General features: G+C 31.7%; 4 protein-coding genes across 4 annotated transcripts; all 4 read right to left on the bottom strand.

The window, feature by feature from the left end:
• Window positions 1–2,844: 2,844 nt before the first annotated feature.
• On the bottom strand, window positions 2,845–3,984 carry LOTGIDRAFT_163029 (hypothetical protein; the record flags this gene model as incomplete). The annotated part of the gene is made up of 1 exon (XM_009059082.1): window positions 2,845–3,984. The coding sequence occupies one exon, from the start codon at window positions 3,982–3,984 to the stop codon at window positions 2,845–2,847; it is 1,140 nt and encodes a 379-aa protein (XP_009057330.1).
• A 1,961-nt stretch (window positions 3,985–5,945) lies between these two features.
• LOTGIDRAFT_121681 (hypothetical protein) lies at window positions 5,946–8,192 on the bottom strand (the record flags this gene model as incomplete). Its single annotated transcript, XM_009059081.1, has 3 exons — window positions 5,946–6,062; window positions 6,709–6,798; window positions 8,133–8,192. Coding segments are annotated over 3 exons (267 nt in total), but the record flags the coding sequence as incomplete, so codon positions are not given.
• LOTGIDRAFT_217179 (hypothetical protein) lies at window positions 8,112–21,229 on the bottom strand (the record flags this gene model as incomplete). The annotated part of the gene is made up of 8 exons (XM_009059080.1): window positions 21,164–21,229; window positions 18,103–18,184; window positions 17,552–17,661; window positions 15,295–15,384; window positions 12,507–12,602; window positions 10,317–10,412; window positions 8,669–8,764; window positions 8,112–8,228 (listed from the first exon to the last, which is right to left on the bottom strand). The coding sequence occupies exons 2-8, from the start codon at window positions 18,173–18,175 to the stop codon at window positions 8,112–8,114; spliced, it is 678 nt and encodes a 225-aa protein (XP_009057328.1). The 5' UTR covers window positions 18,176–18,184; window positions 21,164–21,229.
• Window positions 21,230–41,794: 20,565 nt separating this feature from the next.
• LOTGIDRAFT_163027 (hypothetical protein) lies at window positions 41,795–56,550 on the bottom strand (the record flags this gene model as incomplete). The annotated part of the gene is made up of 3 exons (XM_009059079.1): window positions 41,795–41,826; window positions 44,583–49,340; window positions 56,523–56,550. The coding sequence occupies 3 exons, from the start codon at window positions 56,548–56,550 to the stop codon at window positions 41,795–41,797; spliced, it is 4,818 nt and encodes a 1,605-aa protein (XP_009057327.1).
• Window positions 56,551–60,948: the final 4,398 nt, after the last annotated feature.

Here is a 60,948-nt window from a genome sequence, read left to right as displayed (position 1 = left end):
CATTATGTACATCTGACTTGATTCACTTGAAAATTATGTACACAATCATCTCACAACAAACATTTTCACCTTCCATTTTAGAGAGCATTCTTTTAAACAGGGGAGACAACTATAACTAACTAATTAATTAACTTTTGAAAGATCATTCTGCATACAAGACATATTCATCTAGATTTTACCCCTTGATTGACCAATGTTTTCAAGGTTTATTCAAAAAAAACTTTTACTTAATGCTTTCAAAATCAAAAGCTCTCCATTGCTCCTTGAATATGCCTCTTTCTATAGGTTTCCCTTTTCTTATTAATTATTTTCATTCCCTTCTCTGAATATGGAAAAGATATAGCTATAATACATATAAAGCAATTCAAACCTTTAAAGTGTAATGTCAAAGTTCAAACAAAGCACAAATGTTAATTTTTTTAAAAAATAAGGAGACATATTCAAAATTATCTTTTGCTTAGAAATGCTTTAAAATGGCTGTGCAGACTATTGTTAAAACAAGCACTTTAAGATCATTCATTTTCCCATTGCACACAAATCTATAGAATTATGTGGAAAATTTGTGAGAGCAATCCTAGTTGGATGACATAAACAGCATTCGGTTACAACTCTATCAAAAAGTGAACTAATTTGAAATTTTGTTATCATTAGCTTCATTTACTTTTCTCAAAGAATTTGATATACTTTCAAAACACAGCATGTAAAATCAACCCAAACAGCCACTTTTTGTACAATTTGAAGATATGAAAAAAAAGTTTATTTTTAAAAGATTGATCTTACTTAATGTATATAACTAATTAAAATATAAAGTAATATAAAAGGGCAAAAATTTTGTGATATCAAAAAAGTGATATCAAGTGGGTAATATCAACCAAAAGAGTTTCTCAAAGCGCGCATTGTATTCGCAATTATATAGTATATAACTAATGAAATAAGTAGCCAAATAGAAAAGTTTTTAAATACATCAAAGATTCAATTCATTTGTTAATTGAATATTAATTAAGCAATAAATTAAAAAGTAAATAAAATATAAAATTTCTTAATTAATTATGAGATTCACTTAAAAGGAGACAAAAAACTACCTCAGATTTCAAATTGTGAATGGCTTCATATGTTAGAAGTTGCCTTATAATACAAATAAAGTCAACTGTTTTGTGTTATTTCGATGCATGATAACAAATAAATAAGTTATAAGTAGATAGCACTAAATGATTTTAAAGTTATAAATCATAAATATAACAGAAAGATCATCCCTTCATTTGATTCTATGCCTTTGGTTATTTGGCTATTTATTTTGGTTTTGAGCCAAGCTTTCAAATAATTTCTTGTAAATTCCCTTTACAATTTTTTCACAACTTTGAGAATCATTTTAAAAAATTCAAATTCTAACATTCAAATCTCAAAAATTATTTTTTTTAATTTTCTAATTTTTTTCAAATTAAAAGAATTAACGCAATTGAAGGGATGTTTTAAAATGCAGAATTAAATTAATCTTTACACTATGTGATTAAATAAAAAGAGAGCATTTAGGTGATGTCAAAGGCTGTGTATACCATAATGCTGAAAGTCTTAAATAATTAAAAGACAAAAATTGATTAAATTAAAAAAGAAAATATTGGATAAATTTTTACAGAACTCCTCTATTACGAATATGGACAAAGTTTTCTCGATAAGTAGACGCTGGCACTAATCCTGATTATCTCAAAGACCAGAAAATCACTAAATTTACATCGCAATTACATCAGAACCTGCAATATATAAAGAATGACAAAAATTAAAGGCGATATCCTACACAAAAATCATGAACTCACAGAATATGTCACAAATTTGTAACAAGGTAAGACATTCAAAACACATCTCTTAAATGACCCATTTGACATGAATATTATGATTGCTTTCTTGTTTTTTATCTTTTTTAATTTATTTCCAGTATAAAGTACTCATTGTTATAATGATTCCAAATTGTGGGATAGCAAAATCCAAAGTAGAGCAATATGACAGCCACTTATGATTTTGTTATACCACAATTGATCACTGCTTTAAAAAAGGTAGAAAGTGATCCTACAGTACATGCTTTGATTGGTTAAATATAACAGGACTGTGGTACAAAACTTGTCAGATTATAATGAAGTCGAAAATATCAGAATTTTTTTATATTAGATTGAAATTACATATAGCCTATAACTTGAAGTCATAAAGCAGGTAGAAAAAACTATGGACTTCAAATGGACAAAAATAGCAGTGACTGTTTTTAAGATTTTTTTTAAAAGACATAATGAAACATATTATTTTTTGGCCTTAAAGGGTCAGGTGCTCCATTCATACTTTGGTGTCAGAAACAGGAATTTTTTAGCTACGCCAATCAGCAATAGTGTTCACAGCTCACCGTCGAAATTTGAGCCTTCAAATCAATGTGTATCCAGAATTAACTGCGTTGAATGTTAAAATGAATACTCGTCAATTTAAGATATATATAGAAGTAGTGAGCAAAATTCCTAGTTTGAAGTATTTTTAAAGCAATTTTCTTACATTTCTAGAACTTCTGATTCAAATCAACCCCCATAAATGGCACACATGTCCCTTTAATGTTATGAAAGACAACTTCTTTATTAACTCTTGTTATAGACAACAGAAATTTCTAGAAAATTCCTCTGTTGATAGACTTCATTCAATCTTTTGCCTTTAAAAGTCCAAAGTTTTTATTTCAACTTTATTGAACATGAATTATGGTGGTACATTTTATTAACAAGTGACTGGGACTAGATTTGTCAATCTGTTTTATCTGTTTAAGGGAGTCCACATACATACTAATTAGTTATTTTTAGCCTAATCTAAATGTCTTACCTAATCTAAAGAATCTAATGAATAATCAGATTCCTCTCTTTCATATATAGTTTTAATTGGAGGTTTGGAGTTGACCTTTGATCGACCCCTCCAGCGAATAGACCGTTTAGGAAGAGAAACCTGACCTCCTGCAGGCTTATGACTTATATTATCCAGAGACCCAATTTTGGAATGGCCTTTCCAGGTTTTTGGAAAATGAGGAACTTTTTTGCGATGCTTATCTGGCTCATGCTGTATATTGTCCAATGATCCAACTTTTGATTTAACTGTCCACTTCTGTTTCCGAATTTGAGGCAGTTGGAAATTTCCGCCACCAGGTTGATGATGGATGAACTCCAGAGATCTGACTTTAGATTCTGTGGGTTCCTTCCAATCTTTCCTATAATTAGGCAGAATGACGTTTCCTCCCTGAGATATATGATGCATATTGTCTAATGAACGAACATGTGATTCAGTCTCTTCATATCGTGGATTTCGCGGAGGTTTTACGTTCTCTTTGCCTGGTATATAATGTATCTTATTTCTACATTCTGTATGAGCCTGAGCTTCGAATCGTGGAGAAATATCAGGCAAATACAAACCATAATTTTCATAAGAAGGATAACTACGACTTCGAAACTTTCCAAAACTAACATTTTCTAAAGATCCAACTTTTGATTTGGCATTTTCATTCCATTTACGACTTTCACTGAATATTCTTTTTGTGCCACCTCCAGGTTTGTGGTAATACTGGTCCATTGAGCCACATTTAGACTTTTTAGTCCACCCTAAATCCACAGAAGGCAATTTCAGTGCATCAGTCCGACCCAAAAATTCACCATTAATGGCATATACCCATCTGGGTTTTATCGTTCGAAATTTCACCCCAGAGTTTGCCAGAGATGCTTGAACATTGGTGACTCTTCCAACATTTCTATTGCGATGAGTCATTGGATATTTTTCTACCACCACAAACTGTCCATCATTCCGTTGTTTTACATCCAAATAAGGATTTTCATCTGTGATTTCATTATTACTGAGATATTCTACTCTTCTTATAGGAGCAAATCTCATTCCCCCTGTAGGATCCTTGCCTATGTTTGGTTTATATCTTTTATATTCTGGTCCAATTTTCACAGTAGAAGAACCTGTGACCTCCATTTTGATTTTATCCAGTTATCCAGTCCTATGTCTTGTTACACCTTTTTTAAATCCATTTTTGGAAACTATTACACTGAAAAAACTCCTTTATAATTTTGCTTCGCTTCATTCATATAGCTAAGTAATCTTTATAAAACAAATCCTTATTAAACAGTGCACACTTCAAAAAGGTCGCAGAAATCTTGTTAAACCTTCAACCCTAGATCTCTAGTCCAATTGTATTGTAACTAAGTGACATTAGTTGATCAAAAAAGGGGCAAAGTTTTCTTTAGTATCAAAGGCTTTTCATTGTATTGTATCTATTCAAATAAATAGCGATAACATATATTCACTATGTAGCAATTAAAGAGGTATTATGTATTGGATTAAAAGGTATTTGTCTAGTGGCGACACCTAGGCTTTCGATATCACATTAGTCACATAGTAACTATTGAAAAATTGTACCTTTAACCTTATTTATCTGGTTAATTGAGCGTCTTAGAAAGAAATGATAATACATTTTGTTATGTTACACATGTTATCAAATTTTATTAGGATTGTTAAAGATGGGTTCCCTTATTTATTTATGAAAATGAAAATGCTAATACTTATATGAATAGAAAGTAGAGGTGTTCTAATGACTTGGAAAATACTAGTTTGTCTCTCATGTCCAATTAGCAAAATTAGAAGAGAATAACCAGCACAATTCCAAAGAATGACTGATCAAGAAAGGTCAAAAAGTCCTTTTTTGTTTATCCAGACTATCATACATGGACATTTATGATTGGTTAAAAATCTTAATCATATCTATAAGAACATAATGATATGATCAAAAATACATGATAATTCATTAGAAACACCAATTAATCAAAAAGTTTACTTAATTTGACACTAAAAAATAGGGAAACCCATCTTTAAAAGAATTAATACTTCTTAGAATAAACAATTTTTTTATTAATTAAATTTTAGGCAATAATCTATATAGAATGGCTTATTTATTGGAAATCTAAAGGGATATGATTGTGTAAGTATTTGCTTTACCAGCTGATAATCATCAGTTAGCTTACTCTATAGTACTGTGTTCAAATTATGTCACAATACAACAAAAATGGTTTTTTAACTTCTAAATCTTAACAAAATATTTGTTACTATTGTACTCAGGATTTGAAGATTTTACAGATCTCAAATGGATGTATTAATTCACAGAATAGAAGCAATACAAGTCAAGTTTTTATAAACTTTGTCAAATACCTTACCATGACATCATGGGAACTCTTTTGTATCATGGCAGCTTGTAAATGAAGTGATTTGGTTGGATTGTAAGTAATAAACCAATCAAAACCCTCATCAGAAAGACAGACTGTAAACAATGGCTGTATATGTAATAGAGGGCTCCGATTGGCTGTATATCCAAGCATACTATCCAATCAAAATCTCCAATGATACAAAAAATCTATTACGAAGTTCGTAATATCTTGATCAAAATCCGTGATTTATTTTGTCTCAAGAACATACCTCATTATTGATCCCCACCTTCTGGTTGGTGATCAGCATTATCTAATGATCCACATTTTGATGTAGCATTGGATGCAAAATCTACTTTTTCATCATGAATCTGTAAAAGAATGAAAAATGTATGTAAAATCATAGTTTTTTCAGATCCATTTCTGACTGCTAGAAAATGTCAGCACCACCAAACTAAAATGAAAATACATGAATGTTAAACAGAAAAAATATCAAAAACTTAAAGCTACTTTTAAGTTTTTAATTTATTTTGATCATTACAGTCTACATATATTGATCCTTTGACTTCCTCTGATCAAGATTGTTTTGGACTTGCTGGAACAACAGACATCTGACAGGAAACCAATTGATGCCATTGAAAGCTAAACATATCTCCAATACACATAAAAAGGCTAGAAAACCCCTTGAATATCCAGTACAGGACGCAAAATTGTTAGTTTCATCAAAATCAACAAGAGCTATGGGATGGATACCAGTACCTTTTTATCCCCTCCACCAGGTTTGTGAGAAGCGTTATCAAGCGAACCACATTTTGATTCTGCTTTTTCTTTAAATTCTAATTTTTCTGAATGAATCTGAAGCAAACAATAGAAAAAGCTCTGAAAAGCTCAACTTAAAATAAAAACCATGCAATAAGCGTTCTAAATTAAGCAAAACCATTTTCTCAATCTCACATAATTTACATTACAATTAATTTCTCAAATTTTCAGTTTTATTTCAGTAAGATTACATAATGGGTGATTTTCTTTTTGGTTTTCTAGTTCCTAATCTGAAATAAAACATTGGGCAAAAAAGCAGCAAAATATGTAGACCTTATGTAAACTTTTTTGAGTTTCAATCACATCTGTGAGTCAAAGAAAATAAGATTTAGGTGAATGTGCTGGATAGCAACGTAACACAAGATAATCCCTTCTCCCATTGTACATAAATCCAAAGGTTTTACATTTTACAATTACATTTATTGCATGTTCGAGCTAATAAGAACAGGCAATACCATGAAGTGTGCACTGAGGGAAATCTTGCCAAGACATTGCTATTGCTCTTTTTTGATTTTCACATGTCAGAAAAAAAATGGCGTCTAGGTTTAGGCATTTAGACACTTTTTCCAAGTTAACCCCTGACTTTCGAGTTTTACGCCTAGGTCATACCTTGCTGCAATTTTACCACAGTTACGTTATTATGGATAATACAAGAATAAAACATAAAGAAATGTTGTATTACTTGTACGTTACCCCCTCCAGGTGAATGTTTGGCGTTATCTAATGATCCTATTCTAGATTCAGCTCTCCATTCAACTTTCTCACTTAATATCTGGTTTAAGAAACAAAATACAAAAAGATAAGCTAAAAAGCATGATGAACAGCAGATAAGCAACAAACTGAATAAATTAACTAAGACGAGGCAATCTAATTAATATACAACTTTAGATATTCTGTTTTATTCTTTTCTGTGGGTTACTTAGGTCAATACAGATCCGATGACATTATATCTAAGAAGAGTTCACTAATTCAACCAATTAAAATCTCTGAACACCAATTTTCTGTGGGTTACTTACTTGATTTAAGAATATGGGACTAGAAAAATTAGCTTAACTCTTTGAATCCTAGCGACCTGTTTACTGACTACACACTAACGCAATATTTACCCGAGCAGCCGGCATACAACATTAACATCATACGTTTTTACTTTGATTACTTGGAGTTCAGGGTATATGACGTTATATTTCATTTAAACTCAGGGTTCAAAGGGTTAACCCACAGGAAAAAAACAAAACAAACAGAATATCTAAATCTGTTAGTTTTTTAATGATTGAAGATGTACTCCCTTCTTTACACATGATTGTAGGAAAAATCTTTTATCAGGGGATATGAGTGATGAATGAATAAAAGAATGAATGAATGAAAAGGTTAAGCTAAGGTTAAATTATTACATGTATTAATACATGTCAGGTCACCAGTCCTTCAAAGGTTAAATGTCAAAACTTAGACAATTAAGGGCTGAAGATACAATAACCGTGTTTCCACTAAGAATCGTTAAGAAAAGTCAGCTTAGAGCCAGCTTTATTGTCAAACGTGTTGCGTTTACACAGAGTTTAACTGGTTACTGAACGATTTTAGCCTCGATCACAAAGTCGCACATTATTTACAACTCATGATGTACAAGACTGTAAAAATGCAATAGACTGGAAAGCCCAGTATGCCCCCGAAAGAGAGGTTTACATTTCCCAAACCATAATGGTTCGGCAATTTGCCCTGTGGAAACACAAGAAAGCTAGCTTAAAACTAGCTTAAAGCCCACTTTTGCCCTCAGTGGAAACTCAGTTAATATGCCTGTATGTAAGTATTTGTAAGACAATTTTTGACATCATTCTACACCAATTAATAGTAAAAAATATATTAATTAGCTAAATAAAACATCCACCGTTTTTTTTCATGTTATTAGTATTCTAGAAAATTGTTTAATTAACTATTAAAACGTAAATCAACAAAACTACAGTAAATATAAAGAGTTATAAGAGGAAGGGTAACCTGGAAAAAAAATCTGAAAAAGAATGAAAGCTAGCCTACAAAAGACCTGAACTATGTTTTTAAAATATTTCACACCTAGTTTTCTACCTCTACATATTATTTTTCTACTTTTTGTACCTTTTTATCCCCACCACCAGCTTTGTGGGTAGCATTATCCATAGACCCACATTTAGACTGAGCTTTATCTTTAAAATCTAATTTTTGGGTCTCAATCTAAAATTAACAAATACACAGTAAACACAAACACAACATGCAATTTCCATGCATTTTCAATACTATTGCTGAGACAGGAACATTTACATAATATTTTATTCAGTTTTCATTTTTCATTTAATATTAGAATATATGAGAAATAAGAAAAAATATCACTGCTTTTCAAATTATACTTTTACAATAGGAATTTTGCAATAAATTGAAATCAACTATCAGCTGATTGTTGGCAATACTCAAAAATATAACAAAATATAACAAAATATAACAAAATACTAGAAAAACTAAATTTATTCAAAAATCGAGAGCATCAAATTTTCAACTAAAATCTAAAAAAATTCATAAGGGATTTTTTCGATGTAATATGAACTTTTTGAAAAAAATATTGAAATATTTGAAATAAACCAATAAAATACACTAAACTATTTCTACTACTGGGCTACCTTTTTATCCCCACCGCCAGCTTTGTGGGTAACATTATCCATAGACCCACATTTTGACTGGGCTTTTCCCTTGAATTCTAATTTTTGGGTTTCAATCTAAGAAAAAATACGAGGTCATCAAAATGTAATAATTAATAAAAAAAAAAATGTCTTTTTTTCATTTAGCAATTTTTTTTATTAAGAAAAAAATTCTACTATAATTCTAGCTTAATTTTGTACCTTTTTATCCCCACCTGCGGCTTTGTGGGTAGCATTATCCATAGACCCACATTTAGACTGGGCTTTGTTTTTAAAATCTAATTTTTGGGTTTCAATCTATGAAAATAAACAAGGTCATCAAAATTTAGTAATTAATAAAAAAAAAAATTCTTTTTCAAAAACTTATTTTTAGGTTTCAATCTATGAAAATAAACAAGGTCATAAAAATTTAGTAATTAATAAAAAAAAAAATTCTTTTTCAAAAACTTATTTTTAGGTTTCAATCTAAGAAAATAAACAAGGTCATCAAAATTTAGTAATTAATAAAAAAAAAAATTCTTTTTCAAAAACTTATTTTTAGGTTTCAATCTAAGAAAATAAACAAGGTCATCAAAATTTAGTAATTAATAAAAAAAATTTTCAAAACTTAAATGAATTTCAAATGTCTACTGTTCATTTTGCTACTTTTGAGCATTTTTATTTAGAAAAATTCTATGTTAATTCTTGCTTAACTAACTTGTACCTTTTTATCGCCACCTGCGGCTTTGTGGGTAGCATTATCCATAGACCCGCATTTAGACTGGGCTTTATCTTTAAAATCTAATTTTTGGGTTTCAATCTATGAAAATAAACAAGGTCATCAAAATTTAGTAATTAGTAAAAAAAAAAATTCTTTTTCAAAAACTTATTTTTAGGTTTCAATCTAAGAAAATAAACAAGGTCATAAAAATTTAGTAATTAATAAAAAAAATTTTTTCAAAACCTATTTTTAGGTTTCAATCTAAGAAAATAAACAAGGTCATAAAAATTTAGTAATTAATAAAAAAAAAAATTCTTTTTCAAAAACTTATTTTTAGGTTTCAATCTAAGAAAATAAACAAGGTCATCAAAATTTAGTAATTAATAAAAAAAAAAATTCTTTTTCAAAAACTTATTTTTAGGTTTCAATCTAAGAAAATAAACAAGGTCATCAAAATTTAGTAATTAATGAAAAAAATTTTTCAAAACTTAAATGAATTTCAAATGTCTACTGTTCATTTTGCTACTTTTGAGCATTTTTATTTAGAAAAAATTCTATGTTAATTCTTGCTTAACTAACTTGTACCTTTTTATCGCCACCTGCGGCTTTGTGGGTAGCATTATCCATAGACCCGCATTTAGACTGGGCTTTATCTTTAAAATCTAATTTTTGGGTTTCAATCTATGAAAATAAACAAGGTCATCAAAATTTTGTAATCAGTAAAAAAAAAATTCTTTTTCAAATACTTATTTTTGGGTTTCAATCTATGAAAATAAACAAGGTCATCAAAATTTAGTAATTAATAAAAAAAATTTCTTTTTCAAAATTTAAATGAATTTTAAATGTCTACTGTTCATTTAACTACTTTTAAAATCTGAGCATTTTCATTTGGAAAAAAAATTCTACTCTAATTCTAGCTTAATTTTGTACCTTTTTATCCCCACCTGCGGCTTTGTGGGTAGCATTATCCATAGACCCACATTTAGACTGGGCTTTATCTTTAAAATCTAATTTTTTGGTTTCAATCTAAAATTAAACATGCTAAATTAAAAATAAAAACAAAACATGCTTCATTGTGTGAACAAAAAATAAAATGCAATAAAAATCATGCAATACAATTAAAAATGTTAGTGTAGAAAAAAGCAATTAAGCTTTTGCAGTGTATATATACTATTATAGAAATAATAACATGCAGCAGTTTTGATATCTTTGTACATCTGAGTATTCCTTACAAACAGTCACAGTTAATGATAGTTTAGTTTATTTCTATTTAGCATAGACTTGTCTTTAGTTTACAAACTTTACTGTATAAAAAGTATCTTTGAAGTCAGTTAAGAGATCCAACTCTTTACAAATAAAAACCAATATTGGTAGGATCAGTCCACAGAAAGTACTGTTTTATTGTTTTTCATTCTCAATGACATAAACATAGATTGATTTCATCTTGACTATGTTGAATTTCAAACTATGACTTAGAGATCAAGATCAGTTGAAAACTGGCAACTCAAGCTAATGTTGTGCTGATTATAATATAGTTTAAGTACTTTAAGGTCAAATTAACAATTGTACATTGAGTTATTGTCAAGTGCCAATTTAAGGCTGTTCCTTCTTATATTCTGAAACATTTCAGATATGCAATGCTGTCCAAATATACATGATCTACCATTAGGTAACTATGGCTTTTGGTGGATTTCCCAGATGTGCATAGACATTTGTTTTGTATAACATAATATTTAAAGGGACAGTTGGACCATTCTTTTTGACCAATCATCCTTTAATCTGAGAAAGGGTAATTTTTTAGTTAAGCCAATCATTAATAGTGTTCACAGCTCACCATCGAAATTTGAGCCTTGAAATCCATGTGTGTTCGGAATTATCCGCAATTGAATGTTAAAATGACGACTCGTCAATTTAAGATACTCTGATATATATAGAAATTGTAGTCCCTTTAAATGGATTTATAGTACTTCAATGTGGTAACTAATATTTTCTAGAAGTAGAAAATTACCTTTTTGTTCCCACCACCAGCCTTATGTTCGGCATTATCTAACGACCCACATTTACTCGATGCTTTTTCTTTGAAACTTACTTTTTCAGAATAGATCTGACAAAAATCACAAAATTGAAAAAAAAAATGAGAAAAAAAAAATTTTGAAGAAAAAAAAAAAAAAAGTATATGATATTTATGATGATGTGATACCTTTTTTTTTCAAATGTCAAAACGTTTTGTGTAATGCCAAGCATTCTACTATATTTTTCAGTTAATCATATGGTTTTCAGCTTTCAGAAATCTAGTATAAAATTGATTTTGAAATACACCTTACTTTCTGTAGAAAACACAATTGTGTCTTGCTAAAATGAGAAGAAATGCTTAGCCTTTCAGATAAGTCTACTTCCTTAAAAGGAGCTCAGATAACATAGACTTTGTAGGAACTAAAGCAATTTTTATCAATTTTTGGGAAGCTGAAAACCATCCTGGCCGTAGAAAAACAGAATATGGCTTGAGATTACCGTAAACTTTGAGAACAAGTATAATTTTGTGTAAACTATTGGCTCTACCAGCTTAATGGCATTTTCATCCAGAATTTTTATATTAGTAATTTAAGCATTAGATTAGCCTATGTATTGTGCTACTTAGCACTAACACAGTCAAATTATCAGCCCAAAATATTCATGCCATCCAAAATAAGTAACCACCACCACCATGAAATGACATAAAAAGTGAGAATGTGCTAAAACATGTGATAGACCTGATTATTGCCATTGATCTGAAGAATTTTTTTTATTATGAAAGGCCTAAAGACTTTTATCAGCTGAACAATTTTTGTTCAGAGCAAGTGCCTCAGAAATTAAGTATTCAGCTTTAAATGCTGAATTCTTAAGCTTGTTGGCCAAAATAAGGCAAGCAACACTATATAGTGGGCAACGAATAATCAACCAATGAAGCATACATTGCCTCAAGAAAAAAAAAAGGGCACAAGTATGAAAGATGCAGATATTGGAATAGAAAAACAGCAGTAGGCTATGTCTTGGAATTTGGATTTTGAATCTATACCAAAGTCAGGTCTATCACATTGTAAAAGTATGAGGTGCCCAATGAGGAAATGAGAATGATGTTACCTTTTTATCCCCACCGCCAGCTTTGTGGGTAGCATTATCCATAGACCCACATTTAGACTGAGCTTTATCTTTAAAATCTAATTTTTTGGTTTCAATCTAAATGAATGCAAATAAAAAGAAGCAAGTAAGAAATAAAGCCACACCAGCATGCAAGCGTGAAAAAGCAACCTTTTATTTTCCTGAACTTTAACATCATATTCATTATTGTATGTGGTTTAAAGGGACAGAGGCGCCATTTTTTTTTACCAATCATACTTTAGTCTCAGAAACGAGAATTTTAAGCTAAGTTTATCAGTAATAGTGATCACAGCTCATCGTCGAAATTTGAGCCTTCAAATCAATGTGTGACCAGAATTATCGGTGTTAAATGTTAAAATGATGACTCGTCAATTTACGATACTCTGTGATATATAGAAAAAACATATATAGAAATAGTGAGTAAAATTTTTAGTTTGAAGTATTTTTACAGGAATTATACGATTTTCTGGAGACTATTTTCATATATTCAAGAGTAAAATCAACCCCCCAAAATGCCGCCTCTGCCCCTTTAATGAGACCCATATAATGTGCACCTTGTGTCTACATGCAATAGCAAAAGAGTTACATCTTCAGCATCAAACTTTTGACAGGATGTGATCATCAAAGAAAGAGTAACATCTTCAACATTATAAGGAGATCAATTGCTGATAGTGGTATGGCATGCAAGCATTAACACAAAGACGTCAATTTGAAGAAACTATGTATCCTATTAAGACCATAAGAAAATGCTGCTGATGGTGTATATGCAGTCACAGTAATTAAGAGTGAGTGCAAAAGTAATGCGAACCAAAGTGACTATGCACAAAAAACCTAAGTAATTTTGAATTGGACTTATTTTGACAATTACATACATTATAAATTATATCATACAGAGGTTTTGACAACACTGTTCATCGGATAAAACAATGATGAAACTTTACAAGTATGCCACCACAGATTTTTGGAGGCCTTATCAATCGCTGATGGAATCATAGTGAAATACTACACCACATACAAATTTGTCATAGGTTTTAAAACAACAAGTTTATTTAACATTAATCAGTTGCTATTGAACTTTCTATATAACACACTTTAAACAACATCCATGCTTTATTTGAGTAAAATCCAGACCAGGTTACAACAAACTTCTGATTTTTGTCATATATAATTAACAGAAAATTTTGGATACTTTGAAAATCTCTATTTTCTATTCTCTATATCTTGATGATGATGATGTTGGTTATTTTTTTCTATATATTTTACTGATTTATGTGATAACAGACTTTCATTTCTTGATGTAGTTTGTATCAACCATTGCTTTCTTAAGTCTCACTCAGTAAGGGATGGTCCCTTTTCTATTTAAGTATATGCTGTGCTCCCACTGCCAATTTCTTAACCACTAAAATTTGACTCCATATGATCTATCTCACTTATAATAGAACATTTGCTGTCAGTCAAAATGTCACATGATTCTGAAATTCTTAACAATTAAGTGAGAAAATTCAGTCACTATGCTGATTGGATGAAAAAGTTGCTTGGGTTTTCAGTCAAATTGATTCTTAGAACAGTCTTTATAGACAGGTTATGAAGGATTTTAATGAAAATAAATGTGTTGTCAGAACTAAAATTATAGTAAAGTTTGGAGATATAATCCATTGCAGGAAGATTTTCGAGAAGATCTACAATAACATGCATTTTAGAAGTGTCTACAACGAGAAAACTCGATTCCCTTATTCATGCAGTACAATGTATCTGGTATATCCATAAAACGGCATTCTTTAAATGTTTGACATATGAGTTAACACAAGATATAAAACATTCCAAACATTTAAGGACATCTTATGGTTTTTACCTTCACATCCCCTCCACCTGGTGCATGTGATGCATTTTCTAACGACCCAATTTTAGACTCGGTTTTCCATTCACATTTATATGTTTCTATCTTAAAATGAAAATGAATGAACCCTTTTGAATGATATGATGTTTCTTGATCATGGTTTAAGTCAAGTTTTTGTCCTTTGAGAATGTCAACTTCTTTGGTGAACTGCTGTAATTAAACTATTTTGAATTCCACACAAGCTTTCATTTGAAACCAATAATAGCAAACTTGAAGCTTTTAGCACAAAGCGAGATCTAGTTAGATTTTGTTCCATCAAGCACAAAGCATAAAACATAAGACACAAGTCTAAATCCAGTCCAACCAAAATTTGGGTTGATATCAAATCCCAATCACCCAACCTCAGTAACAGAAAGTTTAAAAAGTTAAGATTTTGAAATTAGTATCTATATTATGGCCATGTATTCCATTCTAATTAAAAGTAGACCAAAACTCTGCTTCCACTTTTATAGCTTTTATTTTCAATATAGCCACTTTACTTAGGGTCTAACAATAGCCCTCTTGAACATTCATCAATTTAACCTTTTGACCTAACACCCCATCACAAAATGCTAGCGCTGGAGAGGGTAAAAATTTGATTTGTAAAGCAAATGTCATCGAGTTAGGTCAAAAGGTTAAATTGATGAACATTCAAGAGGGCTGTCGTTAGACCCTAACTGAAGTGGCTATATTAATGATAAAAGCCAATAAAAAAATGTTGTCTGAATAATATCCAGATTTCCTAAGTCTCAAACTATTTCAAAGAATTCCATAATTTTCCACAAAAATTCATGATCCATAACCTTCTGGGTGACAAGGTTGGCTGGTAGGGATTTAATACCAAACCCAGAGAGTTCAAAAACCTAAATCTTGAAACCAGTTCGACAAACCTACCTTCCTTTCACCTCCTCCTGCTTTATGAGTAGCATTGTCCAAAGATCCTATCTTAGATTCTGTCTTCCAATCCAATTTCTTGCTTTCAATCTAAATGTAACACTTTTAAATTAGATTTCGAACAACATAGTTGTATACTATTAAATGATTTTTTTGGCATTAATTTTTGTAGATTTTTTCCTAAGAATTCATTGATTCCTGTGTCTTATAAATATGTTATCTTTGTATGTTGATAATATGAATTATTTGATTGGCAAATTGATGATATTCATGAAAATGAAGCCAACTTGAATAATACTAATTTCTCATACAGTAATTGTCTATTAATCCCTATTTAATTTTATATTTCTGTTTCCCAAAATATTTTACTTATCATAGAAGTTTATTTCCTATTTTCAGATCAGAAAGATATTTGCCCATATAAGCTCTATCAAGTCCAATGGAAAGTGATTGTCTCCTACAGGTGAACTTTAGATTCTAATGTGCTGCTGAGCAATCACACTTCAGAATTCTAATTGGAGCAAAGCAATCACACTTCAGAATTCTAATGTGCTGCTAAGCAATCACACTTCAGAATTCTAATTGCAGCAAAGCAATCACACTTTAGATTCTAATGTGCTGCTAAGCAATCACACTTCACAATTCTAATGTGCTGCTAAGCAATCAAATTTCAGAATTCCAATGGCAGCAAAGCAATCGCACTTCAGAATTCTAATTGCAGCAAAACAATCACACTTCAGAATTCTAATTGCAGAAAAACAATCACACTTCAGAATTCTAATGTGCTGCTAAGCAATCACACTTCAGAATTCTAATTGCAGCAAAGCAATCACACTTCAGAATTCTAATGTGCTGCTAAGCAATCACACTTCAGAATTCTAATTGCAGCAAAGCAATCACACTTTTGAATTCTAATTGCAGCAAAGCAATCACACTTCAGAATTCTAATTGCAGCAAAGCAATCACACTTCAGAATTCTAATTGCAGCACATTATGACATGTGACTTATTTGCAGATTTGTTTCCAGCATTGTCCTTGCATAATGAGGCTATATTTCCATATATCATGACCTTTTTATTTTGTCCAAGGTTTTTTCAGACTGGATGTAAAAATCACAATCAAAGGAAGGATAACTGTTAAACAGATAATTGACAGCATTCATAAATTTAGGTAAAAAAAACAAAAGTTGGAAATACTTAAGGGAAATAGATTCAAAACACGTTATAAGTACACTACTACTACTAATGTTTCTAATAACTACAAGTAAATTCCTCTAACAATATAACCCTTAATTAGCTGATAGTCCAACATTGATAAAAGCAGCCATTTTTTTCACCAATTAAGGATTATTGGTAGATGTATTAGTAAAATCAAAAGTGACAAACCAAGCAGGGAAAACAATTAAAAAAATCATGCTCAAAATAAAAACATCAAAGTGAGAAAAATCAATGAAATGAAGTCGGACAGGGAACAAAATCTGAAATTTAAACGACTTGCAGTAAAATGCGTTACCATAGTGACCTACCTTCTTATCGCCACCACCTGCCCTGTGTTTGGCATTGTCCAGGGAACCAATCCTTGACTCTACCTTCCATTCCAATTTCTTACTTTCGATCTATTAAAAATATGCACCACAATTCTTTGAAAAGCATTTTTATGCACATGCATGTGCTGTGTGACCTACTTTTTTTCTGTGTACATCAATATCACTATCCTGTAAACTTGAGTGTTGAAATAAAGTGCAAAATTATGCAGTCAAATTTTAACTCTCAGCAAAGCCTCTATGTTATTTCAAAATGCATGTTAAAGCCTGTACTACATGTGTTTTTTTCTAATTTTAGTTGTCATGATTCATGATGATGATAAAAACTAAACTATAAAAACATCTAAAATACATTTTCTTTCAATTTCTTATCCCAATTCTCAAAAGCAAAGACATATTATGACAGAATTGAAAGAAAATGCTTTGAAAAAGGAAGGCAAAATGTACATTAGATCCTTAATGACATGAAGCATATTTTCTAGTTTAAATCTTTACTATTTCATTTCGAATGTCTGCCGTTGAAATAGCAAAACTTATGAATATTAAATTCTACAACCAGATGTGAATAATTAAGCCCAACACAAGGAAATTTTCACACCCAAGATGGAAAATGTAAGCCAAAAGTGGGGTTAAGAATAAAAGCAAAAAAGCACACCAAACAAAAAATTAAAACAAAATGCACACCAAGAACCTCTAAACTGATTATAATTGTACCTTGCGTTCCCCTCCAGCTGGCTTGTGTTTGGCATTATCCATCGAGCCAATTTTGGACTTGACTTGTGTCACTTCCACTTTCTTGGTTTCAATCTTGACATTTCCACCCCCTGAAAGAAGTAGTATTCCTGTGGTTCAAGGTTCCATGACTGGATAACTACTAAATAATTTCAAGATTCTTCATTGGTCAACTTGAGAAGTCAAAATGAATAAATGATGTATGCATAACTGACACTATTGTTCAAAAAAAACCTCAATAATGGATGATGATATTGGATGCTCTGAGTGGTAATCTGCAAACATCCATCCAAATCATCAACAAGTGTACTTGGTTCTATAAGAAAGATGACTTGCAATAAGTTTATTACACCAGAGAATCACATATACAAACTTGTCGAATTCATGGAAACGATTTCATTCAAAAGACATCCATTGAGCAGCAAATTTGAACTATTTCAACCCAAGATGCCTAATCCATCTTCTTTTACATGTTGTCTGATGTTTCAAAACTTGTGAATATACCTCTACATGAAACTCAAGCAGAAACTGACCTGGTTTGTGTGTGATCTTATCCTTGGAACCAATTCTACTAGTAACATTTTTGTAATCAGTTTTCTTATCCATGATCTTGACCTGAAAATAGGAAACAAATTGGATTAAAAGAAAGTCTGCTTAAGCAGTCTCTTAGACTAAATCAATCTCTTGAAAATTATCCCATTCAATCTCTTGAACATTCAGCCCAGATATTTGGAGACTTTAGCAATCTCTTGAAAATTTATCCCACATATTTAGAGACTTTAGCAATCTCTTGAAAATTTATCCCACATATTTAGAAACTTCAGCAATTTCTTCAAAATTTATCCCACATTTTAAGAAACTTTAGCAAGTTCTTGAAAATTTATCCCACATATTTAGAAACTTAAGCAATTTCTTGAAAATTTATCCCACATATTTAGAAACTTAAGCAATCTCTTGAAAATTTATCCCACATTTTAAGAAACTTTAGCAATCTCTTGGAAATTTATCTCACATATTTAGAAACTTTAGCAATCTCTTGAAAATGAATCCCACATATTTAGAGACTTTAGCAATCTCTTGAAAATGAATCCCACATATTTAGAGACTTTAGCAATCTCTTGAAAATTTATCCCACATTTTAAGAAACTTTAGCAATTTCTTGAAAATTTATCCCACATTTTAAGAAACTTTAGCAATCTCTTGGAAATTATCCCACATATTTAGAAACTTTAGCAATCTCTTGGAAATTTATCTCACATATTTAGAAACTTTAGCAATATCTTGAAAATGAATCCCACATATTTAGAGACTTTAGCAATCTCTTGAAAATGAATCCCACATATTTAGAGACTTTAGCAATCTCTTGAAAATTTATCCCACATTTTAAGAAAGTTTAGCAATCTTTTGAAAATTTATTTCACATATTTAGAAACTTTAGCAATCTCTTGAAAATGAATCCCACATATTTAGAGACTTTAGCAATCTCTTGAAAATTTATCCCACATATTAAGAAACTTTAGCAATGTCTTGAAAATTTATCCCACATTTTAAGAAACTTTAGCAATCTTTTGAAAATTTATTTCACATATTTAGAAACTTTAGCAATCTCTTGAAAATGAATCCCACATATTTAGAGACATCAGCAATCTCTTGAAAATGAATCCCACATATTTAGAGACTTTAGCAATCTCTTGAAAATTTATCCCACATTTTAAGAGACTTTAGCAATCTCTTGGAAATTTATCCCACATATTCAGAAACTTTAGCAATCTCTTGGAAATTTATCCCACATCTTCAGAAACTTTAGCAATCTCTTGAAAATGAATCCCACATATTTAGAGACTTTAGCAATCTCTTGGAAATTTATCCCACATATTCAGAAACTTTAGCAATCTCTTGGAAATTTATCCCACATATTTAGAGACTTTAGCAATCTCTTGAAAATGAATCCCACATATTTAGAGACTTTAGCAATCTCTTGGAAATTTATCCCACATATTCAGAAACTTTAGCAATCTCTTGGAAATTTATCCCACATTTTAAGAAACTTTAGCAATGTCTTGAAAATTTATCCCACATTTTAAGAAACTTTAGCAATCTTTTGAAAATTTATTTCACATATTTAGAGACTTTAGCAATCTCTTGAAAATGAATCCTACATATTTAGAGACTTTAGCAATCTCTTGAAAATTTATCCCACATTTTAAGAAACTTTAGCAATGTCTTGAAAATTTATCCCACATTTTAAGAAACTTTAGCAATCTTTTGAAAATTTATTTCACATATTTAGAGACTTTAGCAATGTCTTGAAAATTTATCCCACATTTAAGAAACTTTAGCAATTTTTTGAAAATGTATCCAACATATTTAGAAACTTTCGCATCAATATAGTCCATCGATTTAGAAATTATCATTATTCAAACTGTAGCTGGTTCCCAAATTTGTAACTGACTTGAAAATTGGGTCCATAGAAATAAGTAATCTCTTGAAAACATACTTTTGTTAGTATAGATTTATTTATTGAATACGTTTGAGTGATCTTTCTATATATGACAAAATAAAAAAAAAATTTGAATCTCCAATAAAAGAAATGTATTGGTAATCTGATTTAGACTGAAGCTATAATTATCTAGAATTACATTCACCTTGACTGAATCTATTGAAAATTTCAAATTCCACAATATCTTTACAATGCCCTAAGAAATCAATGCAACTACTTGGAAACATTCTTCAATATTATTGTGTTATCATACTCAATAAAAATTTCTTCTATAAAATAAAATAGAATTCCAGATAGAAGACTCAGCAACTAAATGTATCGTTTGCAGTGGCTTTTCAATTACCCCCTACAAAAAGAGACAGACCTGCTTTACCTCATCCCCCCACCAATCCACACACTTTTTAATTTTCAATGTTTAGCATGGAGAGTCCCCTTTGTCATTTCTGTACCTTCAGCATACCCCTCTGCCACTTTCAAATTTCTTGTCTTATTTTATTAACCAGTAAAGAATTGCAAATACATATTGCAATACAAGGGTCACGATACAATACACATCGCGATACAAGGGTCACGATACGATACACATCGCGATACAAGGGTCACGATATGATACATATACGATATAGGGTAATGGGATTTAAATTAACATTTTATCTTCAAAGTTTCTATATTATATTAATAGGAGTTGATAAGAGTGGTTAGCGTCCACTGTCTTGTAAAAAGTTTTTAACAATTTCAGTGGAAAAAAATTTTTTATTATAAAACAACTTATAAATATCCCCACTTTTTCATGGAATAAAATGTATCGCCAAGTATCGATACATGACGTCGATTCACTGATACATCATGCCAGCACTAATAAGAAGACATAATGAAATAATTTTCTGACACAATTTTTTTCAGCCAAAAATTGTTTCATTTGGACTAAATGTGATTACTTCACTTTGTTGTCTTAAAAGCAAATCATCGAAATTGATTTAGGATTTGTCAAAACAATTTCAAATTATAAAATATTTAAAAAAAAAAATGTCAAATCCCACTCAGGAAAAGAATTTAAAAAAAAAATTACTTAAAATAAGTTTAAAAAAATTTACCTTAAGATTAATGACTAACAAGACTTCCTTAAAGTAGGTTTTACTTATGATTATAGCCAGACAGCTATCTATAGCACTGACAAAATTCTAATGAATTAAGTTAAAAGGGTTATTATTATGATATATTGTACCTATATTGATACTATACAGTTATTATTGACCTATCTAATGTATGTTTACCAATCACTTCTATAGCTACCGTACAATATCAATACCCTTATCATTGAGAACCTTTTTTCATTTCACTCAACCCCTAAACACAACCCTCTCTTATCACATAATGATTAATCAAATACTCTAGATCTACATACAAAATCTCTTTCTTCTTTCATAAAAGACCTGATCCAACTTGACATAGATTTCAACTTCTTATATTATTATGAAATTCCGCACTTAGACTAATGAGTTTTAATGAATAGTTTATTGAGACTACTTTGATCATACCTAATCACCGATATTAAGACATTAATAGAACTTGGGGACCTATATCATACCTTGCTTACTCTTTCAGAAACACCTGATGGTACTTCACTTTGGAGGAGTCCACTACTATACAACTTTTTCTCTTGATTTTGCCAAACTTAAGACGAAATTTTGATCTACGGATTTTAATTCCATATTGGCACCTTCCATCATGGGCGATAAATTAACAAAAGATCAACATTGATTGCAGAATCTCTCTTGAAAAAGATTTTTAATAGGTCAAAATGCTGCGCACTGTACCCCCACAAATATACAGTATCTGTTAGATAGTCTGATTAAGAACCTACAAAACGAATTTGCCATTTAGCCTAGATCTTTTTTGAAATGTGGATAACTTTCATTCCATGTGGCTTGTTTCCAAAGCAATTTAACTCAGCATACAAAGTACATTAGCCAGTTATGTATGACTATGGTATAAGAAAAACACCTTATTTGATATATCTAACATAAAACTTCTGAAAATTGTAAACTATTTTTTCTTTTTTCAAAGACAAATTATTTCTCACTTCTCAGTCAAAATGTGTAAAAATGTTTTAAAAATCTTCAAATTACATTATGAAAACACTTCACCTTTTGAAGCTATGTAACACTATAGCCTACAGTATAAGATATTGTAAAAGGATCTTTAATTCAGTCAAATATACATTACCTCACATTTGATCTTGAATAACAATAGGTTCAAACTGTGAGTGTATTGTATATTTGAATTAAATCAAGATCCTTTTACACTATATTATTCTGTTACGGCAAAAATAACACTAATTATAAGTGTACACTAAACATTGTGCACATCCCAAAAGGAAGATCCATACTTTACAAGTATAACACCAGGATCTACCAACTGCCTGTCATTGGACAAATTTGATCGTTTGATCGCGGATTATCCATAACCATTTACAATTGGGTCGATTGGAATAATGAGGAAAGATGACTTATTCAAGATCACCAAGCTTTCACACACCAACTGAGATTAGAACCAGCAACCACTATTTGTTTGACTTAACAAAGCAAAAGATATCATGAAAATCTGTACAAGCAGGATAATTGCATTAATCAAAATCAAAAAGTATAGCAAAAATCAGGAGTAAAAGTTGTATAGTAGTTGACTCCTCCAGAGAGAAGTATCATCAGGTGTCCCATTATTCAAGCATGGGACAAGTAATTGAAAAGTGTTGCATATGGTATATGCCTGAAGAATAATATGCATTACATGTATTCAAAATTTCAATATTTTTCTCATTCCTGTATAATAATGTGCATAGCCTAGGCATACAAAATTTCATAGAATGTGTAAATGCCTATAGCACCTTCATATAAATACATGCTATAAATGCATGTGGAAGCCATGTCAACAAAAACAAAATTTGTTAACTTCAAAACAGGCTTAAGACAACAAGTAGTATTATTAGTAGTAAAACCTACAAATTCATTGTAAAAAATCTACTATTAGTCTTAGTTAGATGACACTGCCAATTATAGTCATATACAACTGTCCCTAGATGACGTTACTATAGCAACCATATTATTCCTGGTTTCCAAGACTATCAAACAGGTTAGGTTTCTACTAGAATGTGTAGTGTAAAGGTTAAGTTCAGTGATTCATTGCTCAGCTTTTAATACATCAATGTTAATTCATGTAATGGGCTTGGAAGACAGTCTTTAGCTAATTAAATTGTACCATTTTCAGTACTAATGTATACTATTATGGCGCTATAAATCGGAAAAGGCTGTAGCTCAAAATATTGAATGGTTTAAATTCGTTTGACATCATTTGCTAATGTATGCATGTACAAAAAACTAAAACAAGCAACAATTGTTCCTTACAACTAGACAGTTGTCATTTTTGTTCAGTAAAAAAATATGCTGACACTTGATATTTTGCAGTTGGCTAATCCATGAAACAGGATCTTTTTCAGAGAGTTTACATGGTAATTTGTGATTTTCCACGATGCTATCAGAATAATTTGACATCAGAAATGTCCTTGCTAAAGCCTTTTTATTCAGGGCATAAAATGATAGTCTGAAATTAGGTATATCTATATCAAGATTTTGCTAGGATTTATGTACAGGTGTAGCCTAATAAATGGAAGTTTTGGAAGATTATATTCATCTTTCCAAAGAAGATTGGCGCTAGCTGGTCAAAGTCCATCAAAAAAATTTGACTCTATGCTAGCTAATCACCATCTAAATCACATTCACAGTTCAGCTATGAGTGCGTCTGCAAGACACAAACTAATAAACAAAGTTCAACACTTACATTTCCACCTCCTGGTGTATGTTTTGTCTTATCTAATGATCCAATTTTAGATTTGACGTTACTGGTATCTGGTCTTGGTGAGGGTGTTGATAGAGGGGTTCTTGGGGTGGGGGTTCTCTTAGCTGGAAAGAAACAGAAACAGGTTTTAAAATATTGTCACTGAAATTGAATGAAATTAGAAAATATGTGCTCACCTTTAAATCCTTGCTGCTTGCAAAAAGAAAAACTCAAAAACACATGTTAGTACATTGTAACGGGGCTTACACAAATTCAACTGCCTCAAGAATTATATTTTCTGGAGTTCTACCCTCAAAAGCAAGCCTTTCCATGATTTCGCAACTTTTCTGTATTTCTTGGTAGGGGCTTGATTTCAAGGTAATGATCCAATACATAGTTTTTATTTCGGGCCAAAATTCACCATGTAAATTGATTATATCATAATTTGTTCCTTCATGGATATTTTGGAACTCAAGCATGACACCACTGTCAGCAACATAGAACATTCTTGATGTAGGGTATGCTATATCAGGGCTGTTGAGCTGTTTTTTTCAGTCAGTCATATCACAGAAATTTTAATCAATAGGTATAAAAGAATCCATTTGTGACTTAGTTGATTAGTTTATGTACTAAATACTTGTCTACTTTACCGTATCTCAAAGAGAATAATTGAAAAGCATGAAAAAAAGAAATAACCGACCAATTCTGCTGGGAGATGCCTTAGGTGATGCTTTAGGTGAGTCTACAGGTTTGGAAGCCATCTTGATTTTTGCAAAAGTATAAAAGTTTCTGAGGTATATAATAACACAGTATATGTTATAAGGCTGCCTTAAATTGAGCAAATACAAATCCTTTCTTTACACCACACCAACTGTCATTCAGACGGCAAGAGCTAACATGAAGTTACTTTCTCAAAATTTTTAGAACACATTTAAGTCATAGTCATTAATTCCAAAACAGTACTTTCTAGTCCAGTCTTTTGAATTCACATTTCTGAAAAAGAATGGATACTTCAAATAGGATTCCAAAATTTGCAATAGATTCACAGACATTTTGTTCATGAATTCCATCTACTAAAGACCTAACTATGTGAAAATTATCAAAAATGCCAACATATCATTTTACACAGCTCCTGGCATATTTTGATAATATGATGGAATGGTTGATCACAAAATTCATAGATGACATCCAAATGTTCAATCCATTGGTATTTTAATGCCGTCTGTGAAGCTTGAAGACCAAGATCGACAAAAAAGAACCTGGCAACGTATTCTCAACAATTTTAGCGCTAGGATGTCCTAGGCTCTTAACTTTTTACACTGTTTTTAAGATATCCTAGCGCTAAGATCGTTTTGAGACATTGTGGCTTGGCTGTCATCACCAAACAAATGATTAATCAACATTAATTATCAATTATCAATTCGCACCAAAGGAGCAACCTCATGATCTCACTGAAATACAATTTGCACTATAGTGATGGACATAGGACAATACACAAAAGACCATTGCTCAGTTTTGCAAACAGAAGCTCAAACTATCCATCATACACATAAGAAATTCCAAATCACTGCCATTTTCAAACAGCTGATCAAAGACTATCAGAGTTTAAATGGAACCAAAGAATTTAAACATTCATTAAAACCGCTAACAATTAAAACACTTAAAATAGTCTTAACACAACCTCCTGAAATCCTGCTGTTTTCATGAATCCAAGAAAGAATTATTCCTGAAAACTCTAAGAGAAAAGTATTTCCGTTTACTTGATAAGTTATTCAGATTACCATATCATGACTGGAACATAAAATCAATATGGCGCCAATAGCTCTAGCAGAATAATTTCTATCAGGAATTATTCCGCCTAGATCATTCATTTTATGGCACTTTTATGGAGAAAAAAATTGGTTTGATGTAAAGAGCTTTGATTTATAGGAAGGTCTAATGTATATTTAAAAATGCAATTCCTTGATAATCGACCCTAAGAAAAATACCATTAGAATGCTGTTGTTTTTTGCAGTATGCAAGAAACGATATAGTTTTTTTTAAAACATTCTAAAACTTCGACTAAGGAACATACAATTTTACTGGTAAGCATATTTCCAATTTTCTATAAACATTTTTAAAAAGTTTAAGTGATAATTTTTTTTTGGATTTGCTGACATTTTGGAAATAAGAAATTTTGTTATACTTAAGTAAGTGTTTGTCCAATGTGGTTGTTGGCAATTTTCAATCTAGTTGAAACCTTTCAAATTGACGAATCATGAAGTATGCCTTATTGATGCTTCAACAGCTTCATTTGAGATCAGTTACTATTTATAGACAAGATGACATATTTTCCTTTATCTAAACTGCAGGCCAAAGAAATTTTACCACTTGAAAAGTGAATTTCAACCAAGTTTGAAACTTATCCATCCAAATTACATTGCCTAAAAACATTACACAACACATAACGTTTTTATGAATTATACCCGAGCACTGCTCATTATGGTGGGGAAATCTCAAAGATGCATGTGTAGCAACGGTATAAAAACTGGTTGAATTCCACTTTGTGCGACTCTGACGTCATTATCAGAGGCTATACTTTTACTATTTGTTGTGCTAGTTTCGTTGACTTATCAATCTGTTTCAAATATTTCAATCCGATCATTTATATTGGGTTATTTTTTATATCTAAGGTGTTTTCAAACCTTGATAAAGTTTCATTTGGCCTTCAGTTTAGTAACTACATGCCTCATAGAAAAATGAATCACTTTACAACTGGCATCAAATTAAGATGAGACTCTATGGAACAGTAATGGCATAAGATCAGAAAATCAGATTCTTTAGGGATTAATCTTAAGACAGTCTGAGTTCAGCATCAACAATTACCCTAAATCGGCTCTCACCAGCTAATACCTATCCTTGCCAGTGCCAGGTTATATGAATATCTCCATGAAGGGTTTAACAACTTTCGAACTGTGTAAACATCAATATTTCCCTCTATCGCTGGGGTGGATCACAGTCTTTTTGTGGCAGTGGAATAGCTCAGTTGGTAGCGAGTTGGATTGTCGTCTGCCAGGCGATTAGGTGCCGTGGGTTAAAAAAAAATTCTGATGCCTGTGCTAGTGCTTTCGAGAGTCAGTCTGGTGTCGGCTCTCACTCCCTAATACGTAAATCAATTTAAGTATTGATCGATTAACATCATTCTCGTTTTGAATTTGATTTTGATTCTTCGAGTTTTAACTACTAAAACTAACAGAATGGAACAGAATGATTAATACATATCAAAACTAACAAAAACTAAAAGACATCAACATCAAAGACACAACCATAATCAAAAAGCTTTTGGCTTTATCTGAATTCAGTTAAGGCACAAGTTATTCCTCACTTACAACTTCCAAAAAATTCATGATTAATTATGATCCATGTTTAATGGACAAAAAAATATTTTCTTAATGATTTAATTATGACTTTTATAGATCTAACCAACATTAGCTTGAAGCATTGTTCTAAATTAAGTATAAATTATCCAATCAAACTCTCCTTACAGTATAAACCATGCACATACAAATTCTCCATAGTTGTTATTCACTCTACATTATTCCTTAAACAAAGAGATTTAATGGTAGCATTAAATTCCATGGAATATAATTTCACTTAAAGTTAGGAAAACAAGGAGAGTTTTTATTATCTTTAGAGTTGAAAGATAATGTTTTCATTATTATAAGCAAACATTAAATTTCATGTTTTCTTTTGATTTAAATTTGGAATTTTCCATCTGAAACTTTATTGAATTCTGAAATCAGACCAAAACTGCTGTGGACATATTGAATATATCCTTTCAAAGATGGTTCCACATTTCTTACAATATTAAATCCTTGAAGATAACGTAACCAGCATAAGTAACAATCCACAAGTTTTACACTCTTCCAAAATTTCCAAAGAAAGCAATTCCTGATATTATTTATAATTCCTGCATTATTATTAAATTTCCTCTTACAAAAATCAAAACTATCACAGGATACAAGAAACCATAACAAAAATACCACAGTGTTTTTAAATTCCAAAACAAGAAATTTGAATGACATCAATATGCTGGTATCAATTGTTAACATGCATTAGAAGTATTTGATGTTGTTAGGGGGTGGTATTTAAGTTTAGCTATTGGTCTCTATACACCACTATAATAAGTATTCTAATGGTTTGTGATTTAAATGTCAACTGTATTACTGGTGATATTAATATTCCTAATTTACATCAATATTATACAGATCTTGTGTCTAACAATGGTATATCTTTATATAACCTATATCTTAGGTTTTGGACCATTATAATAGAAGCAGACCATGCTTAATCTTTTCGAAACACCTAATGGTACTTTTCTTTGAGTCCACTACAATAAAATTTTTACTCCCGATTTTGCCATTCTATGATCAGTGGCGGAGCCAAAAGGGGGCCACGCAGCCCCAAAGACATGTTTTTGGGACACAAATATCATAACTTGCTTAGAAATTTGGGCAACCTCAGGTATTTCACCCCCCACCCCCCTCGGATGTAAACCTGGCTCTGCCAGGTCAGGTCAAGATTTTTGATTGACAGAATTGTGTTCTTGTACATAACTGATGAACTTATCACTTAGGCAATAAATTCACAATATTTTTCAATGCCCCAATCAAGGATTTCAATTATTAGCATCAGCACAAAATTTTTCCAAAAAATAGCACGTTTTTTAAGGCGACAATACGTGTAATATCATACTTCCAATATTACTTTTAGAAATCTCCTTGCATCCTTCAAAACAAGAATTTCCAATAACCACATATCCTAAACTGAGCATTAAATTGTCAAAAACCTCTTATACCACTCACATAAAAACTTTGAAAAACTAAAAAAAACATCAGCAAAAGAAATCCTGAAAAATGTCACTCCAAAGAAATTTTCTACATATATCCAAAAGCACATGTCTTTTCTTTCACGAATATAAAAAAAAACAACTTGCAAGTCATATCCCTTCCACCAGGTCCAAACATATACAATACAGTATCATATCCTACAGAATTATTCCAAACAATTTGTAATCATTGTATCCAGTATTAATAGAATATATTTATGGTGCTGACTCAGAGACCTGGTGCCAAGCAACACTGGAATTATGGAGAGACACTAAATTTATCACAATTTCCCTGCCATTAATTATTAATAGTAAAAATCTAATTAATAAAAAAAAAACAAAGGTTGATTTGATATCACTAACAAAATAAATCTATTCTGTCTCAAATATTCTGTTAAAATAATCGCGACCTATATCTTATGACTACCAGTAGTCTTGAACGATTTATGTAGAAGTAACCAATCAATAAATTCCACCATTTTCAGTGACTTTCTATAAATAGTTCAAATTTTGACAACTAGAGCAATCATTATGGCATTGATAACACTAACACTGGAAGTGGAAGAACTCATTTTCCACTTTATTAAAAACATGATATACGGGAATGACAGTTTTGAAATATCTGAGACAATGATGAATCTTTCGTTTCTGTAGTTGACAGCATTTCCAAGGCGTGAGTAGAATACACAAATCTCCTTTCAAAAAATTTATTCATGTACATAGAATAACAAGTCATCCAACAAGATTTTGCAATCCAAAATTGAGCTAAATCCAACCAATCTGTTTATACCTTCAAGATTTGTAACAGTATACATGGTACCAGTGGTAATAATGCGCTTGAGAATTCAAGATTCCACAGTACCAAATTGATATCAATGAGTATTCTAACACTTGTGAACATTGCTTTAACCCTGTGCCAGTGCCTTCTGTTGGATAGTTACTTGTTACCTTTCAACCACCTAATCACTACTTTATATCAATCAAGCCATAAAAAACATTGAAGTTAACTTAACAGGGAAAAAAAAAACCATGTTGAAGATGAAACCATTAAAATGAAAACTGAGGAAAAAAAGATGAAGAATTCCACCTCCAACTGAATTGACCTGAATTTAAACATCATCTAATATTTGAGTTTCTAATTTAACTACCAGATATAATTTAATTACAAGTTCTGTGTATTTATGTTATTTTTTTTAAATGAAACTAGTGGATAGAAACAGGTTTAAAGTTAATGTTAAAGTGGCCTTTGATAAAACTAAATTACTTTTTTTATATCATAAAACTTTAAAGGGACAGATGCACCATTTTTTTGGACCAATCATGCTTTAGTTTTAGAAACGGGAAGCCAATCAGTAATAATGTCTGCGGCTCAGTGTCGAAATTTGAGCCTTCAAATCGGTGTGTCCAGAATTATCTGCGTTTGAAATTTAAAATGATGACTACTCAATTTACGATACTCTATGATATATAGAATAGACTTGTATAGAAATAGTGAGTAAAATTCCTAGTTTGAAGTATTTTTAAAGGAATTATGTGATTTTCATACATTTCTATTACATCTGAAGACTGTTTACATATATTCAAGACTAAAATCAACCTCCCAAAATGGCACACCTGTGAGTAAAATTCCTAAGTTGAAGTATTTAAAAGGAATTATGTGATTTTCATACATTTCTAGTACTTCGTAAGACTATTTACAAATATTCAAGACCAAATCGACTCCCAAAATGGCACATCTGTCCCTTTAAAGGGATTGTAAAAAGGTTTTCTAAAAAACTTTCATCTGTATCAGAAACCATTTTGATTTTAGTCAGACCCACATGGTTCTTAGGATTTCCAGTTCCCTAGAATTTCATGTTTTCTGAAATGACTATCTCTGCTGCCTAAAAGACTTTTGTGCTTGTGATTTCATTAAGGGCTTAGTTTAAGTTTCCAAGAACAACAGACTGGAATGGCCTAAATCGATGTTAACAATGTCCAAAATACACATGAAAAGTTAAGAACACCTTGTAACAATCCCTTTAAAAATAGAGTTTCTTAAGCTAAAGTTTTGCTCAAAACTCAACAAGATATCAGGTTGGAATTAGGAATTGTAGAAATGGACAAAGAAGAAAGCAAATGACAAAATTCTTTAATAACTGGCAAACATTTGAACAAATCTGCTGCAAAGACAGTTACAGGATATTTTCATGATTTGAAAATAATCAGAACAAAATAAAATATACCTACCATATTGAGGCGGTGCCAAATAATATTTTCCTGATTTGCTTTCAAATGGTTCAGACATCTCATTAATATCAGGAATCATTCACAAAAGTCAAACATTTACGATAAATGATGGAACTAAATCATTTGAAAGTTCATCGTTTAACATTTGTACATTTGAAATATCATGAAGATAAGTCAGCTCATATAATGCTCAGCTTGACTTATAAGTGTTATATTATAGTATTTATAATGATTATAGTATGAAATGACCGAGTTCCTGGCAGTTCCTATTGTTCCTGACAATTCTATAGAAACTTTCTATTATTCCTTTTTCTATTTTTATTACTCCTGTATCAATATATGATTGATTTTTTTATTCTATTTTTCTAGTTGTATAATAGTTAATACCCAAAAGGTAAATATATAAACATCAATGACGTCCTGGCTCATCAGCTAAGTCATCTGGGTAATTTTGTCAAAGTCCGTCCTTGCATAATTACATAGAAACTCATGAAATGCAACTACTATCCACATAATTATATAATAGGACTAAAGAGAAAGAAGCAACCATTTTTTCAAGAATTCTTTCTACCAGGTGGTCCTTGACCACATCTCTTGGCATTGATCTTTACCAGATTATCTGTACCCATTTACTGCTAGGTTGACTGGAATAATGATTACCAAAAGACGACTTTTTGAATAACCACAGACTTTCACACGCTGACCTAGATTAGAACCTACAACCACCAATTGTTTGACATAACCAAGCAATGATATTATTGAAAGTTGACTGACTGTGTTACAGAAACCATCTGTACAATTACATGTACATTGGAATTCTGGCCAGAAAGGACAGGTCAATGAATATATACACATTTGACATGCCACAAGCACAAATCAAATATACTCAAATCTCAAAATCAAATCTTTGTTCAAGCAATATTTTACCTTGGCCAAACAGTAGATAATTTTACTTGGCTAACCATAACTCATTAAAATTTTAAACAGTACTGTCTGTATTTTTAAACAGTTCCAATTCACTGGTTTGAAAAAATGAAAAACAACAAGACATCTCTTGAGACTGATCTATTCTATAATGACTACATTGTTAACTATAAAAGGCTGGTCATTGAATTTTTTTCTCAGAAGTTCGTTAAACAAGTTTAATTAGTTATGTCTCAGAAATAATGAACCATTACTATCTTCTTCAATAATTTATTCTTGTAAGATGAAAGTAATTTCTGCTACAAAATCTCACTCTAAGAATTCCTGAAAATCTCTTGGCATTATTTTAGGTTGGAGAAACTACTGATTCCCAAGAGTAAAAGACCAAACAGTAATAGATAATGTGTAGTTATTATAACTAAGCCAGAATCAGTAACCAACAGAACCATAGAATATTCATAATATTTCAAGCAGAACTCAAATACTGATAATGTTAACCAAATTCATGATGTCACATGATATTTGAACTTGCCAATCAACAAATCAACATGCCTCTACAGACAGTTTATTTTGTTAACATATACACATGTAAGAAACTCATGAATATTTATGAGATAACAAGATAATTTTCACTAATTAAAATTCTCTGCCCGATTCTAAGGTATTTGGATACAGTGAACCGTGGTACTATCTATTTATTGATAAGGGGTCCTGGCTGTTAACATGAGATGTGTTTCGTATGTGAAAAGACTGGAAATCAATCAACTATACATTAATTACTATGACTGCCCACTTTTATTGGTCATCTAATGCCACTTTGCAACTGGGTTTGAAAATTTCTATCTGTTCAGGATACAAGGTAGAATTTCTATGGTTATTTTTTTTACGAAGAAGAGACATTATTAGAATATTCCATTAAGCTAACTCTTATTGGATACTTAAGTTAATTTTCAATTGGATGGAAAGTGTCTTTAGGCCATAGTGTAGAATTTCTTAGATATTTTTTGTGTAGTACCGAAAGCTCTCCTTGATTAAAAAAGAATGAACTCCTCCCATCCTTGAAGCAATGTCATTGATATTCTATTCACTGTTATTGACATTTATAAAACACAGCAAATACTGGGTGATAGTGATTAATAAATTGATTATTGTTAACAATTCCAACCACGCTGAAACACAATCAACAAATATCCTTCAATGCCATACAATTACATAGAGATATTATTTGCAATGTGGCACTTTGATAGCTCAATCACAATTGGAAGATCAACAAATATCCTTCAAATTCATTAAATTTGTACAGATATTATTGGTAGCATCAGATTCTAAATGGTAGCCAATTGTGTAGCTTATGTTGGTCTGAAAGGGCAAGCTTATCCTGCTGACTGACTACTTATAACTTTGTAATGCACCATTCCTATTTTCATTCCGATGTTGGTGGTTCTTGAAATTTCACTAAAACTAATGTGTTTTATGACGTCACTAGAGTAATCAATAGTAGCTCATGTCATAAAACGCGTTAGTTTTAGTGAAATTGCAAGAACCACAGATGTCAGAATGAAAATTGGAATGGTGCAAATTGAAGCTATCAGTGACCCCGAAACACATAAAAAGTTGAGAAAACCTCTTTACAATCTCTTTCATGGTCAGATTAATTTGATTTGGTCTGATTTTGAAGGAAAGCTGAATGCTGGTGCCTCTCTTCATCAACATAAGGAGCCAAAACATAACACATTTCAGTTCATTAACACTTCCATCAAGAGAGCAAAGAAACTTCCACTCTCTAAAGTCTGAAGAATTGAGACTCAAATATTTTTCCAGCAATAGTTTTTATCTATGTAAATACCATCAATGGAGAATAGCTAAGAATAATGTCTACTTCAAACTACGATCTTCAGAGTGCAAATTAGATCAAGTTCATCTGGTTTGTAATTTGGCAAATTTAGAATTTAATTTTGAAATTTATTAGAATTTACACTCCAAGGTGACAGGCAATGATGAAGTTAAGTGGTATAAAAAGCCAATATACGACCAAGGAGACAGCAATAAGTTAGTGAGTATTAGCCCAAGGATCAATGAAACTGTCTGGTTAATCAAGAGTATATCACTATAGCTTGTTATCCAGACAGGTTGAGGTGACCATGACAATCAGTTTTAGAATTATGACAGTATATCATATGAAAACATAGTCTGCTAGACCTTGACAGAGTTAATTAAATGGCGGCCAAATGAATAGTGAACAGGTTCAAAGGTTCTGTGAAAAAGACTACAGATTACAACTAGCTGTGCAGAGAGAAATGTACACAAATTATATCGAAAGGAAGTCAGACGGCCTAGCCAACTTTCACATTTAAATTTCCAGCTTTCAAATACTGAAATAAATGGTGGTCATTAGTTCTAATCTAAGTCAGTCTGTGTAAGTCCATTGACCTTCAATAAGTCATCTTCACTCACAATTCAAGTTAAAATTCAACAGCTGAAATTGGGAACAGATAATCCTGGAACCATCAATGCCAAGAGGTTTGGCCAAAGACCAGCGAGTCCAAAGGATCCTTCGTGAACCTAAGTTGTTATCCTTGTAAAATATAGTTCTTTTCTTTTCAAGGCAGAAATCATATCTTCTCTCTATCAATTTGAAGAATGATGAATAAGATGTCTCAATGTAAGATATAACTGAATCAAATATTACTTGTCTATGATGAAGAGTATTTGATTATCTGAGATAATTGTATTAGCAAAATCATGAAAATATGATTAAACATGTATGGAAATATAATGTAACAAGCCTTTAGGCAATACACGCACAATTAATTGGGTCCATTGGGTAGATTTTCAATTCACATTAAAAATTGAAACCTTATACTATAGGAATTCTTGAGGCAGTTGAATTTTGGTGAAATGAATTCAAAATATAAAAACACTAGAAAATATTTCATGCTGATATTGAACTATCTGACAGTTACAGTAAGATTGAGCAGTATGAAATGACAATGGATGTTTGAAATAATAAAAACTTACAAGAGCCTGGTGTCTGAGATCTCGGTGCTTTACTTCCAGTATTTATTTTCGACTGAGCTTTAATTTCCCGCTTCTCACTGAAGATTTTAACATTGCCGCCACCTGGTTTGTAGCCTTCATTCTTGCTGTTAGTTCCATACTTCTTTCTCTCACAACTCTACAAAGAGAGAAAATAACTCTGTTACATTTTGATGCCATTCATGGTTTCAGACAATTCTCATTGCATCATGTCTTGTGAACTCGTGAAGCAAATAAGTTTTGGGACATTAAAAAGGGGATACAACCATTCCAATGAGCAGTAAGAAAACACATTGGTTCATTAGCCTAATAAGGTAGCCTACATAGCAGCATCATATATAAACAATTGATTGTGAAAGCATAAAAAGTGAACACAATCCATTCCAATGAGCATTAAAGGGACGGATGTGCCATTTTTGGTCGGTTGATTTTAGTCTTGAATTTATGTAAGTAGTTAGAAGTACTAGAAATGTACGAATATAGCATAATACTGATTGGCTTAACTAAAAATTTCCTGTTTCTGAGACTAATGTATGAGTGGTCAAAAGAAAAATGGCGCACCTTTCCCTTTCAGGAAACATTGTGGTTCATAATGCTTATATTGATATTTTCATTGATATTTGAATATATAGTTAAAAAAAATTTACTGTTTGATTTCACAGTAAAAATAAAAAAATTATTGATTAGCAAAGAAAAAAAAAAAAAAATCTAACAGCATTTATAAAACTGAATATAAATAATAGTTTAAAAATAACATTAATGTATTTATCTTAAATTGAAGGTAAACTATTAATTGTTTAGATGATGAGAATTGTCTCCCTGAAAGTAAATACTATATACTCCTATGAGTAATTGTAACAATTGATATACTTGTATTGTTATATATAAGTAGGTATGTGATATACCTTCTAATTGAATATAACCTTTAGTTTTATCATAAAGGAGGTAGAGTGATTGATACCGTATTTTTCCAAATATAATGCACAGTTGTTTACCCCAAAAAGGTCCCCAAAAAGGTCCCCTTACAGAAGGGGTGCATACTATATACAGTGAAATAAATTTTGAGGTTTTTTTCCCCTTCGAAAATGCCGCGAATCAATGTTGAGGATCGGCCATTTTGTCTTCCTTCATTGCCATGTTGTTATATTTTTAAATTTGTATATACTAATCTAAAACAGAGTTAAAACTGAATGATATTTGACAAAAATTTTGAATTTAGGACTGTCCTGGAAAAGATTCTATGCAATTAAGGCTTAAGAAACAAAAATTACTCTTTATATTAAATTATATTGACACTGTTAAAAAGTTCAAGAAATATCTCTTAAGCCACTCTTCATTGTTATTTCTTCACTGACCTAGTCACCTCTTAATTCCCTTTTAATAAATCAAATAATATTGGATAATAATTTTGAAACATAATCAGAAAGAATTCAATATTGTATATTATTGATAATAAAAAATGAACTTATTTATTTTTTAGACCTAGTCACCTTTTAAGTCTCATTATCAAAATCAAAATTAACAAAAAATCATTGAGGAATTCAATAATGGCTCATTCTGTTAATTTAGACTGTGTGCACTTAGTTAGCCCCTTTTCTATATCCCTATCAAAATAAAATATAACTTTCTGCACTATGGAACACATATATATGTCATTGTGTCCAAACCATGCCCCCATTTGTCAAACTTCTGCAAGACCGCGTTAATACAAGTGAGAAAAATTACATATCCTTAGCTATATATTATCCAATCAAAATAGGTCCTTGCTAGTAAACTATCAGTCAAACAAATCATATCACTCGTTATGACGCTTTGTTTGCGAAACAAAATGAAAGAAGCTTGTCATTAAATGTTTTGATTAATATGGACTGTACAGAATTGAGTCAGATTTTCGCCGAGAGAAATCAATCCTCAGTTTGGAATATTTACTCTTCAAATGGGCAGCGCAAAAGGGGAATTTGTGCTTTTTGTTTAGATGACCGTTAAACGATCTGATTGGTCAGATTTAAATAGCACCAATCTCATTTCCACGCCCCCAAAACGAAGTGTAGTGGACTTAGTTTAATATGGGTTAATAAGACCATGTCAAAACCAGTATTTGTGATAATGTGAGATATATGCATACCTTAGTATAAAAATTGAGTAAAAATTTCTGACTGTGTACACAACTATTGTATTCAAACAGCCTTGACCTTTTATATTTTACAGCGATTAAGTTATGAATGAAAAAAGATGAATCAGTGAAAAGAGAAGAAGGATTTGAATTCAGTGAAGTCAGGTAGCGTAACTATATCACAGGTCAATTAACAATAGTCCAGATCAGATGATAATGGTCTATCTTTTATAAAGTCACTACATCTTACTATATACTTCTTTACTACATAGTAAAAACAGAAAACAGAAGTCCAAAGGAGTACAGGCCATAGGCTTTATGGGGGTGGGGGTAATTTGATTTTCTTTGATTATTTTTATAGCATCACCCGAAAACACTTATTTTTGCCCAAGGTTTTTTATGTTGCTTCATTAAAAACATAATATTTGGAGGGGCATATGTCCCCCATCTCCTACGCCTATGCTTAAGTCAGACTCTTACTACTGTTGGTCAAGACCAGCTTGGTCCACTGGCCTCTGTGACAAGATGACCCTTAAAAGAGCACTAGCCTTTTCTACAATTTTCAGACTCACAACATACAGTATCTCAAAGATTACCAAAAGAAAAAACCTCAAAAAATTCAAAACTTTAAAAAATGAACAATATATAATTCTAATGAACTACTTCATAAATTGGAAATTTTCTCTTAAAAAATTACCTAAAAAAATAAATTCCTACTTTTATAACCATAATTATTCTAAACTATTCACAAAAACAACCCCAAATTTCATTTATTTACAGAATTTTGCAAAATTGTTACTTTCTTGTTTTGCAATTTGTTCTTAATGCCTATGGCAATGATTCAGAAACTTTTAGAACCAAACTGTCTAACTTATAAATTATTCAGGATATGTAGATTGACATATTTGCTTGTAAAATTACACTCAATGTCCAGTTTGAATGACATTTACACTGTCCACTCTACTGGTCAATACAAACACTAATCTTAGCCTGAGTAAATATCTCACACCTTGAAAAATCTTTAAAATGTATGTTTTTATGTCTGGGGGAAACTTGATAAATGCATATATTATAATATTAGTGAAGGACATTATTGATTGGGTGGTATTTAACATTAATGTGGAAGGCATCAAATAATCAAATCATTTCAGCATTGGCCATGGCATCACAATATTTCTGACCTTGAAGAGGTTTCAAATCTATGACACCTATTGATTTTGAAGACTGAGCTATCTTGCTGCAAAAAGACAGTATTCCAGTCCATTGTTATAGAGAGATTTGGGGTCTGATTAGATCCCAATTTGTTGACTGTCCTGTTATCATGTATGTACCTCTAACTCAGTTGTTCCCAGCCTTTTTCAGCCTGGAGCACCCCTGGAGCAATCACCTGGACCTTTTACAACCCCAAAAATTTATTTCATCTGCATATTCAGCATGTGATGATGTGAGGTGCTCTCTCAATTCAAAATAAATTCTTATCTTACAACAGGTGGCCACACCCCTGAAACTCTAGTCCCACTCGCACACTCAGGCACGGAGCTAGCGCAGGGTCTCAGGGGGGGTCAAATTTTTTTAAGGGGGGGCTCAAATATAACGACTCGACGTGTAATTTAAGTCATCTAAATTTTCCAGGGTAGGGCCAAAATTTTTCTTTTCCTGCCCACATCCCCTGGGGTGAAAACAACCCAGGTTGGCAACTGGGGCTCTAAATAAATCTATTATCACTATACTGATCCCTTACGGCCTACATTTATGACGAAATTTAATTATCTTTTTTAATTTAGTTGGGTGGGACTTAATTGACGAATTAATAAAGCCTAGCATAGTAAACACTAAAAAACATTAAGCTGATCTTCATTTAACTTTCCCTAAGATTGGGTTCAGGTGTATATACAATTAAATAATTCACAAAAATTAAATATAAGTGTATAAAATTACCTCCATTTGGCCTTTTAGAGAGTCCTAAAATAAAATATTTCCTTGAATCAGATTAATAGAGACTAAATTTAATGTCACAAAAATTGCAAATTTTATATTTTTCTATTCACATGCATGCTTTAAGCACACTTTACAAATAAACTTAATGCTATTATGAACATAATATATTATATAATGTAGCACAAAAATAAACACAAATTACACGAATTCAAAAATCTCCAGAAACAAATGTAAACAAAATCCCAAATATTTAAAAGAATTTTCAGTGAAATAGTAGAGATGATATAGTCCAGCGAAGCTATACAGATTATAACTGTCAATTCAGGTTATTTTTACCCAAGTTATTCAGGTAACCACCAGTAAATAAAGCCCAGCATCTTCTTTTTTTATTGTGATTGACACTTAGTGTTATATTTTCAAGTTGGATTGACCCTATTAATAAAACTGATCTTGTGTGGTCTCAGTATTAGCCTTGTTTCAATCAAAAGACAAATTTGATCACAATTTTGGATAAGACCACAGAAAGTGCAGCTTATTCATCTAAATCTTTTATATTGTGATTGATACCTTGTGTTATATTTTCAAGTTGGATTGACCCTTTAAGTAAAACTGGTCTCTGTGTGGTCAAATAATTGGTTTCCTTTAAGTCAAATGCTTCAGCTGTGATGCCATTACAGACTAAAGAAAGTGCACCTTATTGGATCCGAAATTTTTTATGAATGACACCTGGTGTTATATTTAAAGCTGAATTATCCTGGATTGCAAATCAAAAGATATCATTCATCACAATCTGCATATATTGCTGCTATTTTTAAAGGTAAAGTGTATTAGGAGAAATTTGTAAAAAATTTATTTGGGGATATTCATCTTAAAAGTGACCCACAGTCCAGCACATTTGTGTGATATTTAACAAAGACTGTTATATCTTCACTGTTAATCTGCTTTAACAAGGATTAACACTGTCTTCTCATAATACTAAATGTTAAGATGGACTCTACCCCAGGTCTCCCTAATCTGTCTCATTACAGTTGATTGAAAATTTCACATTTTTTCATAATATGTATAATGAAACATCATTTCAAAATAGTTATGATAGTCATAGAATGGGGTTAGAGCCTTCATTTATACAATACCCATTTTCAAACAGTATAGTTATACATTTTTCAATTTTTCATTTTGAGATCAGAGTGTTGACTGTATAACAGAAATGCAAGTGAAACTAATTAATGTACATACTTATGTTATGTGAAATAGCATTAAATTCAATCAAACCTATCAGATATTACATCATTCTGTTCACTTTATCAACAAATCAAATCTTACTTTTGTCTTATAGATGGGTTTCCTTATTTTTGTAGTGTCAAATTAAGCAAACTATTTGATTAATTGGTGTTTCTAATGAATTATGTATTCTTATATCATTATGTTCTTATTGCATATGATTAATTAATAAATAAATAAATTAAGTTAATTCATTTGAATTCTGCTGGTAATTCTCTTCTAATTTAGCTACTTATGAATTAATTATGGACATGTGAGACAAACAAGTATTTTTCCAAGTCATTAGAATATCTCTACTTTCTATTCATAAAAGTATTAGCATTTTCATTTTCATTAATGAAAATAAGGGAACCCATCTTTGTTGAGATATGATCATGACATATGATATTTGACAGACAATGGCTTATGCATTTATCCTCATCTGTAAGAAAATTTTATTTTGTACAATCCAACTTTAAATTTATTCATATATATATGTAAACCAAAATGTTAACAAAATAGCAATTAATCCCTAGTGGACATCATTAATCAATGACACAAATTAAATTGTCCGGTAATGATTATCAAAAACAACAACCCTTTCCTTCTCAAATTTAAATTTTCTGCTTAATGTGTTTATGAAATTGTACAACTACATTTAACTACATAAAGTTATGCACATTGCTCACATACCATAGCACAATTTGTCCTTCAAATGAGTTATAATGAGAGAGAGAAAAAGTAAACATATTTCAAAAGATTACCAGTTCTCAAGGACTCTACAATCTTCTTATGTTTGGCTTAATGAAGTTTTACATCCTACTTTTCTGCACCTACTTGGGCATATAAAGGTGGCAATGGCATGCAGTGTGCAACAAAGCAAATTTTGCCGAGACAGCTTTATTAAGCTACTCTTTTTCTATTTTTGGTTTGACTTACACCTCTCTGCAATGATCTTTCACCATATTTTCCCCTTTACAAATTAGGGGAAAATGGACCTTTTGTGCCATATTTAAATGCAAACCCCCCATGCTACCATATAGATTATATATTCAAAAATGTACACAAGGCATATACCCTATTTCTTAAAACAGGTGTTTATATTTGTATTTGTGGTCAGTCAACCCCATCATGTTTGTTCTATATTTTTTCACCTGAGCTTATGTCTGCCTTCAGGCTATATAAAACTGTTACAATTTGTTTACTTTGATATGGGGATATAAAACTATGTAGTTACTTTATTTGTTTGATCTTTTAAGTCAATACATCTCTTCATGGGTTGTATATTGATGCATGTAGCCACAGGAAGGACAATAACATCATAATGGGTCCATAATTACTTTCTATTTACCTTGTCAAGTTTGTTATTATTTCATTAACTTTAAAAGTAAACCACCTTGTAGAAAGAACCTAAAATTTCTCAAATTTGACCAATAAGAGTATATATTCATCAGACACTATTCTGGTGTCATAACTATACAACAGAATCTTTGTATAATCAATTAAATCCATAAAACTAAGTAATTATCATCCCATAGAACTATAAGTAATTTGAATCACTGAATAATAACAATAATTACTTAGTTTTATGGAATTATCAGGATTTTGTTGTATAGTTATAACACCCAGGAAGACCACTGATGAAAATATACAGTTATTGGCTGAGTTTGAAAAATTGAATGGTATTTTCCTTTTCAAAGGTAGTATTCTATAAAGTAGCCATCCTAGATATCTTATGTCAGTGATATTCAACTTTACAACACAAAAAATTGTAACATATCATTGTGTATAATACAAAGAAAAAAAAATGCTAAAAAAAATGTGGTAGAGCAGATTGTATTTTTCTAAATATTTTTTCCAATTTAAAACTTTGATAGTATTGTGGGGGACATCCTATGAGAAATATTCAGCAAAAATGACACAATTCTATATGGGATACCCCTTTTAATTAAATCAAATCAAATCAAATTTTTCAGTCCCTAACATGCTTAGTCTTGCTTATTTTTTTAACCTTTTTTCTGAAATAGCATAGCCATTATTGAGAACATTTGATGGATATACAATTTTTGTTTGTATAATGTAAGACAATTTAAATCTTAAGGGCCAATATCAACTAAATTAACCAAGATATAAGGTTATCTAAAGATATATATTTCTTACTAGGTTATCTTGCCATATTATTAATTTCTATCATTATAAATCATTTTACTTTAATCTAATTCTTCTGATAAATTATACCTTATCATCAGGTCTTGTACTTTTTATTTCATTAGACTATATTGACTATGCATTTTAAAGGTACAGTTTCGCTATTTTTGGGAGGTTGATTTCAGTCTTTGTAAGTAGTGTTCATAAGTAATAGAAATGTATGAAAGAATGCTTAATACCTTCAAATATACATCAAACTGGGAATTTTACTTTCTATTTCTGTATTTGACTTTTGTACGTCAAGTCTCAAGAAAACGTGTCGTCATTTTAACATTCAAATGTTGATAATTCTAGACACACATGGATTTGAATGGTCAAATTCAATGGTGAGCCATTAAAATTATTATTGATTAGCTTATGTTGTGGGTCAGAGATTAAAGTCTTGAGTAAAATCTTGCGTGTGTCTGTGCTCCCACAACAAGATTATCGCGTTCCAACCAAGATTTATGATGTCAAACAAGTTTGATAATTGTCTCCGTCTGCAAGACAGACCCTCATCATCCAATCAGATTCATTTTCCTTTGAAGTGCTGGCACCTCAAGTGTTTCATGGTGGAAAATGACTGACTGGAGATTTTTGTCTCGTGTGCCCGTGCCCGTGGGTGAAACTATTGACAAGATTCCAGTGGGCGACAAAAATATTAGTTTCTAAGGTATGATTGGTCAAACAGATGGTGAACCTGTCCCTGTCTTAAATAAATGGGTTTCTACTGTTCTGGTTTTTAATTCAGCTGATGAACTGAATGGATTATTCCTTCTTTCAATGGTGAGAAGAGGTTCAGTTACAGAACATAGTCACTCCGCCCTCCCCCCCCCCCATCCCAAAAAAGCAGCTTATTTATGTAATTGAAGCAATTAAAGACCTGCTTTGACAATGCTAAGCAACTTAAAATAAATGTATATAAACAAGTTTGTCACTGTTTTGATACACCTTAATGGATTGTAATATTGATAGGTATTCTGAACCTGGTATGTATCAGGGAAACTGATATCATCAATTTTCACTATTTCAATATTCATTCAGATGTCTGTGGCTCTTGCAATTTCACTTGAAGTAAGCATTTTATGACGTCACAGAAGCTGATATAAAGAATCTTTGTAATATTGATGTAATAAACAGCTTAGTTTAAGTGGAATTGCAAGAACCACAGACAACTGATTGAAAAATAGAAATGGTGCAAATCGATGCTATCAGTGTCCCTTATACACATGAAATTGTTAGTAAACCTCTTTACAATCCCTTTTGATATGTTAATGTTAATAAACAGCTTGCAGAAAAGACAAAAATTCTTACCTTTGAGCTGACTGTTCCACGCAGGTAACCTGGCAACTCTCCTGCTAATAAAATAGAAATGGTATTAGCACAACTTCTGGGAGTTAGTTTTTATTTACAATGTCAGATAATGTTTGAGAAGAGGAAATTTCTAACAAAAAATTCCTCATAAACTATTACATGTAAATAAGAGTTATTTCCCATTTTACAATTTCTACTGGTATGCATTATCAATTATATATATAGAAAATGAATAATAATTTGGAAAAATTTAGTTTCTGTTTTAGTTTTAGTCACATGTACTGATCTCAATATAACCTGAAGCATGTTAATGATATAGGAAAGAAGTGTTTAAACTTTTCATATGTATTGGGAACAGCCAGATGTCTTGCAATTCCACTCATTGTTAGATACCCTTAGATATTATTAGCAGAGTTAGCCATATACATCCAAGTTAGTTAGTTTATCATTAGCTGAGAATTGTTGGAATTGTAAGCACCGACAATTTCTGACTGAAAATTGGAATGGTGCAATTCGATGCTTCAAGTGTCCCTGATACACATAAATGGTTTAGAAAACCTCTTAATAATCCCTTTAAGAGATGCCAATTGATAACAGATTTTTCACAGGCTGCTCAGATATATATAGAATGAATCATGACAGTATGTCTGTGGTACAACTGCTGCTAGAAGAGCAAAGTGCTTATACATTGGACATCAAGTTATACCAGCAGCAACACATTTTTTCAGGAAGATGTGGTGAGAGAGGAAATTCTTGTGGCTATTCACTATTCCAAAGTAAAATAAAGTAAGAAATGAATTAAAATCATACTTACCAGGTGATTTACGAGTACTGGATCGTGATCTGGATCTATCTTGATTGGCAGATGTAGGGGAGGGTAATTCAACATGGCGCACTTTAGGTTGTGAAAGACGTTCAGTAACTGAGGCCGCTATTGCTTTTTTCTCTTTCTTATCTACAATTCCATTGGTTAATGGTTTGCTGGGGGAAGTTGCCAAGTGTCTGGACTTACTTGGACTTCTCATTGGTTTCTCAGGACTCTTCGGTACCTTTTCAGCACTTTTCATGGGTTTACGAGGACTAGTGTCAAGCTTTTTAGGAGGACTTGCAGCTGTGGGCTTTTTCGCAGCAGGGGTTGATTTCTTCGGACTAGATGGTTTTGTACTAGGCTTTTCCTTCTTTTGCACTGGTTCTGGAGCTTTAGGGACTTCATGAACAACTGGTGCTACTTGTGGAACTACAGCAATTTCTTCTTCTTGGGATTTAATAGGTTCAGCATCTACTGAGGAATCCTCTGTTTTAAGGGCTTCTAGTTCTACTGGAGGCTCAATTAAAGGTTCAGGCTCTTTTGTGCTTTCAATAATTGGTGCTGCTTCCTCTACTTTGTCTGCAACTGGCTCAATCTTTTCCTCTACTTGAACTTCATCCACAGCAGATTCATGTTCTGGAGCAACATCTTTTTCACTGTGCACAGAAGGCTCACTTTGGACATCATCTCTGGCAAATGCATCATCTGCAGGAATTTGTTCCTGTCTTTGGTCCTCTTCTTCTGGCTGTTGTCTAATGACAGCTGGACTTTCAAGTTCCACTGATTCAATACTCTGGGTCGAAGTCTGCTCAGACTCAATTTCACCAACCATTTCTTCTTCACTTGGCTTGTAAAGACTAGAACTCATGACATCAGCAGATACTCCTTCTAGTTGAGAAGCTTGAGGTTCGTCGGACTCAGGTGTCTTTTCCTCTGCTTCAGTATCAAGATCAGGTTCATACATACTAGAGCTCATCATATCTGCAGATCTATCTATGCCCTGCTGTTCCACTTGATTATCCTCAATATCATCCTTCTTAAGATCTTCACCATCTAAATCCGGTTCATACATGCTAGAGCTCATCATGTCAGCTGATCCATCTGCACCAATCTGCTTATCTTCTATTTGCTCAATGACATTCTTCTGCATAGATTCATCATCATCATGTAAATCTGGCTCATACATGCTGGAGCTCATGATATCAGTAGGTGCTGAAGAAGCAACTGGAAAATCTTCTGAGGCTATGCTGTCCTCAATATGTTTACTTTCATATTCTGCTTCAACCGTACTGCTTGATCCACTGGCATCAATGGGAACATCATTATTGGCACTACTTTGATCAAGGTCTGGTTCATACATACTTGAGCTCATAAGATCAGAAGAAGCTGGTGCAACAGGAACATCATCAACTGGACTATCAATTTGGGCATCATCATCTAAAAGTTGTCCATCATGAACTTGCTCCTTCATATCACCAACAGAGCTATCCATGATTTGTGATTCAGACATATCTGCTCTTTCAAACGGATCTTGCTGGATTTGATTATTTTCTAACTGTAATGCATGGTCTTCATCTTTTACCAATTCATCTTCTTTCTGCATCTGTTGGGCATCATCAACAAAATGATCTGTTTGTTCCATGGATGGTGCTGCATCAACTGAACTGTCAACTGGTTCAATCTGATCTGCTCCATACAAACTAGAGCTCATCAGATCAGTGCTAGCTTCTGGTTCAGGTGTAGGTTGGTCAGTAACAGGACTCTCTATCCTATCATCCTCAGCTAAAAGCATATCAGGTTCTTGACCTGTCTCCATCCCTAAGACGTTCTTGGCTCCTTCATATACCCCTTCCACCACTGCTTGAGCTGTCTCCTCGGCAGTGTCAATAATAGCTGTTCCTGACTCAACTACCTGGTCTTTTAAAGCAGATAGTCCACCAGATAGAAATCCTTCAGATTCTTTTTCGCTGGCCACAGACACATCCTCTTCTTCAGTGTAATCATCTTCCTCTATTTCATCTTCATCAGGAACAAATTGGCCCTCTTTGACTTGCTCATCCACATGCTGTACAACATCTGGATCATTTTGTCTTTCTTCTGTGTAAGAATCTGCGATTGACTCTTTAGGTTGATCATCTTGTCCGAAATGATGCTCTTCTTCCATTTGTGTATTTACTAGATCTTGTGGATGGTCATCCTTGATATTTGAACTGTCCAAGTGTGTAGCTGTTAGTTCACTTTGAACAGGTTGGTCAGTAGTTTCATTGGGAATTTTGTCTTGCTCTTCCATCCTCTCATACTGTACATCTTGATATGTCTCTTCTGATTTAAGTTCACTTTCAGATTCCATGTGTTCCTCCTGGCTAAGTTCATCTGCTTTGCAAATCATTTCAGCATCCAAAGATCTTTGAGCATCTTCGGAGTCATATGACTCATCATGTGTGGGTCTTGATTGGAATTGTTCTGAAGGAGCTAAAGAGTCAGAAATAAGAGGTGTCTCAATATCCTGGGCTTTGATCTCAGTTTGGGTGACTTCTTCTTCTCTTTGATCAGGTTCACCTGTATATAGTTGACAACCAGGTTCCTCATCATCTATTTCAACAACATCAGCTTCTTCATCATCACTGTTTTGTGATGCTGTATCACTGACATCATCAACAAAAGCCTCACGAGGATCTGAGCTTACTTCTTGATTGTCTTGTATTCCTAACTTCTCAGAAAATTCACCAGTTCCAATATCAGAAACACTGTTGATGTGTTCACCATCTAAACCAAGTTGTGGAATAGATTTTGTGTCCTCAAAACCACTTTGTTCTACTTCTGCTCCCTGACTGAATGATTCAGAACTCTCTGCAAGTTGATCAGATTTTTCCGAAATAAAACTTTCTGAATCATCAAGTCTATCAGAAACTCCAGAGGCTGCTTGCAATCCTGGGTCTTGGAAGCTGTCAGTACTACTCTGAAAGTCATCATGTATCTGTCCACCTAAATGGGGTGTTTGTTCAGTAAATCCTTCAGCTTGACCAGAAAGTGCTCCCTGGAACTCACTTGATTCCTGAAGATTTGGCTCCATATCTCTGTGGAATTCAGTTGAATGCTGGAGATCTGGTTCCATACCTCCATGGAATTCATCTGAATGCTGGAGAGCTGGTTCCATATCTCCCTGTAATTCATCCGAATGCTGAAGATTTGATTTTATATCTCCCTGGAATTCACCTGAATGCTGGAGAGCTGGTTCCATATCTCCCTGTAATTCACCTGAATGCTGGAGATTTGATTCCATGTCTTCCTGAAAATCCCCTGAATGCTGGAGATTTGTTTCCATGTCTCCCTGGAATTCACCTGAATGCTGGAGATTTGATTCCATGTCTCCCTCGAATTCACCTGAATGCTGGAGATTTGGTTCCACAAAACCGATTGTTTGTCTGGACTCATCAGCAAAGGCTCCAATGTTTTGTTGAATATCATCAGCCCTGTCAGTTGCATGATCTATCATACTGCTATACCCATCTTCAACTTCACCCATACCATGCTCAACAAATTCATCGACATGTTTCTCAAAGATATCTGCCTTTTCACCCAGGTTTTGTTCTAATTCTACAGCTCTTTCTTTAAAATCATCTGCTACGCTACCAGCAAGTGATTTACAACTAGCAGTGGGACTGTCAGATCTGTTTCTAAACTCCTCCAAATTATCAGCAAATTTTTCAACTTTTCCAGAGACATTCTCACCAAACGAACTGGTACTGTCATCCAAGTTCTGAATATTTTCAGAAACTGCATCAGACATGCTATCACAGGATTCATCTAGATTGGTTTGGATGGTATCAGCTTGTTTCCCAATATCATCTCTTATCATTTGGGCTTTTTCAGAGAGTTGCTCCTCATATTTTTCAAATTTTTCTTCCAGACTTTCTTTCATATCATAAGCTCCATCAGTTGCGCTTTCTTGCATTGTACTAACATTGTCACTGATATCTTGGAACTGATCAGTAACATGTTCTCCCATATCTTGGACCTTGTTGGAAAGTTGATCTGAAACATGTTCTCCCATATCTTGGACCTTGTTGGAAAGTTGATCAGACATCACATCTGTTTTTTCCCCATACTCCTGGAATTTGTTTGAAATGGTTTCCTCTGCCTCCTCAGCTTGGTTTGAAATTTGTTCTGAAACGGCGTTTCCATAATCAGACATGTTATCACGAAAATCTTGAGATCGGTCCCGAAACCCCTCCTTAATGTAGTCAGTTTGTTCTTCGATGTCATTCTCAAAGGCTTCAGCATGCTGGGAAACATTTTCTCCATAATTGTTCACTTTTTCACTCATTTGTTCTTTCATATCTTGTACATTATCAGAAACACTGTCTTGAAATTCACTCGCACTTTCTCGAAACTGGTCTGCGCTTTCGGAATAACTAGCTTTCATTTGATCTGTCTTTTCTGTAACATCATCCTCCACTCGTTCACCAAATCCATGAATGGCCTCTTTCATATTCTGAGCCTTTTCCGAAAAATCGTCTCCATAATCCTGCAGTCGATCATTGACATCTGTTCCAATGTCATCAATTTTGTTCATGAAGCTCTCTTTTGATTGGTCAAAGCCAGACTTTAAACTTTCTCCTGCTCCGGTAAGGGCGGAAGTAAAACTATCGAAAGGACCAGATGAATCATAGAGATGTTCTGCTCCATTGGTGGTACCATTTGTACCATTTGTTCCAAACGTTTGGTCAGCAGGGACTACTTGTTCATCATTATCCATAGCACCTGAAAGTAGAAAGAGAAAAACCATTAAATACAAATAAGACAAACCAAAATTGACAAAAAAACCCACACAGCAACTAATTTTATTTTTGTCATTTTGACAATTCGGAAGACACAAAAGCGATATAAGAATGCCTTAAAAGTGCGGGATGTGGATCAATGCCTAAACACAAAAGCCACGTTTTACTCAGCCATATTATTACAGTCCAATGTTCCAGACCCTCATCTTGTTATGATATGTAATAGTGTTAATTATATTATACGATAAAAAGGTTTTCAACAGGAAACCAGTATTGTTACTGTCTACTATTCATGAAAATATATGGTATAATATTCCAAAAATATAGGAGTATTTGAAGATGTCAGTGACCATGACCAGTTGGCATCTATGCAATAAGGCACAGAAAAGTGATATGTACCATGAACCATGACAGTGGGCATCTATCCAATAAGGCAGAGAAAATTGCTATGTACCAGGACCATGACAGTGGGCATCTATCCAATAAGGCACTGAACAGTGCAATGTAAAATTCTATTTCATTTATAAGTTCTTCAATGAATGAATGAATGAATGAATGAATGAATGAATGAATGAATGAATGAATGAATGAATGAATGAATGAATGAATGAATGAACAAATTCCTATCATTGTTTAAACCAAGCAAAAAATCAATTTAACATGGAAAACAAGACATGTGAGTAAAAATCAGTGATGTGTAGCCAATTAATTACCAACTTTCAACATGCCGATATGAATTATTCATTAATGATTTATTAACTGTTTAATTAAAAAAGACATTTATTTCTACTAATTGATCCATGTTTACAAATTCACTGGAAAAAAACAAAATAATATTCGATGTAGCATAGGCATAGGCATAGGCATCTTCAACGTGTTTTCAAATAGGAAAATTAACTGTGATAGTATATTTTGGGGAAGATAATCGTTAACTAAAAATTATAGTATGAGAAGGGTTATAGGTATTATTATCTAAGATTTGTGTGTGTGTTGATATTTACAAAACAAAACTGCAAAATGTCTATATGCATGTTGATTCAACGAGTTAAATTATATACTTTTAGACAATTTTATGGAGTATTAAAACTATGTACTCAAATTAAAAAGTTACAAGCTTTAATCATATTTAGTTGTTTGCTTGTATCTATATCAAAGATGTAATGTCAACTGTGGCAGTGTCAAGATTCCAGAAACTGGGGATACAAATATGCCGCAGACTGACTAAAAGGGGGGACAACTGTCAAGGTTTAGATTTAAAGTGCAGCATCTCTGTGGAAAGTACTTAGGTGCAAGTCTCCTATGGACTGTCTGAGAGGGTTCTCTACAAAGAGAAACCATTTTTCATATGTCAACCTCCCCCCCACCCTCCATATCCCCTACTGGTGCTTCCACTGAATGCCAATAATTAATAAAGCAAGCAATTTTTAGGGAAAATTCATTTATTGAAAATCCCAGTCTATATTATGTTGGAAAAAATTTAAAAATTTCTATCAAAGATTCATCAAGATAATGTCAAGTCTTGTAGAATAATTTCCAACAACTAGTTGATCGATCTAAAAATACTCTTCTTTCTTAATAACATCAAGGGAGATAATTACATTTTGACACCATGTATCCTATAAACGTTAATTAAACAATCTCAATTTAAAAATGGCCAAGTCATTTCTTTAGGATGTAGCAACATATTGGAGAATTAAAAAATTAGATTCAGTCAGAATGAAGAGTGATTTTGGTCTTGTTATTGGCTCTTAATGAAATTTCCAACAAGTAGAAATGTCATCAAGAAAAAAATGAAATTAGTCCAGTACTTAAATATAACTATATCTGGTACTAAAAACAGGATGATGGAGGATGAAACCATCAAAGTTTAATTATACAGAAATTTCAGAGGTGAAGTCTCAATAGCATTAACAAGTGTATGGTAACCCTCTATGAACTTTTGCACGGAAACAAATTTTAGAGAAGAAATGATGATCAGAGCTCCCTTAGTTCCTCAGAACAAACACGGAACATTCAATAGTTGGTGAAGATAGTAGGCATCTAGGCTTATCTGGAATGACATTTGATAATTTGATTGTCATAAAAAACCAACCTAAGAAGAAGCTCTATTTCATCTTTCCAAAGCAGAATCATATAACAGGTTGGTACAGTCATCAAAAATTCAAATTTCAATCAAGGTCAAATTTTTCAACAAGAACGTATATGAAAAGCAATATCTATGACCTATGAAACGACCTTTACCAACTTTGATATAACTATACTAATCTACTTATCCTAATAACTACCTGAAGTAAAAAAACAAGTGTCCATCATAAAAAAAACAGAAATATTTTTTGTTATCAGGGAATGTAGCGTGAGAATGTTATGTTTTGTTCGGTCTGCAAGTGATATAACAATGTCTATGGTTGCTATCGAGACAAACTGTCATCATTTTTGCCTGTACTTCAATGCCTGTACTTTGTCTAATTAAGTATAGTTTATCTCATGCTACCAATAGATTTCGGATACACAACCCTCATCAGGACAGTTATATTTAGAAAAGGGTGTTATAACACAGTGTGTTTATGTTTGTCTTTACGGCATATTTATCATATTAATACGCTTTAAACTGTAGCTTTATTGCAAGATGGGACGTTTTTGCAGTATTCCATAAGTGAAATTGGTTTCCATGGAAACCATGTAATCCTGAGTAATTCTACAAGTAAAGACAATTATGATATCATCTGCTATTAAGATCTTTCAGATGATAAGGATTACATTAGTTCCAATGGACCAAAAAAATCATCAGATTGACTTAAGGTTAGGTATGAAAAAAAAACCTTTGAAAATAAAAAAATGATTGAGCATATACTTTTCAATTCTCATTTACATGTGAAGAAGGGAAAGCTACGCCCGAAACGCTTGGTGTATTAATTTTTTATAAACTCTGCTGAGATGGTTTTGGGAAAGCTGTTCCAGTAATTCTCTAATGTCTGATAAAATCATAAAGAGGTCAGAAGTACCTTCATTAAACCACATGGTACCAATGGAATACTAATTCCTAATGAAAATTATTAGTGAATTGGTATACCACAACCTTCTTACAAAATTTTCTTTGTACTACATGGCCTATTGTATAATGATATTACTATGAAATGAATTGGAATTTTGCATGATACCGGTACTATTTGATGGAGATGGCGTACAAGGCATCAAGGTAAGCAACAGAGTGACAGGGTAGCTACCCCCTTCCCCTAAAAATATCATTATTTTTTTCTGACCACTGTTCAAAAAGGGGTGCACATGCAAACAGCACACAAATCTGTTGTCCTACTTTCGAAATATTATCAACATTTTTTGCCTTAAAGGGACAGGGGTGCCATTCTTTTTGACTAATCATACTTAAGTCTCAGAAACGATTTTTTTTAGCTAAGTCATTAATAGTGAAATCTGTCATAATTTGACCCTTCAAATCCATGTGTGTCCAGAATTATTCGTGTTTGAAAGTTAAAATGACGACTCATCAATTTAAGATACTCTGTGATATATAGAAAAGACATATGTAGAAATAGTGAGTAAAATTCCTAGTTTGAAGTATTTTTAAAGGAATTATACAATTTTCATACATTTCACTGAAGACTAATTACATAATATTCACGACTAAAATCAACTCCCCAAAATGGCCGATATGTCCCTTTAAGAAAAATTTACCATCAATAGTTGGGTAATAAATATAAAAGTTATAAGTCTTAATATTTAGTAATATTTATAGCTCTAATAGTTAACTAGCCACAGGCTGTATCATTGTTATTTGGCTCAAGCTTAAAATAGTCCATGGTGATGAACTGAATGACTTGTGACCAATTGATATATCATTCTCATAATTACTATATTATCAGTTGGTGAAATATTTCAGAGACTTCATCTAAAGAGCACTAATATCATTCTAGAAGATTAAATAATCAATTGAAATGAAATGGAGTTTTGCATCCTGCTTTTTGCACCGGATTTGGCTATGGTAGTGTGAGGGAAAGTTTCAAACACTGGCATTGGTCTCCTTCATGACAGACAATATCCAATGAAGGAACAACTAGAAGTGCATTTGATCTGCAGGCAAGTACATGCTGTGAATTCTTCTAGAACTTCCACACGAAACCTTACTCTTGTTCGATTTTTAAGTATCTACGTTTCTTTAAAGGTAGACAAAGATTACAATTTAATCTAGCATTCAAAACTTAAAACAAATTTACCATTTCAGCATGTGCAACTTACATCACTAGTAATTGCAAATCTGCAATTATTGAAACCTATGTTGGAATCAAACTCTGGAATTTCATGCTAGTAAGCAAGCGTCGAGCCCAAGTTAAATAAAATAATATGTCTTCATGACGTGGTTTTTGATTGGCTGTCATTCAGCAGAAACTTAATATGACTCGTCAGATGGAAAATAAATTCTAAAAATTTAAAATTCTTGGCAAGAAATGTGTCTCACTCTGCAACCACCTTCAATCCATCTGTAATTTCCTATTTGTTCCTTTGGCACAGAATTAAAGAAATTTAGCGAAAAAACATTTAATATGTGATAAATCATAAAAACATTGATTTAAAAAATTACCAGTGGAATGGTAGGAGATATGATATCTAGAAATGATAAAGTTTATCGTGTTTATCATGTTTATCATGTTCTGGTACCTGATAACAGCCCGTATTAACTACTGATTGGCTGGTACAGATACCATATTACTGATTAAAGCTCTAGAAAATACTTAAAAATCTGTCTGTGACTGCTGTATATTATATTTTGTATGGATTCTTTACAGTGCAGTGGATTTTTTACAGAATTTTTTTGGTTCAATGTAGTACAGTTCTGACATTAATGCTTGCCTTTGTATCTCTAAGTGATATATGTCATACTGCAATTACTTTGCACGTGTCTTCTCATCAAGATATAGTCCGGATATTTGTTTTTAAAATTATTTACTATTAAAAGAGATACTTGTAGCATCTTCTTTTCAGTCAGAGCCTTGTGGTTCTTGCAAGTCCATTAAAATTATGCATTATTATGTCACGATCCCAAAGGTCTTTAAATATTATTAACAGCTTTTGCTATAGTGACATCATTAGTGGAAATAAAAGAACCACAGACATCTATCTCAAAATTGGAATGGTGAAAATGATTGTTCTCAAGTGTCCCTGATAAATAAAATTCATTTTAAAAAAAATTGCCATGCGCTGTACAATGGTTTTTGACCATTTCATACGAGGACTGTTAACTTTGTTGAACATAAATATAAGAAATTATTCATTTTAGATCTGAAATCAACACTTGGTTATGAACATTTCATAAAAAAAAGTTAATTTTGGTTCAAATATACATAAATTGACAAGTTCCGTGTTGGTAAACTTAATTAGTACATGTAACATGTTGACAAGTTCCGTGTTGGTAAACTTAATTAGTACATGTAACATGTTGACAAGTTCCGTGTTGGTAAACTTAATTAGTACATGTAACATGTTGACAAGTTCCGTGTTGGTAAACTTAATTAGTACATGTAACATGTTGACAAGTTCCGTGTTGGTAAACTTAATTGGTACATGTAACATGTTGACAAGTTCCGTGTTGGTAAACTTAATTGGTACATGTAACATGTTGCTTCTAGTTAGTCAACAACATGTTGAAATTCAATATCAGAGATGTAATAGTTCCCACAATCTCCCACCTCTTCCTTTTATATAGTAACATGATATTTATGTATGATATAACTGTTCTCACTATGTTTTTATACATCTATCAAATTTCAATGATAGTACTTTTACTTTGGTGGGCATTTTTCATATATTGTCCCATCCCCCACGCTCTTCTTCATAGAATTAAAAGCTTCAAAACTACAAACTGGTCATATTTATAGATATAATCACATACTCCAGAATATGATAAAATCTAGGGCTGTATTTGATTGATATATTAATAAACTGGATGGAATTTCACCATTTGACATTCAGCCACCTAACAGTTCAACTATTCCAGTACAGCCTAACCTTATTATTATAGCTTAAAGCCACTGTATTATGTAATCGTTGATCATACTATAATATGGGAGTGGCTTCACTGCATATTTTTAGGCTAAATTACCCTCATTGGACACTGCATGGCATTGCCTGTTTCCTCTATCATAGTTATGAGCAGAAAAATATTTTACTAAACTTTATATTCAATTTTACAGTACTATTTACAATATACAAAATATTACTATGTAGCCATTAAATATAGTATTCATCAGGTGAGTATTCTATCATTATTAAGTGAGCATTCAGGCATAAAATATATCAATACTTTGTAATAATTATAATATTTGACTATTAGAGTTATTGACTCATTTAGTTAAAATGCATTGACAAATTAAATGCCTTCAGTAGAAAAGGAGTGGTTTTACTTGTATTATTATTATCATAGAATATGACATGATATATTGATATCTGACACATATTCATGCTATATAATGATAGTATAAATCAAATGAGTTCCATCATAATTGTAATGCCTTTTAGTCAATACACTAAGGGCCATATGCAGCGCTCATACTTAACCTAAACTTTGACTTAAGTTAGACTTAAGTCGAACCATAAACTCTCACCCATATCTTTATGGGCTGATCCTTTATACAATATTTCAAGCTGTGATGTCAGAGAAAGGATTTGAGAGTACTGGATAAACTATTAGAAGCACTGGCAGTGGCATCATTAAAAAAAATTCTAACCCAAGCACCTTGCAGATGACTAAAAAAAGAACCACAAACTCTGGCATGGCCTTTGATATTTTAAAATTATCTATCATACTTCTATAATTAAATCTTAAATATCAGGAATGGTAATCTCCAATATTCCTGCAAAACTTTGAAGTCAGTTTGAAATGTTATAGTATCTCATGATTTAAAAATATCTCACGTTTTTCTACCATTTTTCCGAAACTAAGCCTCCATATTCTGCTCAATTGACAGCTGCTTAAGGAAATGCCTTGGCTCAGATGGACTGAAATTTGTTGGAATCAGTCTGAATTTATGATGCTATAACCTGGTGTTAATATTTGAAACTCTTATCTAAATTTCAAGTGCATACCCCATGTAAGAGTCCTCTAACCCTGATATATTCTGACCGCAAAAGTTAAAACATAAAAGTGTAAACTTACTTCTTAAATAATAATGATGGTCTGCCATTTTGAATGGAAATAGTTAAACAGAAAATTCCACGAAAAATTTAAACCTCTTCACACAAACACTAACAGTTACAAAAAAGTACACGAAAATTCTTAATAACTGTTCAATATCCAAAGAACCGAAAGAAATTGTAAATAACTGTTCAATATCCAAAGATCCGAAAAAAATTTTTTCAAAATGTTCACTGTCCAAAGATCCAAAAAAAAAAATTGTAAAATGTTCACTGTCCAAAGATCCGAAAATTTTTTTTTTAAATGTTCACTGTCCAAAGGTCAGAAAAAAAAAATTGTAAAATGTTCACTGTCTGAAGGTCTGAAGAAATTGTAAATAAGTGTTCACTATCCAAAGATTAAAAAAATATTGTAAATAAATGTTAACTGTCCTAAGATATGAAAATATTGTCTTTTGGAGCAGGTTTCCCTCTGGAATGACCAATTAAAAAAATTACTCTGCATGCAATACCAGATGTTGTTTTATCAAAAATTCCTGAGTAAATTAGTCAACAAATTGTCATTGTCTGAATTCCACAAAACATAATCATCACTGAAACATATTGTCAAGTAAACATAACACCACCATTGATGTATCACTTACAGAAATAGGAATTTCTTTGGGAACACTTCCTGAAAATAGATGTCAAAGACTACTAACATGAAAATTCCATAAATATCTGTTATGATAAACACCTCTCATAGAAAAATACTTAAGTTCCAAACTAATGAAATTTGTAACAAACCACCATTCGTTATTCGAAAATATTTTTCATGAAATTCTTATTTCATTGTGCATTCATTAAATATATCATTGAAGGTTATGGCAAGCTCAATTCTATACTTTTTGGTAGTCAAGATATTTAAAGGGATTGTAAAAGGAGTTTTCTAAATTTCTTATGTTTATCAAGGACACTGACAGCATCAATGTACACCATTCCAATTTTCAATCAGACGTCTGTGGTTAATGCATTCCACAAAAAACAGGAACAAAGCTTAATCTACCACAAAAATATAGAATTCAACCAAACCAATACCTACAAATTTGATTCACAGAAAGTTTTCTAACACCTCTATATCCGAAAACCACAATAACTCATAAACTACTCAGTAAACTAATACATAATATAATAAATAATCATCTAGTCTAACTGATGACTTGTAAACTGCCACTGGCCTAATCAACAAACACTAATGTTTTATTTCAAATATATTAATGTTAAAGTATCAGTCACCCTTTTTCATTTTTTTTATTTATATGATACAAATGTACATTGTCATGAACATGAACAACCAAAACATCATTTTGATTTTAAATATGGTTAAAGGAGCAGTCTGTTTCTGTTTTTGTATGGAGATTGTATATTTGATTTGATTGGTTATTAAAGGGACAGAAGCGCCATTCTTTTTGACAAATCATACTTCGGTGTTAGAAACAAGGAATTTTTTTAGCTAAGCCAATCAGAAATAGTGTTCACATCTCACCGTTGAAATTTGATCCTTCAAATCCAGAATTATCTACGTTTGTATGTTTATGTTAAAATGACAACTTGTCATTTTAAGATACTTGGTCCAAGTGGATATCACGATATTATGCATTAATATATCACAATATGGGTATATATCACGATATTTCTTTAGTATGGTTTTTACTGGTTTTTGATACAAAATGATGATATCTGGATTAAAATTTGACAATATATCATGATAAGTACCATTTATATGTAACATTTTTTTTTTTTAATCAGGCAATATTAGTGACAATATAGTTTCCTATACCAGTATTTATCATGATAGCGGTATATTGCCCAGTTCTAAGTTTATCTTAATCATTTTGGTATTGGAGACAGAAAATTTAGAATTGGATCTTGTGTAATTCTTTCAAAAACATTACTCAAAATACAATGTGATGGAGTCATGCCCAATGGATCATTTAAACAGAATTTTTTTTGATCACGATGGAAGTTTTGATCAGTAAATATTATTTTTTTTAACTCTAACTAACTAAGAAATGTCTTAAACACAACTTTTCAGGAAGATTTTCTGATGAACCTAAACCATATCTTTAAATGGCAATATTCCAGATTATTCTATGAATGAAGTTAGAAGTGTAATATATTGGTCACAAGGTTGGTTAATACCAACATTGACTTTAAACTAGTATTATGAAAGTGGAATACTTTTCCATTTAAATTCCTCACACCCTTCGGTACTTAAATCAAAATTCAATCAAAATTTCCAATAATTTCACAGCATTTTTATCTGAAATATCTGAAAGTAACTTTGCTTTGCTAATGTTCACATTCCATTTTATTCAATTCTAAATTTGCTCGCAAAAACTTAATACCATATGAAATATTATAATTATAACTTACTATAATGCCAAGTGAAATATGAAATACCAGTATTATAGCTACACATATACATATGAAGTATTATTATAACTAATTATAACTTTTCATATTCATTTGAAATATTAAATACTATAACTAATTATAACTATTCCTGTTCATAAGGAATTGGGAAAATCATAACATACATATTTAATATGGAATATTATAACTGTTCATGTACACGAAAAAACAATTATAGAATATTAAAATCATACATATTTAATATGGAATATAGAATATTATAACCGTACATGTATATGTGTAATATTATCAATACAATGTATCAAGTATTGAATATGCAATGTTATAACTGTATATGTATATGTGTAATATTATCAATACAATGTATTAAGTATTTAATATACAAGGTTATAACTGTATATGTGTATATGTAATATTATCAATACAATGTATTAAGTATTTAATATGGAATATTATAACTGTACATGTCCATGTGTAATATTATCAATAGAATGTATCAAGTATTGAATATGCAATGTTATAACTGTACATGTATATGTGTAATATTATCAATACAATGTATCAAGTATTTTAATATGGAATATTATAACTGTACATGTATATGTGTAATATTATCAATACAATGTATCAAGTACTGAATATGCAATGTTATAACTGTACATGTCCATGTGTAATATTATCAATACAATGTATCAAGTATTTAATATGGAATATTAATATGACTATTATAACTAGTCGAGAATGACATTAATATTGATAGATTATTATACACACACCTTAAATAACTTTTTTATTAATTACTCATCGTGAACACGTCTGGCAAAAATGACAACATAGTTTATAATAAAGAATACTTGTACCTTTTACAAATCATGTTCACCTTATATGGACCAAAAATTACCATCGAAATAAACCACTGTTTCTCAAATCTTTGCCACATAATTTTATAGATATAATGGTAGACAGTGCCACTTTAACCCTCCTGAGCCTGTGCTTTCTTAACATAGTTTTCAATGAAAATGTTACAACCTTTATTCCTTACGTTTGCATTCTGTTAATTCAAATGATTTGTAGCATTTTGTCTGTTACCAAAGTAAGACACATTATTTTTAAATTAGATAACTGAACCATGTGTAATTTGACATTGGCATGAAAATGAAAACATATTCAAATATAATAGGAATGCAATGAGAATTATTCTAATTTCAAGTTTTAGATAACACTACATTACAGGAATAATGAGAATTTAAGAAATTTTAGACGGCAATTTCCATGTTATCTTATATCATTTTAAACTTGAACATTTTATAGGTTACAGATAAAGTTAAAAGCTTTTTAGTAGATAAAAATGTTAGAAAATGATATTGCTATATCTTCAATTTTCTAGTAAGTAAATTGGTAATATTGACAAAATTTTCCCTTATTGCACACTGCATGGTATTGCCCCTTAACAATGTATAAACAGGACATACTGAGGACAATGTAAACAGTATTTTCAAATTTAATAAGTATTTCAACATGTTTATAAGATTTTGTTCAAAATTTGCAGCCATCTAACTTTAAGATATTCTTCAAATAAATATAATTTTCTTGAAATTGCATCACAAGCTGATAGATCTCAATTTCAGCTGTTTGTAGCAGTGAATATAAAAAAATGTTAGGGCGAGCTGAAATTGAGCTTTATTAAATGGTATATCAAAATATTACAGATATTACTATTTATTCTATGTCTTAGAATGAACATAAAATTTAACTTCTCAAGAATGGTCAATATGAGTATATATTCATCAGTGAACTTACTTAGTGTCATAAAGTTACAACAGAATCCCTGTAAAATCTAGAAAATTGAAAAATTAATAAAACTAAATCATTATTGAATAACGCTTAATCATGATATTAAGCGTTTTTCAATAGTTAATCGCATATTTATGGATAATTATTAATTTTTTTTAGATTTATCAGATTATATAAGGATCCTGTTATATTATTTATGACACCAGGTATATCTACTGATGAATATATATATAAAATGT

This window comes from Lottia gigantea (assembly GCF_000327385.1).
Source record: "Lottia gigantea unplaced genomic scaffold LOTGIsca_37, whole genome shotgun sequence".
NCBI classification, from domain to species: Eukaryota; Metazoa; Mollusca; class Gastropoda; family Lottiidae; genus Lottia; species Lottia gigantea.
Note: the sequence above shows the minus strand (reverse complement) of the source record. Positions and strands in the feature narration are given on the sequence as shown.